General features: G+C 37.6%; 4 protein-coding genes and 1 long non-coding RNA gene across 6 annotated transcripts in view; 4 read left to right on the top strand and 1 right to left on the bottom strand.

Moving 5' to 3' along the window:
* Positions 1-6,410, top strand: part of WDR5A (Transducin/WD40 repeat-like superfamily protein) — an 11,489-nt gene extending 5,079 nt beyond the window's left edge. Inside the window, exon 2 of the mRNA XM_077377392.1 lies at positions 5,939-6,410. Within this exon, the coding sequence (XP_077233507.1) occupies positions 5,939-6,232 (294 nt within the window). The 3' untranslated portion in view covers positions 6,233-6,410. The remainder of the gene's footprint in view (positions 1-5,938) is intronic.
* A 16,128-nt stretch (positions 6,411-22,538) lies between these two features.
* Positions 22,539-26,155, top strand: LOC143876191 (transcription factor bHLH25-like). Its single transcript, XM_077377884.1, has 5 exons — positions 22,539-22,617; positions 23,125-23,200; positions 23,570-24,175; positions 24,600-24,971; positions 25,470-26,155. Exons 2-5 carry the CDS (start codon positions 23,165-23,167, stop codon positions 25,542-25,544), a joined length of 1,089 nt encoding a protein of 362 aa, XP_077233999.1. The 5' UTR covers positions 22,539-22,617; positions 23,125-23,164; the 3' UTR covers positions 25,545-26,155.
* Positions 26,156-30,608: 4,453 nt separating this feature from the next.
* Positions 30,609-39,782, top strand: LOC143876190 (hexokinase-1-like). 2 transcript variants are annotated; one of them, XM_077377883.1, is made up of 10 exons: positions 30,609-30,917; positions 31,572-31,687; positions 34,277-34,427; positions 34,511-34,687; positions 35,311-35,385; positions 35,592-35,747; positions 35,912-36,010; positions 36,089-36,219; positions 38,093-38,174; positions 39,142-39,782. In XM_077377883.1, exons 2-10 carry the CDS (start codon positions 31,596-31,598, stop codon positions 39,460-39,462), a joined length of 1,284 nt encoding a protein of 427 aa, XP_077233998.1. In that variant the 5' UTR covers positions 30,609-30,917; positions 31,572-31,595; the 3' UTR covers positions 39,463-39,782. The 2 variants fall into 2 exon arrangements, with proteins under 2 accessions (XP_077233998.1, XP_077233997.1); XM_077377882.1 differs by lacking the exon at positions 30,609-30,917 and having other exon boundaries at positions 30,986-31,687.
* A 3,393-nt stretch (positions 39,783-43,175) lies between these two features.
* BAM1 (Leucine-rich receptor-like protein kinase family protein) lies at positions 43,176-47,155 on the top strand. The gene is made up of 2 exons (XM_077377881.1): positions 43,176-45,892; positions 46,531-47,155. The coding sequence occupies exons 1-2, from the start codon at positions 43,270-43,272 to the stop codon at positions 46,980-46,982; spliced, it is 3,075 nt and encodes a 1,024-aa protein (XP_077233996.1). The 5' UTR covers positions 43,176-43,269; the 3' UTR covers positions 46,983-47,155.
* Positions 47,156-64,108: 16,953 nt separating this feature from the next.
* Positions 64,109-70,354, bottom strand: LOC143876188 (uncharacterized). The gene is made up of 2 exons (XR_013250323.1): positions 70,029-70,354; positions 64,109-69,508 (listed from the first exon to the last, which is right to left on the bottom strand). It is a non-coding gene; the product is annotated as an uncharacterized LOC143876188 (long non-coding RNA).
* Positions 70,355-72,089: the final 1,735 nt, after the last annotated feature.

The following is a 72,089-nucleotide window of genomic DNA, read 5'->3' as shown; positions in this document are numbered from 1 at the left end:
GGTATGCCTCAAGGGCATCGATCCATCGTAGACATGCATCCTCAGAATAGCTATAAGGGCTTTAGCCCTTAAAATATCGATCGTCTTATTCATTGAAATATGGAACAACTGGTGGAGCCATTGTGGATCTGTGTGAAAAATGAAATCAATTAGATGGTCTGTTTGTCATGTCGAAAGGAACACGATGCATTTCTCTAATCTCAAATCGGACTCCCGGATGGCCTGGATCGAATGTTGGACCCGACAGATCGTGAAGTTTCCCTGAAGTAGCACTTGCGTTTGTTGTTGGCTGTTGAGAATGGGCTAGTTATAATCTCCAAATTGTCCCAAACAAATCTCGTATTGACTTCGCAGTCAAATTATGAGCGGAAATTGCCCGAGTGAAGAGAGATAAAATGAGATGGAGAGAGGAGAGAGAGAAGTGTAGAGAGAGAGAGAAAAAGAAAATTCTCATTTTTTCTCGTTTTTCTTCTCTTTTTTTTTTCTTTTCTTTTCTCTTGTTACTTGTAATTACAGGTTACAAGGAACCTGAGTTTAAGGTAACAAGCGACTTACCTATTACAAAAGTGGTGAAAGCTATGAAGAGGACCACCTTTGACCTTCCTACATGGCTCACTGGGTCACGATCTTTTAAATTAGGTGGTTCACCACCAACCTGTAACAAAAAGGGCAACAAAGAACCTTGTTGCCAAAAATAAACGGACAAATCCTAGGGAAAAAAAGGAGATAAACATGGGACTGCACATGGTCGGCACCGAGGATGGTCGAGCAGGTGGTGGTGCGACCCGATGGAGTGACCGAGTAGCGGTGGCGTGCAGGCAGGTGCTCTTTTCGATGTCCTTGTGCTTATGCCGCTTTCTGACGATGCACTGTCTAAAGACGATCTCGGAATGAATGGATAATTGGGCATGGGATGGAGGCAGTAAGGTAAGGCAGTAGTGAGGTAAGCTTTCTAGGTGTGGGAAAGGGAGGTAAGGTGAGTTTCTGGTCGTGTATAGAAGGAAGCAGCGAGGTGGGTTCCTGGGTGAAATTTTGGGCGTGGGAATGGAGGCAGCAAGTGGTGTTTGGTTGGACGGGTTTGTTTGGGTAGGGAGAAGGAGGAGGGACGACAAGGTGCGTGTGGGATGGGTTTTTGTGTGTTGGATGAGGAAGGGGGCGGTGAGATATTGGAGGCTTTTTTTAGGGTATCTGATATTTGGGTTCTGAGGACTGGTCGTGGGTGGAAGAAACTACAAGATTCTGGGTTTGAAACTTTGGTCGGTTTGGGAGGTTACAAGAGGTAGGGTTTGTGAATCAAGAAGGAATGATTTGTGGAATGATCGGGTGGCTGTTGGAAGCAAGGAAGATGGCTGAGATTATGTGCGGTTGGATGGTCTTTGATGGGGCTGAAAATAAGGAAAAGGTGGAAGGATGGGGGTTGCAGGCTGGTTTGGGTCTGCGAGTTGAGAAATGCTGGTTTTTGGGTGTAAAATGGGGGTGGATGGTTGCAGGTTTGCTGGGACCTAGGCGAGGGTGCAGTGGCTAAAGTTCGGGGTGGTGATCTTCAGAACAAGGAGGGGAAAAGGAAGATTTCAGGTAGGATTTCTGCAGCAGATAAAAGGTTGCAAGTGCGTGGGTGGTCTACTATGGCTCAGTGCGTCAAGCAACCTTGTGAGATACGATCTGGTTCGCCGGACATGGGAGTGGCTGATGCGTGTCGCTCTAATCAATATTTGTCTGGTAAGGATGCAACGAGAGTGAGAGATTTGGACCTTCGCGGGAAACTTTGCAGGCCGTGTTACCGACCGTGCCTCGGATGTGAGCAACAAATGAATAACGTAACTTAGATCTTTGCTGTGATACCAAACTGATGCAGGCCAAGGAAGTGAAATAGAAGAATAAGAGAAGAAGAAGAGGGGAAGAAGAAGGAGGAGGGAAGGAGGAAGAAGAAGAAGAATAGAGAGAGAGAAATTTAGGGGAGAAATTTGTATTGAATCTGATTTCATCAAAAATTAGTTAAAGTTCAATACAGCATGCCTATATATAAGCAATAAAATATCGTGGAAAATAAAAGCCCTAAAAACTAAAAACATGGAAATAAAAATCCTAGAAACTAAATAACATGGAAATAAAAGTCCTAATGGGCAAATATGCCACTTATTGGGCCTACAATCCGCATCAAATGGTTTCCGAACACGGCCTACCTCTCATTTCTTGGAGTTTTGACCTAATTTTTATAAATCCTTCCTTATTTCATCAAGAATCACATTATAGAAGAATTCTTGAAGAAATGGATCAAATTAACGGTGAAAGTCACGTTACAAAAAGCACCGGTCCCTAAACAGGACAGAATGCAAATCTGCAGAGATTCATGTTTTGCACGGCAATTGGATCATAGATCTTTGTTTTTCAGGAGTTTCTTTTCTGGAGATTTTGATTTCGGAGTGTTCCTCACCTTCCCCTCAAGGCCCTAGATAGATCTCCATGAAATTTCACCTTTACACGGAGGATCTTGTGATTTCTTTCAGCCGAACACACTACTAGTACCTTGCTTCCATGATCCGGAATAGTGTTCACAGTTTGGGCAATATCTCCCAATCTACTTAGAATTTTCACGTGATTCCACTTCCAATTATTCACTAAAATCTTGTACGTTAAGATCAAGGTTGCCAGAGAGGGAATCGAAAGCGGGAATCAAAACAGGAATCGAAGGCTCCCAGGGAAGAATCCTACTAAAGGTTGCCAGAGCGGGAATCGAAAGCAGGAATCGAAACGGGAATCGGAGCGGGAATCGAAGGCTCCCAGGGAAGAATCCCGCTTCCTTGGTTAAGATCCTAAAAGAGATTCAGCCTCTTTTGCTTTAGAATAGAGCAGATCTGGACGATATTCACATCTAAATTTCTGCTATAGTTCTGAACACTATCGTAGCAGTTAACACACGATCAACACTTTGTGATCAGATCTGAAACTATTCTCTAGATATTTATGAGATCTTAGAGTGTGAGTATTTTTTTCAATATCTAAAATAGAGAGCTACTCAAGATCGCATCGAGATTCAAGCCAGAAGTGCCAAAAATAACATCTTTCAAGCATGTTCACTGCCTATTTTAGCTCACGGCTGGTGATAATTCTCCACTTGAATTACGTAGTTTCTGTTTGAAACTTCACGTGGTGTATTCTAAAACCATGAGAAGAGTATTCATGGTGAGCTCCATCAGATTTCCTAGTGTTTGGCATGGAATTCAACTTAACCAAAAACTTGAAAGTGCATGAAAACCAGTCCATTGTGCAAATGTTATTCACATTGTTCGTTTCAAGGCTTGTATTTGGGAGAGGTCTTTTGATAAATTTCCCTCCGCCTGATTTCAATTACATCAAATGGTATCCACCCTTAATTTTCTCACTTGCTTTTTTCTGCAAGCAAGAAGGCATATAAACTCGCCAAAAATGGACTGGAAAAACCAGATGTGGAGGTGATTCTGTCTAAGCCTTGATTAGTGGTTGGTGGCTGTTTCAGCGGGGTAGCATTTCTGTTTTTCTTTCTTTTTTGCAGGTAGATCAGTGATGGTTATCGTGTCTGGCAACATCTTGTTCCGTGTATCGAATTTTAATCTGCTATAATAACATTTGGGAATCAATAAAATTACTGTTCTAAAAAAAATCCTGTGGAGTTGACGGATAATTGATGGAAACAAAGGAGCTAAGCTGAACAGTGAGGAAATGAGCCATAATTAATTGACCAAATAAATCTATTAGGACTGTGATGCTTGTCTGATATCTATAAGATGTTGAAAATATATGATGCCTAAGCCTTTATTGCCTTGGATGTAGTATAAATCGTCTATGAACTAGGATCTTCTATTGTTTAACTAGCCCAAACAGTCTACCCTGTCATTTTTCATAGCTCAGTTGAGATAGAGATGCACATATATGATGCCGATGAGAATCAATTTAGCTCAATTAGATACAGCATTTTTCTAATGTTATTCATCAGAAAAGAAAGAATGAAGAGTAAGAAGAAACTCTCCCTCCTTAAAAAAAAAAAGAGAAACTCTCTCTCCCTCTCTCTCTCTCTATCTTAAACTTTGGGTCGTGGTTTGCTGATTCATTTTAGTGTGTCTTTTGATTATTACTAGAAGTGAGTGAGATTAATAGAATCTGTGTCGGAATAATGGCACCTTGCATGATGTTTTTATTATACCAGAGACAATGTTGTTGCCTGCTTCATCTTTTATGAACCATATTTTGTGTTTCTTTGTTTCCTGTACTATTCCGGTTCTTTTCCTTTTTTTAATCTTCTCATTATCTTGCTTTAGTTCTCGGGAAAATTCCAATTTTGAGAAAACTGAAATTATTTGGCTAATGGATATGTGAAATTCTGAAAAGTTGCTAATAAACTCAATAAATAAATAAAATTCAGTTTTTGGATGTTAACAATCTGTAGATTTAGCATATGTTGCACCCATTAAGGGTTGTTCATTCTCTTCCATGGAACTTGTTTATTTTGTGTCACCTTCCATTTTCTTTGGGACATCATCCCATTCAAACCCCTGTTCATTGAAGATCTGTGATGACCAGAAAAATGTTTTCAAAGCCATTCCCCTAGGTGTAACAGTCTCTGTGTAGCAAGCTTCCTACTTTTCTGGGCAGCTGCCTTGGACTAGGACCTGGTAAGTGCCACTAAGCTGTAGGAAAAATTCATTCTCCGTCCCCTTTATGAATCAAATATAAACCTATATATGAGATACAAAAAGTTCTACATCAATAGTTTAAGATACAAATATATTGCTATGGCCTATGGGATTTGCTAGCGTCCATAGCAGAAGGCATTTCGTATATGGCCTGTTACATGTGAGAGCAGCCGCACAGGCTCACTTTTCAGCAGATTTTGTCTTCATTCATGAGGTGGCTGCTCTCACATGCAACAGCCCATCCGCGAAATGCCTTCTGCGATGGACAGTAGCAAATCCCTATTACTACATACAATTGTGCTAGTTAAACTAAAAGGGGCGGCCTGGTGCACGAGGCTCCCTCCATTACGGGGTCTGGGGAGGGCTAGATGTACACTGCCTTACCCCTGCTTTGCAGAGAGGCTGTTTCCGTGACTTGAACCCATGACCATCAGGTCACAATGGAGCAACCTTACCGTTGTGCTATCTAAACTACTAAAGATAAAATTAATAGTATTACTTATGCAGATTAAATCACACTTTCTAATTTCTTTTCTTCCACTTTTGGAAGACCTTGTATTGTATTACCCGATCTCGTTTTTTTTTTTCATATATAAGTGTAACTAATGTGTGATGTATCCCCTTTGTAAAGGATTTCTCCATGATGGCCATGAATGGTTGCTTTTGGGGATGATTTGTCACTAATGTATCCCCTTTATAAAAGATTTCTCTATGATGGCCATGAATGGTTGCTTTTGGGGATGATCAATTCCTATCCTTTCGTTTTTCTATTGATTCTTTTCCGGTCGAGATGGATGGATCCATGGATCTATGCCTATATAGATTTTGTTCATGAACTAATGAAAATGTGGAAAAGCTCTATTTTTAGTTACTGGCCTTTGCACCACCATGAAAATTAGCTTGTTGAAATGCATTTGTTGCACCCCTATTTCTTTAGCTGCTATTGATGCTAATATTTTGTTTGACAAGTGGTGTGCTTGTCTGCAACCTTATGGCATGACTTGGCAATTTTCTAAACATAGTAGTTTATTACTTCCATACCTGCCAGAGAATATGAATCTTCGTTTATATTAAAATTGCAAAAGTTACTGATTTCTAGTATATATTCGGGCCTATGTTAATGACTGGTTTATTTTTTCTGTAGTGGAAGTGAATTTGTATTCTATTCCTGGCATCAAGTTCTATAAAATTTTGTTTAGTTTGCCCGATAGTTCTATACATTGTTATTAAGCATGTCAAGAATCTCAGTTTGATGTTAATATCTGCAGAGACTATGGAACTTCTCAACTGGTAAATTTTTGAAGACGTATACTGGCCATGTTAATTCAAGGTACTGCATTTCTTCTACATTTTCCGTAACAAACGGGAAATACATTGTGAGTGGTTCGGAGGATAACTGTGTTTACTTGTGGGACCTCCAGACCAGAAAAATAGTTCAGAAATTGGAAGGACACACTGATGTTGTTATCTCTGTTTCTTGCCATCCTACCGAGAACAAAATCGCATCGGGTGCACTTGGTAATGATAAGACGGTGAAGATCTGGGTTCAGGAGAGTGACTAGTTTAGTTGGCTGGAAATCCTTTGTACTTTTCCAATCTTTTCACTTCTAGGTAAAATTTTCTTCCCTCTTTCAGCTTTATGTAGCCTACATTTCCTTGCTTCGAAGCGCTTGTTGTGGAACCAAATTTTGTGAACTTCTGAAACAGAAAACTGATGATTATACCCCTGTTCAAATTTTATTTGTGGGTGTGCTGTTGTGTGAGAAGTAGCTTATATGACCACCACTATATTTAAAAATATTGACGCCATCCCGTGACTGGTACCTTATGATATCAAAATATGATACCCGATGCAAACAGTTTGAACTCTGTCCCACACCTTGGAAAAGTCTAAACAAACCCCGTCTGTGATGTACTGGATTTCCATAGGTAGGGGTGATTTTGAATTCTATCCAAAGTAGCTTTCATATTGTTGGACATAATGAGAAATTTGGACAGGAGAGAAACAGTAAGTCTGTTTTATATTGGTATTTTAGTTTTTTACCCATGACCTAAATTTCAAATTACTAAGTTACGTACTGTTATCCTTAGTAAATTAAAAATAAAAGCATTGTAAATTAAAAAACTTTTCTTCTTTCTTCTTTCGTCTTTAGAGAAAGTGTTGGTTTTACCCATTCTTCGTAGATTCGAAGATCTACTTGATCGGAGATTGACGGTTATGACCATCGACTCGTTCTTCGTTCTTCCGGCTACATCACAAACCCTCTGAAATGTAATGGATTTCCATAGGCAGGGATAATTCGGAATTCTATCCAAAGTAGCTTGCATATTGTTCGACATATGAAAATTTTGGAAGTGAGAAGCTGTAGGTCTGTTATCCTTAGTAAATTAAGAATAAAAGCATTGTAATAATACATATTATACGTCTAATACTTCCCCTCAAACTGGTTTAAATGATCCGTGCTCGTAAGTTTTTGATACTGTGTGCCTCTTCATCTTGACAGGCAGTTGTTGGAAATGTGATCAACCTATTCATTACACAGAACATAGAGACATTATATGATCTTTGCCTTTTCTCAGACAAACTGGTACACTATCTAAAATGTGTTTTGATCTTCTGTTGCATGTGATAATGAAGCTGAAGTCCATTATACTTGGTTTTTTGGCACATATGATTACTGAAGCTGATGTTAGCCGAATATATCTTTTGGTCTTTACTATGAAATCAAACCATGATTCTTCTACTTGCTTCTAAGCTCAACCTTGAACTATCTAATACTGGAGTTCTTGACAAACGTGCCATGAAGCAACTTATGACCTCTATGGATACATCTATAAATTATTTGCACATAATCTTTATATGCATATGGTTTTGGGTAGGTTAGATGATGGATGCACAAAACCAAGGAGAAATATGAATGGGTAGAAACACAGATGGGGCCTACTTCTATGATCAAAATCATTTGTCTGTTAGAACTGAAGTCACAAATACCACTGTTTTTTTTTTCAAAATATTGCCATTTTATCGTGACATTTTGATAAAACGAAAAAATACCAAATTAATCCTGATATTTAAAAAAAAATTAATCCAACAAGTTTTGGCACAGGCAATCACTGGATACCAAAATAATCCAGTGATAACTATCCCTGGATTATCGAAAAACACTGTATTTGATGGACCCCATTCGTATAGAATCCAATCTGTTTGGTACCTAATTGGATTGGATTCTAATTGGAAAATTCCTCGGATCCTTCCTTTGGTAGTCATATGTGGAAAGAAAATTGTGGCGAATTACTATAACTTTAGGTACCAGTGGGAATTACTATCCACAATTTTTTCCACTACAGCCTCATTTGGATTGCAAGAATTTTGTTGGAAAAGTTTGGTATACAAAATGTTTCCAAAATTTATAATGATATCCTTCCAAAAGAAAATGATAAATGTGCCCCTTCATTGCTTGGGACACCCAGCTGCAGTGTACGATGTCAATCAGGTCCTTTAAATCCATCGCATGTGATGTACGCCAGCCTTTTACAGTCATAGATAAAGTGCAGCCGGGTGTCCCAAGTAATGAAAAGGGGCGCATTTATCATTTTCCCCTTCCAAGTAAGGCATCACTATGTCATTTCTCTCTAAACTGTGGATATGAAATTTTTTTCCTTGAACAAAAATTTTCCACGAGAAATCTTTTTCCTGCAATCTAAACTCTAAATAAGGTCTAAACTGCAACCATCTAAAGTGAAGCATAAGTTATTTATTAGGGTATTCTCTCTTTATTTCTACTTCATCAGGATTTCTAGGCTCTGGCACCAGTTGTGATAGAAATGAGAAAATGTCTCTGCTAGAAACTCTGTGTTGTTTAAATTGAATTTACTGAAACCATTCAAAGTGTACATTCGGGCAGATCGATTTATAAACCTCTACATATCTAAGGGCTAAGATAATATAATGAAGATGATCTCTGGGGCATGGCCTATTTAATTCGGGCCCTGTTAATGAATGGTTTGGATCATCCAATACTGTGAACCCCATTGTATTATTTTTAAGTGTACTGTATGTATGTGCCAATAAATTGGTATAGGAACCTTTATAGATCAAAGGGTTAGGATCATCTGATGGAGATAATTTTTTGAGCGTGGCCTATATATGTCAGGGCTCAAGAAATGAAAGTAAATGATAAATGCGCCCCTTTTCATCACTTGGGACACCCAGCTGCATTGTACGTGGCAATCAGGTCACTTCATTCCTTAAATGTGAAGTACATCAGCCCCTTTGTAGTCATAGGTACACTGTATCTGGGTGTCCCAAGTGATGAAAAAGGGGTGCATTTATCATTTTCCTAGATGAATTGTTTTGATCATCTGTGTCATTTTTTAGCATAATGTATGCACACACAGACAAATCAATATAGAAACCTCTACAGATCGGAGGGCTCGGACCATCCTATGGAGATGGGTTTTGAAGCAAGGCCTAATGAGGTCCCAACCCAACAAATGAATGGTTTGGATCACCCAATAATGTGAGCCAGTCTCATAAAAAACACACACAAAAAAATAATCATCAGTGGGATTATATTAGCATAGAAAATTGGTGAAGCCCTATAATCAGAGTACATTCATTTATTTTTCTCTGTACTTTCAAGATTCTAATGGTCTTTAATTTGAGGGTTGTACCAGAAACCTAATTGTATTTCAATAGGAAAAAGGGCAAACAGACAAGAGGGAATTTTAGTGGTTGCAGTGAATGTCTAAACACCTTTGTCTCTTGGTTGGAGGTCTGCAATCCTCTCTGAACAAGCAATCATGGTTGGTAATCTTCCTCTTTTGTCCATTTCCAAAAATATCTTCCTCTTTTGTCTTTTATCTTTTATCTCAGGAGAGGGATGAAGACCTTTTGCTACTCTTAACAAAATGCCTTTAAGAGGAAAACCATTGCATGTTCATGGTGAAGGAAATATCTTTGTTACTGTCTCCATCATTCTTGCTAGTGTCACACTCCTCCATACACATTTGCCCAATCATAATTGAGAAAAATTAAGAAAAAAATGGTAATATAGGAAATAGGAAAATAAGAAGAGCATGATAGGTCCTTTGCTGGACTTTCCAATTGGCGTGCCCGAATTCTTGAGGATTTTTTTTTTAACTCCACAATTTATAGGAAAATGAAAAGTTTTAAGGATGTCATTAAAAATTAAACATCCCCGTAAATAAAACTTGAAATGCGGTGGTTCAATTTACTTTTTTTTCATGTATAATCAAGCAACGGAAAAGAATGAACTTTGGAAAAGTTTTTTTTTTTTTTTTTTCCAAACTTCTCCAAAATATTCATGCAATCCAAACAGGGCCTGAAGTTCAGATTTGGTGAATTTCAAATTTAGGTGGTCCCATGGTTAATGGCTAAAAATGTGTGCTACACATAGGAAACCTTGGGTGGTCCTTGAGGTTACTTAAAACCTTATAAATTTAGGGCAGAGATAAATCGACCCCCATATATCTTAAATCGACCCCCTATGCCTCTTTCTCTCTCCTCTAACCTAGAGGAGAGAGAAAGAGGCATAGGGGTCGATTTAAGATATATGGGGGTCGATTTATCACTCCCCTAAATTTAATGTTTCCTTTAATTATTAAATACTTTATAAAATGCAAATTTGAATATAGTTAGAAAACTTGGGTAGTCCTTGAGGTTATTTAAAAGCTTATAAATTTAAAATTTCCTCTAATTATTTAATACTTTATAAAATGCAAATTTTAATATAGTTGGAAAACTTGGGTGGTCCTTGAGGTTATTAAAACCTTATAAATTTAAAGTTCCCTTTAATCAAAAGCACATAGAGAGATTGTTACACTAACTTGGTTGATCAACAATAGATTGATAATGATATTTAAAATTGACATCAATGCTTTAATTAATCACATAGAGAAAAAAAAAAAAAATGAGGCGAGCGATTCTCCACATACATTTGATCCCATTTCATGAAAAAAAACTACTAAAGCCCTGTTCGTTTAAGATTATGACAACCGATTGTGAGTGCTAAACCAATTATTAGAGTCAAATTTAAACATAATTTTGAGCCCAATAGAATTTTGAATTTTGAGTCCAAACTGATTATTGGAGTCCACAAAGCGTAATCATTTACCTTCACTCAATTCATTAGAAGAAAACTGAAGCTCACTCATTGCTAAGAGCACACGTCTTTTATGAACATTTTTAATGATATTCTTCTCGAGCATGTTCTTTAGGCTAACAAAGAGAATATACGATATACAATAGAGATTTACATGTTAACAAGACAAGGAGAAAAACTGCGCCTACGTGATCTTTCACAATGAGAAAAACAATACAAGGATTATAACGGGATTAACACAAAACCCTTTTCCTTCACTTTCTTAACCTAAGATTGTACACTTTTTTCATTAGAAGAAAACTCACTCCCACTCTTCATATCTCATGGCTAAGGGAACACACCTTTTACGAAATCCTTAATAATATTATTCTTCTCGTGCGTATTCTTTAGGTTTTTAAAAACCTTAATATTTATTGGTTTTCTCTCTTAACTTGCAACTCACAATACTTCTCCTGCTTAACTTGTCTCCTACTGAAGTCTTTTTGGAACAACACCTTGATGATATGTTACTTTGAGGAGGCCCTGTTATCTATCTCCGAGTACTTTGTTTGAGGAGAAATTATATAGTGGCCGTCTGTGCAGAAACAAGGGCGGAGAGAGAACACCTGCCACCCTTGAATTTTTATCCAACAAAAAGTCAAAAAAGAGGGCTTTTGTTGGATAAGAAATCAAGGGAAGGGGGGTTTTTCTCTCTCGGACCTTTACATGTAAAGGTCGGCCACCATATAAAATCTCTTGTTTGAGAATTCTATGTGATATTTAACTCCTCGGGGTATGCGGGATATGCACTGTTGAACGAGGGATATTGTAGTGCTGAACAAGGGATTAGACCCCATCTTCCTTTTAATGATCTCCAACAGATCGATCAAATCCTTCTTCTAAACTTGTTTATTAAGTATCATTTAATATGCCCTAGATTCTCTCTAGGTATCATTTAATATGCCCTAGACTCTCTCTCTCTCTCTCTCTCTCTCTCTCTCCATTGGAGACTGCCAACACTCAGGTATCTATTCATACATTTGATTTTTCAAGACAGGCAAAAAATACAAGTGTTTCCTAAAACCCCAGGTTTAGGCACCATATATGAAGAAATAATGCATAAGAATATTTCTTTATTTGAAGTTGCAAGTTGGTAGTGGGCGCGCCCTTTTTTATTGAGATGGTTGTGGGGGTTTAAATAGCAATATAAGCTTCCCAATTACTTGGTATGTATACAAGAATATAAGACAAGATCTAATAATATATGTTTAGAGCATTTCCACCTCTCTTGTTGTAAGATCAGGTCAAATTAAGGTAGAGCTTTTCTTGTCTTTTGTGGTGAACCTTCATCACATGAAAGGCATCGAGACACAGAAGGAAAAACACTTATCTTAATCAATATCTTATTACATTTCTCACATCCTGACACTGCGTAATTAAGGCATGTGTAATCGCCACTCGAAATGCAGTATTATGATTAAATTTAGATAATTAGACGACCGTGGGCTTTCACACCGGAGCCAATCCGGTGCATTATAGACCATCTAGAACAATGTGAGGAATGACCCAAATATAATGTAGTTTGTTTGGTACTAATTAAATGTTGTTCATATTTTACCATCATATATGTGGGTATAACCTAAGTATCTGACTTGCTAGGTAGTCCCCGCCAGCCCTACCTACTAGATGGTTGCCTCAACCGCCGTACGATTGCTGTTGATCATGACTTGATGGTTGTTTATTGTAGATGCCAAAAGATTTCACCAAGGATGGGGAAGATTTTCTAGATTTTCAGTCTTAATCTTAGGTTAGTCTAATTTTTGTTAGTACTTAAGTACTTACATAGATGATAGATGCAATTGTCCCCTACTTGTATGTTTCTTCTTAATACTATATGTAATATTGACCATGAAGATCATGCAATTTGTACTGCCCAATATCTTCTAATCATTGTAACAAATTTCTCCAAATAATTTAATATTTCTTGAAAAACTCTTTGAGTTTTTGTGCCCATCTCAAATTTTAAAAAAAATCCCAAATAATTAAAAGATTCTCCATTTCTCAAATAAACAGCAAAATTTCTGAATTAAATCCTAGTTTTCCCAATTAAGCATGAATTTCACGAATAATTTGTCAATTTCTCTTCTTTTTTTTTTGTAAATTTTGTGAAAATTAAACTTACTGAGAAAACATAGCAGTGAAAACTAAACTTACATCCTAAACAAGCAAACAAATGCACTAAACCATCCTTTCATGCAAATTCTGGGAAAGGGGTGGAAATATCATTTTCCAAAGTATATAGATCCTAGATATGCATGGGGCGCTGCTTTTCAGAATTATCTTACTGGGAGAACAGCTCCAGCGGGGATACAAATCCATGGATAAGTTGTTCCTGGGATTGACTATCCTGCTTGGACAAGTTTGCCATACAAACATCTTGTCCGCTGTTCACCAAATTGTTTTGATAATATTTTATTCAAGGATAAACATTAACATGAATAGAGTGTAGAAAATCTGTCCAAGGTTAAAATAAACAGTGGAGTTTCCTAATGATGAATAGCCCCATTAGGAATCTAATAAAACTTAAAGATAATTTTCCCCTGGGAGAGAGCTGGAAAGGAATCTGTATGCCTGTCTCACACAATGCCTAGACCTTAGACTGGTCCATGCACATTGACTTCATAGGTTAATGTAGATCAATCCAATCAAATTTGATAGCGAGTATAACTGATCGACTAGTAAGACAATATGAACGACAATAGCCGTGACTAAGTGTACACATGGTCATGATGAAGGTGTCTCACATCTGGAGGGAAGCAAATCGACCTGCTGATTTTCCTTCAAAAGTTGATTGCCCTTTAAAAGATTCTTGTATTTAAGGGGTGTCCCTCCCTCATCCTCTTTATGACTATGTCAAAGAGGATGATGAAGGAACCCTCTACTATAGATTGTAATATTTCTTTTCTTTTCTTTTCTCTGTTCTCTGGTCTTGGGTCTGCCTAACCCCGATTACTAATCAAGAAAAAAAAAGTGTACACATGGTATATGTGCTTGGTGATTGAGATTATTCATATGACATGACACCACTGGGGCAACCCGTTATGTCCATGTCCCATGCCCAACGAAAATCTCATTCCCAAGATTGATTCATGCAAAAGAGTAATCGCTAAAAGACATTTTAATAGTAGTTTTTTTGTCATCATGTTTTGATCAAACATCTAGAATCATCTGAAGTTAAAGAATTTTTTTTCCAATTTCAAATGATTTAATCATGCACATCAACTGTACAAGGAGAACCAGTAAAAGTGAAAAAAAAACTAAAATTATTAAGAAAAACCTTTCCATGAAAACCTTTCTGATGGAAAAGTTTTTCCTGAATTATTTTTTCCCTTCCATGAATTAGAGGGAAATTATTTTACTATGGTTAATTTGGAGGGATATTATCCTAAATTGAAGTCAAAATTGAATAGGGCTGGTTCAAGTTATCTCTTTTCATGTGTTAAAGCAGGAAATTTTAAAATTTTGGAATAGGGAATAGGATAAGGGTAAAATAGGGAATGTTGGAAAGAAAAAAATATTTCAGGAAATTTTAGAAAATGGTTCAGAAAATGTTGGAATAGGGAATGGGATGAGAAAAACCTTCTAAAAAGTAAGAAGTTTTAGAAATATTGGAAAAATTGCCAATGGGGGACACCAAAATTCAAGAATTGTGAACGAGGGACACACTTTTGTAAAATTGTTAGAGAGTGACGAAATGGGGTTATCAACCCTCTAAAAGGGGGTTATCAACCCTCTAAATGGGGTTACCAAACTCTCAAAAGGGGGTTATCAACCCTCTTTAACAATGTTTCAAAATTGTGTCCCCCATTCACAATTCTTGTATTTTGGTGTTTCCCCGCAATTTTGCTCAACATGCAGACCACTTCGCAATAGACTGCATTTTAAATCATCATTCCTCACAGATTAATACATTATCCTTGATGGGTTTCTAGAAAACTATATGCAAGAGGCGTATAAAGGATCCCTGAGAAGAGGGAAGATCTACTGGTTGTTTGGTGGCATCAAATTAATAGATGGAGAGGAATCTTCAGGGGTCGTCTTTTCTTATGGAATTTTCATATCAGTCAAGTGGGTCGCTTAGGTTGGTTAGGAAAGGTGTTGTTCAACATATGTACAGAATCTAGAAATCTGATCCTCATTTCAACAAGCCTGCTTGGTTAAATCTAACATGTTACATGTGAGTAGGTTTCCCTTTCAGTCTTGTCCTTTCAAGACAGAGACCTTTAACTTGAGAGAGAGAGTGAGAGAAAGAGAGAGGGAGAGATTACTAATTACATTTCATGATGGGATGCTAATTACATTTATGAAGGATGTGTGTCTAGAGAGAGAGAGAGAGAGATTTTGTTGATTACATTTCATGATATGTGGCTAATGACACTTGGTGAAGGATGTAATTTGCTTATTACATCTTATGAAGGAGATTAAGCCAAGAGAGCCTTTTTAGTGGAACCCACTTTGCTAATAAACAAGATCAATTAGGCCATAGTTTTCTAGAACTACGTGCCATCGATATTATAAAAATTGGGTAATGTATTATTAATAATGACAGCCCGATTGGTAGAGTTTCTTCCAGGCTAAAGCAATGTTGCTTGTCCTTATATGTAAGGAACTACATATAATAATCTATACGCATAATCTAATGAAAGCACCATCTCTCCATATTTTGTACAGAATTAAAAGAATAATCTCCCTCCTTTAAAGTCCTACGAAATCAACATGTGTATGGCTGAGATGATACCATCGGATTATTTTAATACGAAGATATTATATGGATTTAACAAATAAATTAATTAGAATTTTATGATAAGCACCCCATGTTTAAATGAACCACCACAACTACTGTAATTAGTTCAGAATAAGGCTTATTTTTTCTTGATTATAAACCAACATTGTAACGTACTGAAATGGAGAAAGAGATTTGAGTAGATACCCTTGTCTTTGAGTAAATGAAAAAATAAACCATTTTTTCTTCTTAACGAACTACTCTCTTTTTATAGAGAAATAAAAAGCAAAAACCAAGAACAAAGATGCAAGGTTTTGGTTGATTTTTTGGGTACCCTAATATTAATTTTTTTTCAAAGAGCTGAATGGATTGACTGAAACGTGTGAATTGGAATGCTACGAGAAGTAGCCCAAATTACTAATCTACTTATTCTTAGTTGATTTTTTATTATGAGTTTTCATGGTCACGATTCACGAGCTTCATGACATATTACAGATAGCCGCTTTCGCTCTCCCCACCTCACCATGACATGATAGAAATACCCTTTCTCGAATATGTGTGTGTGTGTGTGTGAGAGAGAGAGAGAGAGAGAGAGAGAGAGATGATAGGGTTGTCACTGGGGCCGGTTGGGTTGGGCCGGACCTAGCCGGATGTAGTCACTATATACGTGGTAAGTTAAAGTTTTTCAAAATAAAACATGATTTTGAAATAAAAGTTATTTATTTTGGAAAATGGGGGCTTTTTTAAAGAAGTAAAATGTGCTTGTGATTTGTGAGAAGACTAAAAGTTTAGTACTATATTGGAAAGTGAAAAAAGTGAAGAGAGGTTAATAAGTATCTATCCATGTTTCCCTCTTGTTTTGAAATTCAAAAGTTTTGTAAATGACACACACGCTAAGTGAGCTGTAGGGCACTTTTCCTCATGAGGAGCGGTTGGAGCTGTCTTTTGGGGGATGGAAGGGGTTTTACTAAAGCCAACAATCACTCTAAAATCAATCTGAACCGTAGAATTGCAATTTCTAAGCCCATGATGATCAAGTGCCTTAAAAAGGTATTTTCCAACCAGAAAAGACACCAAATGGTCTATACATTGACCACACCATTTCAAAGAGAATCCAAAAATACTAGTGGGGCTTTGAATTTAGAAATTCCAAAGCAATTTTCATTGTCTTGAAGCCTTTCCAAAGTCGTGTTTTGCCTTATTTTTAAGTTTTTTCTCTACTTTACTTTTATCCTGCAAAAACAAACACTACTATATGAAATACTTGACAAATCCAATGGTGATTCGGGTTTGTTGCCCTTAGTGCAAAACGCCAACAAACAAAGGGTGAATTTCACCGGGCTTCATCGTATCTTGGGGGTGAGTTTGTGGCTCCCCTATGCACTCAATTGGTGGGAGGCTAATATTGTCTTAAGGGAAGCGGCGTATGTATCGAGCATTGAAGCATCTCATCTCATTTCTCACCATCTCCACCGTTAAGATTTTTCCAAAGGGTCCACCTTATCAACCTAAAACATCAACAGTGTGGGTCCTACTCCTACACTTTGGCTATATATCGATAGCTTAATTAAAAGCAAAACAATCATATGCATGCGGAAGGATAGAAGGACACAATAACTTTGTAGGGTGATTAGGTCTATGAATATTGTTAGTCATCACAAGTGAGGATCAAAGGACACAATACCTATGTACTGTGATTAGGTCTATGAATATTGTTAGTCATCACAAGTTATGCCTATTCCTCTTGCTCTACCCTCATCGGATGATTATAGGCCTTTGATCCAGTATGATAAAAAATATTCTGTAATATATTTTTAATTCGTTAATTTAATTTTGCATGTCTCAATCTTGCTATTGATACTTGTTCGGTGATGGACCTGGAGCCACTGGGCCGGCATTGGTTTGTCGGCCCACTCGATCACCGAGCATGTATGCCGTGTGTGCACTGAGTTACGGATGGTTCAGATTAACAAGATCCATCCGATGATTCTTCATTAATACATTTGCATATAAATAATCTAGTGGTTGGGTTATGTTTAGAATAAATTAAGTAAATACTTAAAATATCGTTACAAATTCTTAGAAACTAATTGATGGGCATTGTGCACAATCAAATACACGTGAACACATGGATTAAATGGAACAAATATGTCTCAATTATTTCAACCTAAAGCCCATGAATACTTAATATTTATAGTAACACTACCTTTTATTAACAAGCTTTTTTTAACTTTTTTTCGTGGAATAGGGTTCATTTTTATTCATAAATCAATTTAAATGCATTTTCGAGAAAAAATTCATGGAGAGAGAAGAAATATGAGGACCAAACTTCCTTCTAGAAGCAATATCTTTGCTTCTATAATAATATATAGATGTCTAATTTACAATATGAAAAGGCCTAGATTGCGCCCTTGATTGCAATTTGGGTGCACCATTGGAACTGTTAACTGCATTTTAAAAGCTAATTAGAAGAGTAAAGAGGAGTGACAGTGATATCAATTCCGAAATATAGATCTGATAATAAGCCACTTACCCACAATGCATTAGTAATCAAATTTTTAATGACCTATTAATCTGAGAAAATGATAAATACAGATTGCAATGAATATTAAGATTAGTGTTGCATATAACTGATTGATTCACGATAGGATATCTACACGAAGGGGCCCATCGGATGAAGGGTCGTGATCATGCTAATGTCATTTAGGTGTGGGCCCTGATGAAAGTTCTAATGAAGAACACTTCTCACAATATCATTTCCAGTCTATTTGATTACTATGAGCATTTTAAAAATTGATGGTATAATTAGGCTAATGTCTAAAATTTAATGACTGGCTAGTAATTTGGTGGCAAATAGTAGAAGTAATTAAAGAAGGGTATGGTAGAGTTATTTTCAAAATAACTTTGTAACTAAGTATTTTTCTTACAATATGAAACAAAAAATTGTAATATAATTTTAACTTATTAATGGATCTTGTCAGAGGTCTGCCCAACCCTCTTTGCCTACTACCTAAAAGATAAGGAAAAAAAAAATACTTAATTAGAAATTTTTATTCTAACAGGTAAGGGTGGTTTGGAAATAAAAGCTATGAATATAATTCTCTTTATAATTTTAAAGATATATAATGCTTTCTTTTTTCTTTTTCTTCTTTTTGGTAAGGGCAAAATTATTAGAAAATTATGCTAATTTAATAAATTAGACTCATACTTTATTACTGTTAATTTGGAAAGAAGGTGGTTACACTACTTGGGATCTTGCAAATTGTGGTCTGCCTGCTCTCATTGGTGAAGCAATGAGCCTACCAGTACAGTGATGTGGGCCCCTCCTCTTTTCTTATTTCTTTAATTTAAATTATCTTACCTCCCTTTAAGTTTTAAAATTTCTTGGCTTGTACCTTTACCTAATCTTTTTTATTTCCAAATATATAATATACCTATTAGCCTTTTTCTCACCCTTCATATCAGTCACCTTTCTAATTATTAGCTTTTTAAAATATTTAGAAATAAATTATAGTTACAGTAAGCTCTTAAATGGTATCCAAAGAAGATTATTAGACTAATCCGCTTCTTTCTCACCAAGTTCTTTTAGACAATGAAGTTACATTAAGCAGAAGGGTATCCAAAGAAGGTTATTAGACTAGTCTATGAAGGTGTCCTATTGATTTTCTCTAATTACTGTTGGTGGGTAAGCTGGACCAAACTACTAAACAACCAAGTACTCTTCCTACTTGTAAAGATTTATATAAAAAAATGATATATAATTATGTACCCTGCCTACTTGCATTTAATTTGATATTGAAAAATACAAAATTAAAAGAGTGGTAAATACGGTTAGGAGACGTAGATCCAATGGGACGCCCTTGCGGCTGTTTTTTTTTTTTTTTTTTCGGGTACCCTTCAGTTTAGCATTCCCCCCTCTATGTATATGTAGAGAGAGAAAGAGAGGGGTGCTACGGAGACCAGCTGTCTAACCTAGAGTGGAACCGAACATGTCCGAACAAATCCATACATCATCTCACAGGGAGGCCGGGATAGTTTTGCCGATTTGAGGAAAAAAAACAGGAGGAATTCGTTGTAAAGTGTGAAGAGGCTATTTGTTCGGTTCCACTCTCGGTTCCCAACTCGGCTACCATATCACTATTCATTCATTCATATATGTGTGTGTTATGGGTGGGGGAAGCAATTTATGATAATAGTCTGATAATTCGATGACAGACACCCATCTATAGTTTTTTTTTTATTTAGTTTAAAATAATTCCCTGACATAAATGAGCAATATATTTTCAAACTTATAAATTAGATTTATACACTTCAACTAACGTAGTGGTCCATGCACTGCTTAATGTTGCCAACTTCACATTAATTAGTATCAAAATGCTCTGAGCCACTGCGATAATTAATATGTCAAGCTCAAGATCACTAAAATCAATCTAGTTAAAAGTATACGTACAGTTAGGGCACAACCTCATTGCAATACAATGAGCTAGGTGCGTCTAATATGGTACAGTGGGTCTCACCTTTGACTGATTTGAACCGCCCATCATATAGGCCTTGCTTTGAATCCTCTATGGTCCAAAAATCACACCAATCTTGTAATATCCTAAGGTGAAATGTAGTTTTAACCTTTGGTTAAGATAGTATTCGATCCTTCATAATGAAAAACAAAATATGCAATATTGGTTGTTAGAATTAAATGATTATATGGTTGCACTTGGGAGTCATACATATTCATACACAAGATATGGTGTATATTAAGCTAGGGAGTTATTGATTCAAACGGGCTCAACTGTACGTGCTTTTGTGTATGTCGATTTAGATTAAATTTAGAATGTTTTCTCTAACCATTCTCCCAAAGCGCTTACTTTTTCCTTTGCGGAGGATAAAAAAACAAAACAAAAATGCTGTTGAGACAATCTTGAACAGATGATTCTAGGCATTTGATCCATCAAGCCTCTTTTAGGGTCTTGAGTTTTTGGTTCTCTACTTTATACATAGGATGTACATGTGGAGCTCTGGTAATTAATGTTTATTAATTTATAATCTCTTATATCCTATGCTCGGATCGGAAACGACATTGTTCCTACGTTGGTCATTTGTAATCGCTTATTTCTAATAATTAATAGACAAATCTAATGATATAAACATATAAGAGAGTACCTTCTTAAAAAATGTAGTCCAAAGTACGTATACTTTACAATACTAGTTGTTGGTTCATGATAGGAGAAGGTGATATATCGACCTTATGCCTGGGGTTTGAACTCTTGGAAATAGTTTCAGCTATTATCATCATTATCGTATATTCAAGCGTGGTTGAGTACTCATAATCTCCTTTCTGAGTAGAGCCTTCGCCATTGTCACAGGCATCAGCATTGAGACCAATTTAACCATAACTTTCTGTTTTTTTTTTTTTTTGTAGAGAATTTTTTATTTTTTATATTTGTAGAGTATGATGGAAAATTAGATATCTATTATACTCAAGAAAACTCTGGTTCAATCCATCTATCTCTTGGCCCAGATTACTCGAAACACAGATAAAATGCTTTGTTAGAAACAATTAAATAAAAATCTGTATATACGTAATCAAAAGGGTAATTAAGTATTTTCCATACAAAAAAAGGGGCGGGGGTGATAGACTTATTTTCTAGAGAAATTATATGATGCCCGACCGTCAAAATAAAGGGCGCAGAGAGACAAAACCCTCCCCCTTGATTTTTAATCCAAGGGAAAGCACGTTTTTTACTTTTCTTTGGTTAAAAAACCAAGGTAGCAGGTTTTGTCTCCCTCCGCCCTTTACACTTTGACGGTCGGGCATCATATAATTTCTCTATTTTCTAATACTTAATATTCTCTACTATTTTGCATAAAAAGATGCCATCGTATAAGTGCACCAATTGTATGTTCTGGATGGGACAAAGACCATGTGGGTCACCTCATTATGTTCTATAAAATCAATGATTTGTGAGTCCCAAAAATTACATTTTGCCATTGATTGTAAAAGTGACTTTCTGCGCAGTAGCTTTTGTAGTTATTTAGTTGAGATAAACCTGAAACAAGTAGTTATTCCAAAAAAGTGAACGATAAGCCCAAGACCCTCTGCTGATAACCTCTTAGTTGGTATTAGGGGTGCAACTCGGGTCAGATTGGGTCAGGTTGAGGCACCCAACCCTAGATAGCATTCTCTCAACCTAACCCAACCCAACCTAAGCCTTGGGTTGAGGATGGTCAACCCTAACCCAACCCGCCTCCGAATCAGGTCGGATTGGGTTCTGGTTCATCTCGGGCCAAATAGAAAATTACAAGGAAAAAAAAGCATAATCCTAGAAAAAACATGAGAAATTTAGAGTACAGAGGTCAGGGTCGGATTGGGTTGCCAAGGCCTCAACCCTAACCCAACTGGAAATTAAATCGGGTTGGCTTTTCCCAACCCAACCTGAGAAAATGCCAACCCAACCAGAGCCCAAATCGGGTCGAACCTGTTGGGGTTGAGCCCGACCCAAGTTGCTCCCCTAGGTGGTATGCCTCTCTTAGCTCACTCTACACACAGATGATATGGTTTATATGCTCTAGAGTAGGGCCATGCTGTTTGAAGCTAAGAAATTGCTTATTAGTTGCCCATCTGTCATCTAGTGAAGATTAAAGCTCCATTCTAGGGGTGTGACTAAATTTAATCTCATCTTAGCGTTGACGGATTACTAGCCGAAATATCTTTTCATGTTTTTCGTTTTGAAGAGAAAATTCCCCCAGTTGAGAATCTTCATAGTTGGTAAAGAGTTACATTCATGGCGTCTGACACTAGCAACACGTGTAAGAGAAAGGACTGGAAGCAACAGAGGGGTTGTGTTTTTTTCAAAGAAATTATATCCCTAGAGAAAGAGAGAGGGAGAGAGGAAATTCCACGCCTACATTTGAACAGTGAAAGGGAAGCGACTGTTCACACGATTGTAAAGTTCACACGTGGGAGACAGTGCCCATGTCGTTGATTATAAAAAGGGAGATCGAGCTCAGCTGTTTGTGACTTTGTGTGCTTCAGGAAAAAGGAACTTAAAGAGTTCCCATTGAGGTGAGAGCTTAGCTTTTTGCTCTTATTCTTCTTCTTGCTTCTGTAAGATCTTGGGTACCTTAGGGGCTTGAAACTATTATGTGGTCAGAGATTTGAAATGGGTTTTTGTTTTTGAGTGTCTTCTCTTTTTCTTTTTTTTTCTTTTTTTGAGTTTTGGATATGGGAATTTGGTACTTCTGTAACATGTAATGTTAGTTTTCTTTTTTTCTCTTGATCAAGAAAAGCTTTGGGTTTTTATGATTACATCCCTTTGTTATTCAGACTGATGGGTCTTTAAATTTCTACAATAAATCTTTAAGTTTCTTTGCAAATTCCATTTGATTATGGCCTGAACTTTCCTTTTCTCCCTTTTTCTAGATCTAGTCATTAGTCCATGATTTCTTAAATTCCTCTTGTGTAGGCCCAAAAACCTTCAAACCTGCACTCATTTCATTATGTTACTTCATCATAAATCTACCCAAGAAATTTTTTTCACTGACTTGAGGTCTTTTTAAATTCTTGTACCAGTTTTGAAGGATCTGAACGAGGCAAGGAAATACTTTCATTAATGGAGCTCTCATCAGTGAGATGGCTGTCCGAACTGGTACAATTGCACCCATTTATTAACTTCTTTATTTTTTTTTTATAGAGATCTTTTGGTGTTTGAGAGAGAGAGAGAGAGAGAGAGAGAGAGATAGAGATAGAAAGATCTGAGACTCATATGCACATCAATGTAAGAGACCGTTTTGCTGTGGACTTGCAACAATACCACCGATTTTCAAGGACAGAAAGCATGTGTTTTTCTCTATTCCCATGAAGGGAAATGATATTTCCTCCCTTTTGTTTGTCTTTTCTTGAAATGATCAATATCAGTTTCCTTCCATTGAAGAAATTTTGATATATCTTTTTATCCCTATGCATGTGTTTATGATCTCTCAAGCAAAACTCAATTGGGTTATGGTGCAATCAACAGGGAATGGAAGATCCTACATTCATCCATCAATGTGAGATGAATTCTCTTGATCAATTCACGTCACAACAAATAGCATCAGCACTTGGGGAAGAATTCCAGCACTCTTTCTCCTCCGAAAGCTACTCTTCTTACCCACCTTTCACCCAAAGAAACAATAATACCTTCAGTTGTTCATCCATTGAAGCTTCTCAAACAGGCATAGAAAGACCCACAAAGCAGTTGAGAAACAACAGCTGGAATTCGCGTACTACTGATCATGTCTCAACCCCTGATGCTTCTCCCCCCAATCTTCTTTCCTTCTGCAATCAAAATTCTCCCACCAATCAGCAAAATTTCTATGGAAATCTCGCCGGTGGAGCAGTGAAGCCCAAGGACGAAACAGTGTCCCCACGAACCTCGGCTGTTTCAGAGATTTTGATTGGTCAAGGCTCCTTCTTGAACCAAAGCTATGTGTCGAAAGGTGGACCGGGCTCGAAAAGGGTTAGTATGGTTACTTCTAAGCCACCTTCTCATACTCAAGATCACATAATTGCGGAGAGGAAGCGGCGAGAGAAGCTCAGCCAGCGATTCATCGCTCTATCTGCAATCGTCCCCGGCCTAAAGAAGGTATCTTTCTAGTCTATATTGCCTTGTCACATGGATTTATCTTCTGGGTGTGGCTTAAATTCATGAATTAATTACATCCCTAATGTTTTTCGATATGAAAATGCCAACCAAAATACAGAAAAAATAAGTTCAATTGGCAAAAATATGTTCGAAAAATAAAGTTCAATTGTGGACCTCTTTGGATTCTGCCAAAAATAGTTCCTCTTCCAAATAAGATTGTTTTAATTTAAGCTTATTTGCAAATGGAACATTAAGGCCTCCACAGAAGCCAAAAACCATTTGCATAGCTAGAAGATTATATGCAAATAATTTTAGAAGTATCCAAAACGGTCATAATTAAGATTATATATTTTTCAAGTCTTGGTTGAATACAACATTTCACACACAATAATTTTGCCTGGATTTTTGTTTATACTTGTGGCAGATGGACAAGGCTTCAGTACTTGGAGATGCTATCAAGTATGTGAAACAACTGCAAGAGAGAATGAAAACATTGGAGGATCAGACTGTAAAGAAAACAGTGGAATCTGTGGTCTTTATAAAGAAATCTCAGCTCTCTGCAGACGATGACACCTCTTCCTCCGACGAGAACTTTGATGGCTACTCCGATGAGCCGCTCCCCGAAATTGAAGCTAGAGTTTCTGAGAAGAACATTCTCATAAGAATTCACTGCGAGAAACGCAAAGGAACTCTGGTGAAAGCTCTTGAAGAAATAGAGAAGCTGCATCTCTCCGTTGTCAATACTAGTGTCATGCCTTTCACGAATTCCGCTCTCGATATAACCGTGATTGCTCAGGTAATTAATTTTAATTTTAAGTTTTTAAGGTAAAATGATCAATATATTTCTAAGTTTGGAAATTAAAGAATGAGTGTAACACTTAGCTTCTCAGATGAAGATTAATTTTAACATTTTTAATCCTTTAAATGAAAAGTGGATTGCGAATAAAAGTGAAACCTTGTTAATCTTTTGAACAATGATTTTAAAAAAATTGTACACCCACCTATTGTCTTTCACTTAAAATTTTCACACATGTTTATTGTTATATTTGTAGTAAAGTGGGTTTTAGTCTTAAATTACTATGACCACCTTCATTCTTCTCTAGAAGGAAATTGCAGCATATATGGAGACTATGGTTCATCTCTCCGCACCCTCAACTAGTGATTAAGGAATTTAATTAAGCCCATCTTTGATTCTCATTCTAATCCTTTCTCAAATCAAATTATCAATAATAATAATACATATAACTGTTTAATATACAGCTAACAAAAACCTTTTTTTCCCTTTCTTCATCAGATGGAGGAAGAGTACTCCTTGACTGTGAAGGATCTTGTGAGGAATCTTCGATCGGCTTTCAGCAAGTTCATGTGAGAATCAAAATACCCAAGTCTTGTATAGAAGAAAAGGTGGTGGAGAATGCCTCTTCATTAGCTTTTCTTTTATGGCTTCTTAGGAAGTTTCCAAAGACTAGAATAATGGTGGGTTCTGTCTGTTTCAGTTCTATATTATCTTCTTCTTTTTTCTTTCTGATGAAACAAGGCCTGAATAATCTCTATCCTTTGAGACCGCCATTATAGCTCCTGCCAGATTTGTTTTGTTCAGGGTTTTTTTTTTCTTCTCTTTCTTTTTTGCATGGTTGACTGACTGATCATGTTTTCTTTTAATCTCCCTGAAAAAAAAAACTGGTGGCTCTTTACGGCTTTTTTTAGGGTGTTGACTTTGGGAAACCCCTTTCATTCTCTCTTCCTTGCTGGAAAGTGCTTGATGGAGTTAACAAAAGGGTCTTTTCTTCCTTCATTTTGAGATAAAACAGGCCTTGTTTCAGAAGTTTGTTGTAATCGTTTTAAGGCCTTTTGATTCATTTCTGAGGCCTTTTTTTTCTGTCTTCTTTTTTGTGGGTCTTTTAAATTAAACTCTACTGAGATGTAATGGTAGTAGCTATGTTGTTGCTTAATTAAATAAAAATAAAATATTGTGGTAAATGAGATGATGTCAGTTTTATGTGGCGTAGCAATAGGAATAGATGAATGTTTTATGTTTGGATGGGTTGAAGATATGACATGTGAAATGGTCATGGGATACGCCTTGATTTTGGACAGGGAATGACTGTTTCCTTTGGAAAGCTTATCAAGATGCCATTATTTGATTAGTTTATGGAGACTATTATGGAGAAATCTGCCATTGGGTCCCTACAAGATATTGGGAGGAGGTCTCTCTCTCTCTCTCAGTTGGCAAATGCCAACGCAAACTAACAGTTAAATGGCATTTGTAATTTACTTTCTAAGGTAAATCTGGGTGTCATAAATCTGGGCTTGATTTTTTGTTTTATTGGCTGTATTTTCTTGATCATCTCGATTGACCAGGCACCCCCGGATTCTTTATAAATCCAATTCTTTACCATGAAAAAAAAAAAAAGATCACCGCTTTGACCTTGTATCAGTAAAATAAGGTGCACTGTAGGCCTGTAGGGAATGTTGCCCCAATTAGATAGATCGATTATGGAATTTTGCGATCATAAGAGCAAGGTAACGAAGCTAGGCCAAAGGTCCCGTAGAGCTGCACTAAAATACAAATATAACATCAAAATAAAAGACTTTTATATATCTCAAAATAGCTTACAAGAAATCTCTAAACTTCTTCTCCCTTGAATCTTTACCAATGAAGCTTACCCTTGAATCTTTAAGCTTACAATCTCTACACAAATCTGTTCATACTTATAGAGCCAAGACACTCCTAAAATAGCTAAATGCATTAAACACTTTGTTGTGGTCCCTATGAGTCCTTTAGGCATCCTAAGCAACATCATAGGAAATCCCATTCTCTTTGATAATCTAGCTTTTGGGGGTTCCATGTGAAAGCAGAGATCCCACATCAGAGAGGTGAATGGATGTGGATGTGCTTATAAGGATTTAGGCACCCTTCGCTTAACGGCTAGCTTTTAAGGGTGAGTTCTACCCGGGTAACGACAAGTGGTATCAGAGCAAGGGTTGGTCCCACATTAGATAGATGAATGGATGTGGATGTGCTTATAAGGATTTGGGCACCCTCCCCTTAACAGCTAGCTTTTAAGGGTGTGTTACAAACCCGAATCGGTTCGTAACGTGATTGATCTTCTCAGAGGGAAGATCAGCTTTTGATCCGCTTCGAGGGAAAGATCAATCCTCCTTTGTGCACAAAACACAAATTCTAGAATAAATTTCTGCGTGGAATTATTAATATTTCCTTCTCTCTTTTATACATTAAGAGCCACACTTGTATCTCACGCACACTTGTATAAAAGTAGGAAGAAAGAATAGAAAAATCCTAACTTAATAGACTCATAGCTGATTGCTCTTGATAACTCCTAGCTTAATGGACTCTAAATAATTACTATTGATTCACACAGCTAATATCCTAACTAATAGAAAAATCAGAAAAATCTGCACGTAACAGGGTGAGTTCTACTCGGGTCCCAACACTAGCCAAGACATGGAACAAATAAGCCTCCGACAAGTAGAAACTCTGTTGAGTTGAGTCATTCGGGAGGAGAAAATATAACTTGAACCAATCTTATTCAATTTTTATTTGCGAAGACATTCAATTTATGATAACATCCCTCCAAATTAATCATAATCATAAATTTCTTCTAAATCGCAGAAAGAAAAATTTTGCAGTCAGAATGTTTTTCTTGCAATCCATTCTCTTCAACCATGAATTTTTTTGTAAATCTTTATTGTTTTCTCTGTCTCGTTGCTCATCTTCCTTTGTAACTTGACCATCTCGGTCATTTTTTTTTTAGCAATACAATTGGCGTTCATTTTAAAAAAATGTTTTTCTTGCAATCCAAATAGGACCTTAGACCCACAAAAATCTCCCTTTACCTTTTCTTGAAGTTCAAATCAGTGGCAACATACAACCATTAAAAGCACTAGAACATTAAAGGATGTGTAACAGTTATCCTAAACATGTTGAAATGGGTGTCAAGTTGAAAGGTTTTGGAGCGTATCTGACCATATAAGATTTGCCATGTGGGTATCTGACCATATAAGATTTGACATGTGGGGTTTTTCTTTCTAGAAAGGATCTTGTGATGAAAGTCCCAAGTGAAGTCTATACGTGTTGTAACTGCAGAGGTGTCCACTGTCCAAGCTCCAACTTCACCATTTTCTTGGACTCGGCAAGACTAAATGGCCTTCTATGTGGTCGGTGATCTGCTTTATGAGGATATTTAATACAATGAAATTTCAATGCATGAAACTTCTTCTTTTATTTAAAAAAGGCATGGTTCCAAGATAGGCTGGAATTGTCATGTTGCCAGCATTAGACTATAGACCTTTGAAAATTATGCCTAAATCATGCGTGTCTGCAAATTCATAAGAAGAAAAATAGTTCTCTCATCCACCCTTTCCAAGAGGATGGGTCTGAATAATGAAGAAAGGGACTTTGTTGAATTTTTTGATATAAAATCCACAAGGGAATGGTACTATCAGAACCATTGGGCAAGAACTTGGATTAAGATTCTTATGATTGTTTATCGAGATGTCAACATGATTCAGACCGTTCATCGAGTTAGGTCCCCACGTGGTGCCATCGGGCTAGGCGGAAAAGTTGACTTCATCGGAGAATCCTAACCATTTGATCAGTGGGTTTTGACTAGATGGGTTAGACAAAGTAGAACAATGATCCGAATTTGGGGAGCAATTGTCTTTTAATTGGACTAACAACAGGCACATGATTATGAGAGAGAGAGAGAGAGAGAGAGAGATGTTTGAATTTTAAGTTATCCTTTGGAAGTTCAGATGGTGAAGTTAGAATTATAATCAAGCCTTGGAATTCCAAGTGGTTATGTTGGACTTGAAGAAAGCATTGAAGATTCAAAGCAAGGGCTAGAAAATTAAGTATCGTTTGGTGACTTTTGTTATTGTTCTATGCATGTAAAAGTCTTTTAGTTTTTCTATGCTCTACATTTTATAGTAGAGTATATGTTGTTTCTAGATAATATGTGTAATTAAATGTCCCAATCTCTAATTTATGGTGTAGTCTATAAGTACGGCCGTGCATCTTATTCAACAACAAGTAATTTTAGTGAAATTTGAAATTATTTAACTGGTGTAAAAAAGTTGTGTTCAATTTTATTTTTTTTCTGCATTTTACACGGAGAGGTCAAACTTCATCTCTTGAATCTCATTTCTCACGTACACTTGTATCACTACAAGAAATGCTCTTTTATTGGCGGACATTTACCCGCAGTCATTAAAAACCGCCGCTATAACTCTTTTACCAGAGGATTTTTTGTGACCGATGTTAAAACATCTCTTTGGATATGCGGATTTTAGAAACCAGGTTTTAGTTTGAAAACAATGTAAAAGATGGTTTATGATCAAGCTGATGTTTGCTGTTCTGACAATATTTCTTGAATTTTGAGTAAGAAATCTAGGTTTTAGAAATCTCTCCCACATCCTGAGATTTCTAAAACCTGGAAACATGGGACGATCTGTTGCTCTCTTGTTGTCGGAAAGAAGGGCAAAAAATCAGAAAACGACGGCTGGTCTCTTTCTTCTCTCCTCTCCCATCTACAATTTTGAAGAAATCAAGGATTCTAAAATCTGCGTATCCAAACGGCCCCCTCAAGTAATCCATGTACCCAAAGCCCAAAAGACACTTTTTATCGACAGTCATAATTAACTAGCAGAAAAATGTTGGGTGAATAATAATATTCATCAAATTATATACAGTACATACTATATGTATGTACACATTGTACTCCCAATGGAAGCCGTGGCAGATGAAGGCAGGGCAATAACACTAGACTCCCGTCCATTAGTGGCAGTAGAAGGTCATCAATTTTTTTCTTTTTAAACATGACAACTATAAAATATGATGAACCAAAAACTTAAGTAGGACAAAGACAAAGAATCGGACAACGGAAGTATCTAGGCCAAAGTTTTAAATTATGATTTTAGTTTCAGTTTCTGTCATCAGTGAAACCGAAGCATTTTGATATCGGTATGCTACTCCGACCAAAATCATGTAAAATCTGAAAGGAATCTTGTTGTTCTTCTCTTTTCCCCAAGTCGATACGAAATCATGTAAATTAGGGCCTAAGTTCTTTCGACTGAAATTTATAATTATGGTAAAGGCTATAGACATAAAAAAAGAGGTGATGCATGATGATAAGACTGTTAGAGGAATTAGTGGAATTAGGTCAAGCAAGAAGTTACTTGAAGCATTACACCTAAGGTATCTTGTTTGGAATACTAAGTTTCTTGCCTCAAGCCCCTATATATGAAGATACACTATGGTTAATGACCGGTTAATGAACTCTAGCCCATGTAGGCCCACTACACCGGTCCATTATCTTATTGGGCTTATATTAGAACATACATGAGTTATATTATATACCCAACAAAGACTAGGTGAGAGCCTTATCTGGTTGTAGTACAAAGTAAGGCGTTCCTTGGGGGCCTTGGTGCATATTGGTTAGTACCAAACATTTTGGTATCACCTAACATCAACCGTACCTCAGGCCTCCTTATCCTGGCCTACCACATCTGCCGCATTTCCTTTGCACCCCACTCCTCTCCTCCTCCATTCTGGGCCCCAACCCCACCCTCGAAACCCAACAAAGCTATTCACCAACCTCTGAGCACAGGCGTCCGTTAACGGATCGAATTCTAACCTGCGCGCGTGGTGGAGGTTAGCACTGTAGAGGGATGGATAGAGTCGCCAAGAATGTGCTCAAGGGGAATGTGAACATTTTTCAAGGTGATTACCATACAACCCCCTCCTAGTTTTTTCACCTTGTGAGTTTCATTCTTTCTTTTCTTTTTTTTCCTATTTTCAAACAAATTTGTAAAGATGGTAAGTGGGTTTTGTTGGTTGTCAATGGAATTGGTGATTTTCAATGAGTGTATGTAGTACAACAGCTCCATTTCTTGTGTTTATGCAATGTTGCAATATACCCATAAGATTATTTATTGGAATTTTGTTGGTATTCTGAAATCTCGATATTTATGGTTCTTGAATGGCGAGGCTGTTAAACTTTTGTCCTTTTTTTGTGGGTGCTTCTTTTTGTGGTGGCTTAAGTGTTTGTATGGGTAGGAAAGGAATTTTCTACATAATATAAGACGGGTTCAACTGCTGAGAGAGAGAGAGAGAGAGAGAGGCGGTTAGAAATGCCTCAGAAAAATTTGGGGGTTGTTTTTCATCAGCCCTCTCATATGAAGGGGAAATTTAGGAGAAAAAAACAATCAGAGAGAAAGAGAGAAGATGAAAAAGAAAGTTGTGGTTGTGACTACAGTAGCAGTATGTGCCCTAGTGGGTCTTCTGATGCGCGAACAATTGAAGAATTTGCGGCAGCGAAAGCGTGCAAAACGCATTCTTAGGAAGTTTTCTAAGCAATGTGGTACCCCTGTGCAGAAACTATGGCAAGTGGCAGATGCCATGGTTCTTGAGATGGATGCTGGCCTGGCTTCAGAGGAAGGGAACACGCTCAAGATGATCATCTCGTCCTCTGTCACATCACTTCCTACTGGGTAATTTTCATTAAATTTGGATATCATTAGACACCTCAAAATTAGTTTGATATATTCTTATATGCAAATGGTTATGAAGTTAAATAATTTTATTTTGCAAGAATGGTTATAATAGTTTTAGAAGTGATATGGTTATGGCTTCCAAAGTGGCCTTGACATTGCCATTTGCAAATATCGACTTAAAATAAGCCCTTTTGCAAAGGAGGACCAATTTTCGTGGTATCTAAAAGAGCCCTCGATCTTTATTTTTCTCCCTCTCTAGTAAATTTTAGTGTTGCCAAGGTCATGTTAAGAGATGAAAGTCTCATGTATAATTTTCATGTAATGCATAATCAATTTTCCTGTGTTGGTGAACCCACGGATTTGAAGACCTAATGATATTGCATTGACCCATTGTCTTAAGGATTTGGTATGGAGAAGAGATGAAAAAAAAGCATGTGCAATTAGCCAATAACCCATGAAGGGATGCCCGTTATTTGTATATAAACCCTTGCGAGGGTTTCAGGTAGGTTCTGTAGTTCTTCCGCTTCTAGGATAAATTCTTCTCTGGGTGCCTCATAAAAAGAACTAGAAGGTTGGTAGATCATAACTCTGATGATATAACATAATGAATAGTTCCTCTATCTTGAATGATCGGCTGAGGGAAAGGGATTAAGAATAACAAGAAAAAAAGATAGAATTAGAATAACAAGAGGAAAAGATACTGGTTTATAATATTAGCCATTTCGTTTTTGTCCTCATTTCTTTTACTTTGATGAGATTGATAGAGGAAAGAAATCTGTTGGTTGAGTTGAGAATTATTTATCTATGAGCTCATTTCGGGTCTTGGCAATGAACCAAGATGGGTTCATTGTACATCTGTCTCATGCACAAGAGTGCATCAGATGGATGATCCAAATTATTTGGGCGTGCATCCAGGGATACAAGGGTTCCTAAATGTGCCATAAATGGCATCTTCTTAGCTATTATTTCCTTGTGGCTGTTATAAATCAAACTGTAGTCAAACTTATGGATTTTGATTTCTAGAAGTGCAATTCATGACCCATTTGTTTGAATCCAATCTAAGGTGGCCAATTTGAGAGCACTCCCAAACTAAATAAGAAATTCACAACGAAATGCTTTATGTGGTTTAACCAATCCCTTATTGTAATTTTCTTCTTGGGACAAGAAACTCAAGAGACCACTCCCAAACTAAATAAGAAATTCACAACGAAATGCTTTGTGCTGTAACTTTTAACCAATCCCTTATTGTAATTTTCTTCTTGGGACAAGAAAATCTGCATCAGAGTTACTAATCTGTGAAATGTTACTGGAAGTGGAAGAGAGAGTGGTGCTTCTTCCGCTTTTACTGATGCATTCTAAACCTTAATAAAAACTGGTAATAGTTAAAAATTTGTTGGCAGTCACTGGAATGGTCATAATTTGTTTAGAAGCAACTTTATTGGTTGCAACAGATGGAACTTTGGCTCCTTTGGTTTGTCAGGTTGACTATTTCATTGTACAGATAGGGGATCCTATATATGGTTACATATATGAAAAGTGTTCTTTTTAGAAATATGTAGCTGAATATAGAGCATGATGCAGGGTCTAGTAGGGGATCCTATATATGGTTACATATATGAACAGTATTCTTTTAGAAATATTTAGCTGACTGGCTCTCTTTTTTTTCGGGTTAATAAATTTTATGATATCTTTCAAAGAAAATCTGGTTATTTAATTATTTTGGCTTCGGATTAGTTTTAGCATCGTGAACCTTACTTGATTGAATTGAACATGCCAGTTGTGTTAGTTATCCATCCATGGTGTTGTTCATGCAGATAATGGTAAATTATGGTGGTCTTTCTTACTCATTATCCAGCGAAAATAAAGATAATATTCATCTCAGAAGAAAATTTTGTCATGACCCTGAAAGGCCCGGTTTTACCTTGCACCTTCAACGCTTTGGCGTGTAAAATCAGGATGGCATAGGCTTATGATGCTCCTCTAGCATATTTACTCTCATATTATTCGAGCATGATTTTACCTTGTGTTCTTTTGAAAGATAAATGATTTAAAAGAACAGGGTGCTGGAGACTACGATCATCCCCTATTGGAAATATGCAGCACAATATGGCCAGTTCAATGCGCTAGCAGCATCTTCTATAACGCTGGCCATTCCATGAGTCTTATCAATATTGCCCTTGTCCATAGAAAAAATTGTATCATTGGATTGGAACACAAAATATCGTCACTAGTTGTAAAGATTTTTGAAGTTTGTTGTGTAGATACATACGGTGGCTGAAAACCACCATGTTGCACACTGACCAATTATGCGATGTTTTTCCCTTTACTATTTGTTGTTTTTTACTGACAAGGTTTAATACTCAAAGTCCTCCTCCCATTTGTTCTCTGATCTTTACTTACATCTTGAGTGTTTCCACAGGAATCTCTTGTTGAGATGCTGCTTCTAGTTTCATACTTAAATTTAGAGCAGCTTGTTGGTTGAACCTTTTTTTTTTGTTTTGTGGGGGGGGGGGAGGAATTAGCTTGTTGGTTGAACTGCTTACAGAATATTTTTTATATCCTCATCTGTTATTTCTCTAATCTCAGCAACGAGGAAGGATTATTCTATGGGGTGAATTTAAGCGGAACGAATCTCCATATCGTGCGTGTACAACTAGGAGGAAATGATGCTCGTGTCATTAAGCAAGAACTCACAGAGGTGCCTATTCCAGCCACTTTGATGGTTGGCTCTTCAGAGGTGATCTCATAGTGATTATTAATGTCACTAAGTCCAAGCATTTTTTTTAATGCCATGACACCTGAAATGTGTCATTATTTCAGGAATTATTCAACTATATTGCTGCAGAACTGGCAAAATATGCATCAATTGAGAATGAAAGTTTTCATGTTCTGGCTGGAAGACCAAAGGAGCTTGGTTTTACCTTTTCATGTCCTGTGGAGGAAAACGTGTCTCGCACGGTCATTAAGTGGACCATGGGTTTCTCAATCAAGGACACAGTTGAGTGTCTCAGTTCCTTGTATAATCTATTCTTGAGCTAAAATACCCATCCTTTAGTTTTATACAATTTAGGAAAAAAGTTATAAATGATAGTAGTTAATGCATTATGTAGCAAATTTATGCAGAAACTGTATCACTGTTAGACACTGAACCGAAATCTTCCTCATTAGTTGTGCATGCGTGTGTGTTGGGGGGAGGGGGGCATGGATTTCTTTTAGATAACCTACAAAATCTTTCTTTTAGAAACCTACAAAATCAAAATCAAGAAGGCATGTTTTTCCGTGTAATCTTTTGGGCATTTTGTATACTAATTCTTGTGAAATTGTCCTGTCTGATACTCATTTTTTTAACCAACAGTGACACGTTTATCAAACTCCTAAGTTACATGTGTCCTACATTGAGATCAGCAATGGAAATGCCTTCTCACTCAGATGTGCATGATGTAATCAGTTGGAGTATTTAGTTTCTTGTTTGGTTTTGAAGGAGTAGTTTCCTGTTTAGTATATGTATATTTTGTGGTAGGAATCTTTGTGTATGGAACAATATCAAATCCTGCCATTTATCATTATCCTTTGATTCAATGAATCGCTTCAAATGTTGATTATGACATTTTAGACAACAGGTGGGAAAAGATTTGGTGACAGAAATCAATGAAGCCATGGAGAAAAATGGTGCGGATATGCATGTTTCTTCACTGGTAACGACTTGTAATTTTTAAAGCACAAATTTGGTGTTTGCCTTGTGTAGTAAGTTGCATGTATAATTCCCATTCTTTTTAATTTAACTCTTAGCTTAAATACTACAGAATAAGAACATGTATATGCTCATAATTCAGTTTTAGTTTTTATAGAATTTAATACTTATAAAGTTTTTCAAGACCATTCAGCTGCCACCTTAAAGCAGGTCAATGATACTGTCGGCACTTTGGCTGGAGCTAGATACTTCAATAGCGATGTTGTGGCTGCTGTTATTCTGGGGATGGGGACAAATGCTGCCTACATAGAGCATACAAATGCTATTCACAAACTTCATGGACCTCTATCTGAGACTGGCGAGATGGTTAGTGGATCATCCAATATGCAATAAAATTTTGTGCCTTCGTGACCATGATTTGTATATATTCAGTTACAAGAGAGAATTCCATTTGAAATGCCACTTTGGATTAATGAACAAAATTAGTGTATATGTGCATATATTCAGTTAATAGAAAGAATTTCTATCAGGTTATCAACATGGAATGGGGAGGCTTTCATTCTTCTTATCTTCCAATCACAGAATTTGATGTTTGTTTAGATGTTGAAAGTTCAAATCCTGGAGAAAAGGTATGCTAAGTCTATATTCTAGTGTTTTGCAACAAAACGGTTCTGTCTATTTCTCTTCTGAACTTATCTTTATCTCAGATCTTTGAAAAGCTCATCTCAGGAATGTATTTGGGGGAGATTGTGAGAAGAGTTCTGTTACGAATAGCTGAGGAAACTGCTATATTTGGAGAAAGTATTCCATCTAAGCTTAGGATTCCATTCGTGTTAAGGTACTCATCCATACCTTTTTCGTTTTATCTGTATATGTATTTGCTATTATTAATAAACCCTTGTGTACTGTAGGATCCATGTACCTCTCTAATGTTTACTGATATATAATGACCTCATCTGAAATATAGTTACATTTTAGTAATTCGAGACATTTATTCTAAGAAGATCCATCTGTTACTAATTGCTCAGTCTCTAATTGTGCAGTCTCTGACTGAGTTATTCTACCAGTTTTATACTTCAAAATAGTATGTCTAATTAGAAATTTTAAGCATATGATATTGTGCTCCTTGTTTGTTCCAAGAAGACCTCCATTTTGTTTTCTTATGACTAACAAATCGCTGTTTTTGCTTGCACAAGATTTTAAATGGGGAGAAAGATTGAGAAGCATAAGGAGGGCAGAGGAAGAAACAGAAGAAAGAGAGAAAAGAAAGAACACTGACTTCCAAATCCCAATCGTAATAGGCGTCAGTGACAGAAAATCCCCCATAGCATCCAACATCCAACTGGCATCCAACATCCAACTGACTTGGTGATCGTCAGGGAGTCTCTATCTGAAGGATGGCCAAACCCTTCCATTTCAGCAACAAAAACTTCCATTCGGAGATGGATAACTCACAAAGGGGTATGACGCATGTAAATCAATTAGGAGTCCACCAGAAGTAGAAAACTTGCAAGGCAATGAACAATCACACAAAAAATCCAATAGATATTCACAGACAATATTCGAAAGATACAAAACTACAATCGACTTAATCAGAACATTATCAAGGAAGGTAACATCCAAAACCCTATAGGGAAAACTTGTACTATTCATTTAGCTCCTGAAAAGTGCATCAAAACTTCGTATCTATAGGCCTGAAACACCTTTAACTCGTGGTTTAATCCTAACCTCTGATATAGGATCGATTTTATCATTTACGTTGACCTAAATAAAGCCTAACTTCTATTTTAGAGCGGGCTAAAAGAAAAGTAGAAAGTGTGTTACATGTTTATCTCCCAAAAGCACTTTCATTATACACAAGGCCCACAATAAATGTATCAGTTGTTTGAAAGGCACTTTTCTTTTCTTTTCTTTTTTCTTCATATAAGTTGAGCTTTCTCTACCTGTGCTGAAGACCATCAAGTTAGTTGATCCTGTTCAATAGAGGATGACACTGAGTCTAACTTGGAGAAGGCCAGCATCCAACTGATTTAAGGTGTTAAACAGTTCTTTGCTTCGTAAGATGTAGAAGAGAGACATTTTCGAAGAAAAAACATGTTTAAAGATATAAAACTTTCCAGCCTTGGAGCAAATACATGGCGAGTGCTCTAGGTTAGGACATGTAGGGTTGCAGATTGATTCATTATTGTCGTAGATTCAGACATTATACTCTGATGCCATGAAAATGACCAGTGAACTCTATGAAATTTGAAAAATCCCCTTATTTACAGTCAAGAAATTAAGAAAATGTTACATATTGTCTGTAACGTACTCAGAGGAGTTGAGACATTGAGGAACCAAATTACCTGTGGGTTGTGGCAAGTTTTCTCCTATTGCTCCGGAACTTTTTGTTTTTTGCTGCACTAAAATTGGAATGTGGTCAAAGGAGAAATTCTTTCTTCCAGCCTCTCAATAGTTTGTCGTTTGACCTGCATATCATAGCAAACACTTAAGACATGCTACTTGCTGTTTCTGCTTATTTTCTCTAATTTTTGTAGCATGTAATACTCTATACATCTTTGTTTTTTTCTGCTTATATTCTGCCAAAGTTTGATGATTGATTCTATCACTAACTTCAAGCATCTTCTCCAGATTTTTTAGGAATGCTATTTCAGATTGAGGCATGTGGTTCTCCATGTGGAATGAACATTCTAAAATTTTCGACTGTGCAGGACTCCTGATCTGGCTGCCATGCATCAAGATACAACAGAGGATCTTGAGGTGGTTGGAGAAAAAATGAAGGACACTTTAGGGGTATCAGTTAAAGTGCATTTGGATGAAATTTCACTGTTCAATTATCAGAAGTAACCACATGGATTTAAGCATTATAAACATTTGGATTGGATTTTGAGATGACCAAAATCCCTGCCTCTTTGTTCATGACAAGGCAGCTAAGGTGGAAAAGAAATTTATGTTGCAAAAGAATAAGACATTTCAACCCAGAGATCCATTTCCAAGAATATATACGCATGATATGTGGACTGAATACAAACATCTTTACAAAATTCTATCAAAAGCACTATAAGAGTAAACCTTTGCTCTTTTCAAAATCACAATACTACTGGCCATCATTCATAATCAGCCAATACATTTTAACCCTTCTTAAAATGATCAAAGTGGGAAAAATTATTGCCTCCGCTTTTCAAAACGAAGCAGAGAATCATCTTTTGCCTCCATTTTTCAAAACGAAGCAAAGAAACATCGTTCACTCCAGTAATGAGTCACTTGAAACAATATTATCATTTATACTGCTTTCTTTAACCCGGAATTTATTTAGGAACCCGGGGCAGCACCTGAAATTTTATTGATAGAAATAAAAGAATTACAGGAGGAGGACATGCCACCCTGAAACCCAAACAAAATATTAAAGAAACCACCCCACGATATAAAATACTGATCTAACTCGAACATTAGGAATACCGAGCTGATCACATGTAACAGCCCCTCTCGTGTCTCTTGGGAGATCCAACCCGTTCCAAAAAGTTTCATTAAGTCTGGTATAACAAGCATGATTAGCCAACAAATCTGCCGCACTATTTCCTTCTCTATATTTGTGAGATATGAAGCAGTTCATACTGGAAATGAGGGAAAATATATCTTTGAGAATTCTTATTGTTGTCTTTAATGAGATTAACCAGGACTTGGTTATTGTAGATGCTTATACTGCGTTGTTAATTTAGAATGATCTTGCCCAGATTCTCATTGTTTGTTTCGATCTCAGATTCTTGAATCTACTGTATGCATGAGAAAAATTGTAGTGGAGGTCTGCAATGTTGTTGCAGAGCGTGGTGCTCGTTTAGCTGGAGCTGGTATAGTGGCTATTTTGAAGAAACTCGGAAGGGCTGGGACTAGGCAGAGGAGTGTAGTGGCAGTGGACGGTGGGCTTTACGAGCACTATCGACTCTTCAGAAATTATCTGCATATGAGTGTGAATGAGATGCTTGGGGGTGAGTTTCCAGACAATGTAGTCATTGAGCATTCAAATGAAGGGTCTGGAATTGGGGCTGCACTGCTCGCTGCTTCACGCTCAAAGTACGTATGAACTTCTGATTCCTGATACTTACATTAGTTTTAAACTGAATTACTCCAAAATTCATTATTAATCAGTTGTAAATGATTAATTTACAGCTGGGTTTTTGTTCTTTCTTTTTTTTTTTTTTTCCCCTGATTTTCACTTGGGGATTGTTCTTATTTACTTCTGATTCAGCATGGATTCCAGTTTCTGCTTACAGCATTCTATTTATAAGACTGTAGCTTGTCTTTGAACTGTGAAGAGACTGGAAATCTAATGTCAGCACAAGAAAACTGCCTTCTAAATAAACCGAATCTTATCAACTTAGATATGGATTTGTCATTTGAATGTGACCTTAGCTTATTGAGACCCACCAATACAGATATTTATCTTGCATAAGCCCACTAATTAACCACATAATTAGCCTATCTATCAGAAAAATGATCTGTACCCTCTGTTTTGATAATGGCACTCTATTTTAATAGTTCTCTGATCTGAAAGCGAAGCGACCTACCCATCTTTTCTCTGTCTCTGAATACTGGCAATCAGGAATACAAACAGATATACAGACATAGAATGTGAACAAAACCTTGAATGAGATACATGGATATCCATTGCTTTCTGATAACAGTTCGAGGTCTACCTGTCGATGAAAATGATGCAATGGGGGGTACCACCATTCCTATCGATGGACCACTTCCGTCGTGAACCCACGTCTGTACACGCATTTGGATACCATAGGACTACTTACACATGCATATTCTCACCCTCCCGCCTTTATTTACAAAATTCTCTGAATAATATCGAAAAAAAATTCTTGAAAAATAAATCAAAGTTTTGATGCCCCTTAAACTCTAAGACCATGTTTGGCAAACCTTGAAGGAATATTCCATGAAATATTTGTGGGGGTAGTTGTGAAAGATAAGTGGGAGAGAGACAAATTTGAGAGGGTGGAAGTGATGGGGGCATGAAAAGCTTTTAAAAATCAGGAACACTAAATACCAATTTTAAGTAGGTCTTTTTTTATTTTATTTTCACTATTTTTTAGCTATTGCTGATGCTCTCTCCACTCCCATCAAGTCAAGTACCTCCCTCCCACTCTCATCATAGTAATACAATGAGGCCAGCATAGATTGGCATATGTGTTATACCACCTCTGATTCATCTCAACCATCTAACTGATAAGCTTTGTTTTGGGTATCTTATGGCTAAACAATACATCATTCAGGCAATGCTAGCATCTAATTATTTGTATTTTTTCCCCTTGAACATGGACATTTAGACTCTGTTTCTTTCTATGTAAAACGGGCGTAAAACAAATTTTATGACCATTTTAAAGTGAAAATGTTAGCATAAAATTTGTTTTACACCCATTTTACACCCTTAGCAACATATGTAGGCAATTATTTACTTTTAGGGCATGTTTTGCAACCATGAAAAATAATTACATGAAATTTTTGTTTTCCCTAGTGTGAGAAAAGGGCATAAAGGAGAGCATAAGAGAGCAAAAGAAAGGCCTGGAAATAGGGGACAAATTAGCAACAGGCTTCAACCCAATGCGTACTTGTGCTTGTGTTGATTAATTAACAGATTTGCTTTTATCAATTAATTAAGAGTGTGATTAAAGAATATTTAGGGTCAGTGTCATGGAGAGTTCTAGAAGATAGGGCAAATGATAGAAACTAATGAGAGGGTGGAGGTATCCAAAAGCCAGGGGACAAAATAGACACCTTTCGAGACAATAAGATATGGGAACTATGGCCAAAAACAAAAACAAAGTAGAGAGAAGATAGAGAAAGAGAATCTCTCCACATATTCAAAATAACAAACTCCCAAAACTACCCTCATTCCCACAAATTTTACTATTCTAATCCAAAGGAGTGGAAAAGAAAATTCCCAATACGTCCCTCTTTTGGACTATTGCCCAACATCGGCAGTAAAATCGAGAGTGGTATAACTGATTTTACCAAAACACCCCTGGTATTTTTTGAACTTATCTTCCCACTCGAGGGGCTATTTAGTAATTTCACACTGTAGACAGGGGACCTCGTTATTTGCGTGTTTCGGGTTAGGTCGAGGGGGTGGGTGGTTGTTTGTTCAATTTCAGAAGGAAGGGTGCTTTCAGCCCTTTGATTTGTGGGGGACCAGTGATTGAAGTTTTGAAAGAGGGGTGTTATTAGTAAAATCGAGGGGGGCGGGGCGTGTGATAATTGGGTTTGTAGCGATGCGAGAGACAAAGGGAGAGGATCCATGAAAGCACACTTCTCGTGTCTCTCCTTGTCAGTAAGACCTCATTTTGACCACCTTTGAACAAATCATATCTTCAGGAACCAACATCATTTTAATATAGTAAGGGGGACTGATTCGGCACTACAATATTTTGATAGCAGCACAAACTTTATTTTACTTTTCACATGATGTGTGGTTATATCCAAGGTTTAAAATTTCGGTTTCGCTACTGGTTTCGGGACCGTGAAATTTCAAAATTTCGGTCGAAATCTGGTACTTGACCCGAAACTAATATTTTATTCAATATTAAATTTCTGCCAAAATTACGAAATTTCGGTAATAAATGACCGTTTCGGTTTTGATGCATTTCGGTGTCAGTCTCCACCGAAATCCGAAATTGGTCGAATTTAAAACCATGGTTGTATCATGCTCTTCATAGTCATACCATTCTATAAGATGATCGAACCGTCCCCCTAACCCTCAATGGATGGATCCTAACCCTCAATAGATCGGAGGTCTAGAGCTAGGATCATCCTATGGAATAGTTTTTGGGGCACAACCTATTTACGTTGTGGCCCAACAAAAGGACAGTTTGGATGAGCACATGGAATGGGCCGTACAGCCCTTTTTGAAAAATAATGCAGCCACACACACACCCAATGTATCAACCGTGAGATGTGGCTAAAGGCTAGAGCAATGTGAGTAGTGCTATAATTAAAGTATGGCAGTGGCCATATCAGTCTCCTAAGTAAATAATTACTCAGATAAGATGAAGAGTGGCGTTATCAAATTATGTGAGTGTGGCTATTTCTATTTTTAGCAATTTTGTTTTTTTTTTTAATTTTAAAATAAATTTAATATTGACACCCAAACCAAAGTTTGGTTGGAGTGATTTGGACCGAATCAAGGCGTTTTAGGACATCAATTTTATAAGTAGGAAACTTAAAATACTTTTTCCATTATTCCTCATAACAAAACCATATCCGTTTCCTACTTTTAAAAAAACAAAAAAAAAGGAAATGATATCAGCACAACCATGTTTTAATAATTGCACTAACTCAGCTTGTCTTTTCTTTTTGAACTAGCTAAGTTCTTACACTTAAAAAAAAAACCGAGTTTGTGCAATTATTAAAACATGGCTGTGCTTATATCACTCCCTGGAAAAGGGTGATAATCGCACCCTGTGTTTTAGTTCAAGACACCCCTCCTTGGAAACTTATAAAACACCCAAAAAAGGATAGAGGTCCATCCAAGGGAGGCCCCTCGATTGGATAAAAAAAGCGGCAAAAAACATCATGAAAAGCAGGGGAGCAGCTAATTCCCATTACTAAACAACAATACAATAGCCGAGTAATATGTTCAGCCCCATTTTTCCCTAGTCCAGCCCCCTGGCTCTAATGTATTTCGACTTCTCTTTTACTGTTTTACACTAGTGAAGCTGTCTCAAGGTAAAAAAACAGTAGAAAGATATAATTTCCCGTATAAACCCAGGTAAAATTCAAAAACCAAAAAAAAAAAAACTAGAATAGAGAGAATATAAACCACACCCTCTTCCTACTCTCTTCTCACTCTTACTCTACTCCATTTTTCTCCTCTCTTCTCTGTAAAATGGAGGGATACAAGAAATTACAAAAAAATTCCTCCACTTTTCTCCTACTTTTTCTATTTCTCTTCTTTTCAAACCATCCAGTTACCGGAAAACCAGCACGGGTGCCGGAATACCGCGCTCTTCTCTCTCTAAAAACCGCTATTTCGGACGATACAGGAGCTTCTCTCATGACCTGGAACGCCTCCACAAATCACTGCACATGGAACGGAGTATCCTGTGATTCCTCTGGTCGCTTCGTCGTCTCTCTAGATCTCTCCGATATGAATCTCAACGGAGTTTTATCGCCGGACGTTGGCCATCTCCGAGGCCTTATTAATCTCTCGCTAACTGTTAACAATTTCTCCGGCCAGATCCCACCAGAACTTTCTCGACTCTCGAATCTCCGGTTTTTGAATCTTTCTAATAATGCTTTTAACGGTACTTTCCCGTCTCAGCTATCGAGATTAAAGAATCTGGAGGTTTTAGATCTCTATAACAACAATCTTTCCGGACTTTTACCGGTAGAGGTAACGGAAATGACGAATCTCCGTCATTTACACCTCGGAGGGAACTTTTTTGAAGGAAGTATCCCGCCGGAGTACGGCCGGTGGGAGTTTCTAGAGTATCTAGCGGTTTCCGGCAACGAACTGACCGGAACTATACCGGCGGAGATCGGAAACCTAACAAAACTCCGTGAGCTTTATCTCGGATACTATAATGTCTACCAAGGAGGTATTCCGGTGGAGTTTGGGAACCTAACTGAGCTAGTTCGTGTCGATATGGCAAACTGTGGACTCTCCGGCGAGATTCCGGCCGAGCTCGGAAAGCTTCAGAACTTAGATACACTGTTTCTTCAAGTGAATGGACTTTCCGGTAAGATTACGCCGGAGATAGGGCTTCTTCAGAGCTTGAAATCAATGGATCTGTCGAACAACATGCTATCCGGTGAGATCCCGTCGGAGCTCAAGGATTTGAAGAATCTGACTCTGTTAAATCTGTTTAGAAACAAGCTACATGGATCTATCCCTGATTTTATTGGAGATCTTCCTCAGCTGGAGGTTTTACAACTGTGGGAAAATAATTTTACTGGTAGCATTCCGATTCAGCTTGGAAAGAACGGGAAGCTTCAGTTATTGGATCTTTCTTCAAATAAGCTGACTGGAAATCTACCGCCGAATCTCTGTTTTGGTAATCAGCTTGAGACGATTATTGCGTTGGGGAATGCTTTGCTTGGTCCGATTCCTGACTCGCTCGGGAGTTGTGAGTCACTGAGTCGGATTCGGATGGGTGAAAATTATCTTAATGGTTCGATCCCCAAAGGGCTTTTGAGTTTGCCAAAGCTCGTGCAGGTAGAGCTTCAAGATAATTATCTTACTGGAGAATTTCCGGCTACGGATTTAATCTCGATGAATCTCGGACAGATTACTCTGTCAAATAATCGCCTCGCCGGACCTCTCCCGGCGTCGATTGGAAACTTTTCTGGATTGCAGAAGTTGCTTCTGGATGGGAATTTTTTCTCCGGAAGTATTCCGGTCGAGATCGGGAATCTCCGGCAGCTTTCGAAGATTGATTTCAGTAGCAACAAGTTTTCCGGCTCGATTACGCCGGAGATTAGCAAATGTAAGCTTCTTACATTCGTTGATCTCAGCCAGAATGAGCTTTCTGGGAATATTCCAGACGAGATTACGACAATGAGGATCTTGAATTATCTTAATCTGTCCAGGAATCATCTTATCGGGAGCATTCCGTCGTCTATTTCTACTATGCAGAGCTTGACCTCTGTTGATTTCTCCTATAACAATCTCTCTGGTCTAGTTCCAGGCACAGGACAGTTTAGTTACTTCAATTCTACTTCTTTTGTTGGAAACCCAGAACTCTGTGGGCCTTATTTGAACCCTTGCAAGTTCGGGGTCTCAAATAGCACCCACCAAGCTCATGTCAAAGGTCCTCTTTCATCTTCTTTAAAGCTCATCCTCGTCATTGGCCTTCTTGTTTGTTCAATAGCTTTTGCCATTGCCGCCATTATCAAAGCTCGGTCGCTGAAAAAGGCGAACGAATCCCGCGCTTGGAAATTGACTGCATTCCAAAGGCTGGATTTTACCTGTGATGATGTGTTAGATTCCTTGAAAGAGGATAATATTATTGGGAAAGGAGGGGCAGGGATAGTGTATAAGGGTGCCATGCCTAATGGTGATTTGGTCGCCGTGAAAAGGCTTCCGGCGATGAGCCGTGGATCTTCGCATGACCATGGATTCTCTGCGGAGATTCAGACTCTGGGGAGGATTCGTCATCGCCACATTGTGAGATTGTTGGGGTTCTGTTCGAACCATGAAACTAATCTTTTGGTTTATGAGTATATGCCGAATGGGAGCTTGGGGGAAGTTCTTCATGGAAAGAAAGGGGGTCATTTGCATTGGGACACACGATATAAGATTGCTGTTGAGGCAGCTAAGGGCCTCTGTTATCTCCACCATGATTGTTCTCCATTGATTCTCCACCGTGATGTGAAATCAAACAATATCCTTCTTGATTCTAACTTTGAAGCTCATGTAGCTGATTTTGGGCTAGCCAAGTTTCTGCAAGATTCTGGGACTTCTGAGTGCATGTCCGCCATTGCTGGTTCTTATGGATACATCGCACCAGGTACGATTAATATTATAAAATTAACAAAAATGATTTATTATAGTTAATAGATGTTGGTCTTCCTAGTCTAAGTACTACCTGATGATGGAGTTTCTTCTCTCCTAACAGAAGTCCCTGAAAAGACCCTTTCAGGATTTTCATTCAATTCATCATTTCTTCTCTGTATTTGTTCGTGAATGTTCTTTTGACTTCGCTCAACTTTATCTGCACAGTAGCTTCTTTACATCGTGAATTTCGTTCTACTTAATACTTATGTGAATTTCGTTCTACAGAGCATTCCCTGTAGCTTCTTTACGTGGAGGTTCACATTGTTTTACTCTATGTTTCTTTTCACTGTAGTTGAGATTTTTTAAGCACTACGTAGCTATACAAGTCTACCATTCAAAAAAAAGCTATAGATGTCTCAATTATTTAGATTGTTATCTTGACTGAAACGGGGTCTTATATTTTTACATTAAATTGGATATCATAAAAGCATACTTCATTACTACGAATTGTGTCCTGTAATGGGTCTAGACTATTTTAATTTGAATTTGAAATTTAAGTCTTTTTGTGTGTCATGATATCTTGCTCTGTATTACACTATCACTATCTCTCTAGCTCCCTAATCTTAAATCTCAAATCTACACCATTTGCAGAGTATGCATACACCCTGAAGGTGGACGAGAAGAGCGATGTCTACAGTTTTGGTGTAGTTCTCTTAGAATTGGTGAGTGGCAGAAAACCAGTGGGTGAATTCGGTGATGGTGTGGACATTGTTCAATGGGTACGAAAAATGACTGATTCAAACAAGGAAGGAGTGCTCAAAATCCTCGACCCAAGACTACCCACAGTCCCTCTCCACGAAGTAATGCATGTTTTCTATGTAGCAATGCTCTGCGTAGAAGAACAGGCAGTTGAACGTCCCACAATGCGAGAAGTAGTTCAAATCTTAACAGAGCTGCCTAAACTCCCTCCCAAACAAGGAGATTCAGTAAATGATGATTCTACACCAGCTATCTCTGCTGTTGAAACCCCAATTAAAGAATCAAAAGATCAGCTACAAACCCCATCTCCTCAATCCCCACCACCTGATCTTCTTAGCATTTGAAACTTGGGGTTTTTTTGTTTTTTTTGTTTCCTTCTCTTTTGTTTTGAATTGGGGTGTTTTTCTTCTATGTTCTGCGTTTTTCTTCTTTCTTCTTCTAACCTAAGGTAAGGGTAATGTGATCTCTGTTTTAAATCTCTTTCTTTGTACAGATGATTTTGTGGGTTTTTTGTCTTTGTTTTTTTCTTATCTTTTTTAAATTTAGTGCTTTTCCTTCATCTCTGCAATCTGGGACTTTCAGTGTAAAAATCAAGGCGAGTCAGATCTCTCTGCAAGTGGTTTAAATGAAGAGATCAGAGATGAGTTGGGAATGGAAATCGATGGTGGGTCTTTTTATTAATGAAGAGAACAATAACTTTCAATTGCCGAGAGACTGAGCTTTAAAGGAGAGTGAGTTTCTCTTTCCGTCCAAAGTATCTTCAATTGCTGATAAGTCAATGGGAGAAGAACAACTGCTTTAAAAGCAACCCCCACCTCATTTAAACAATTAAACCCCATGATGTTTTTTCTCATCTCGTTTTGGTAATTCCACTCCTTGCCTTTGCACACACTCTCTCTCATGAAAGAGATGCTACGATGATGATGTTGGACTTGATTTTGACAAGCCACGAGAAGGCCTTGGAAGTGATGCTGACTTGGCAATGTGTGATTCGCGTAGTCTTATCTTTGTACACTGTATCTCTGAAATGAATATGTGAGAGAGAGAGAGAGAGAGAGAGAGGGGCAGAGGGCTTATTGGGAAAGCCATTGGATTTTGGATGGTTTTGTTTCTTTACTTGGGTGTGTAGTTTTCATGGCTGCTCTGAGACGGGTCATTTCACTGCAGATTTATTTACTGTTTCAGCAGTTCTCTCAAAACTATTCTTTACATTTGGAGTGACATTATCAAAAGGGTGGGTATCATTTACTAGTGTGGCTTTCCCCTCCTGTAAAATAACAAAAAGTCTCTAGGGTTTTGGGCATGGACAGCTGTTGAGGTGAACTCAAGACTAGAGAGTTATCTGAATCGACAGACAAGTACATCAGAATTAATTTTAGGCTATTGATTTGGGCCTTTGGGGTACCTGTTGGTCGATCAAAGGGATGATCATAACCATTGGATTGTGGACAAAACAATGGCATAAATCAAAATGTGTGGTAAAGACATTTACAGGAAAAAGACAAACAAAAGGTGGTGGAATTGCTTAGGAAAGGTTTTGAAAATATTGCTTCCGTTAGGCCTTATCTATCACTTATCATGATGGTTCAAAGTATTTCTTTATGATATTTTTTGCTACTTCAAGATCTTTGTCCCTCTACAAGAGAGAGAAGTTGCATCTTTTCTAAACCACCCAAAAGACCCAACATTTTAATATTAGCACTACCCTTTATTTTACAATTACACTCTTCTCATTGGATTGTGCAATTCCTAATAAGTTATCAAAAGGGTTCAAATATCAATATCCAGATATATGTTGCTGTACATTGGTCAAAGACATTAACTCTCATAACTCTTAACATAGAACCCTTATAAATGTCTATGTGTATTGCTCAACCAGCAAGGTGCCATGGTCTCTCTACCATCTTCTCCTTAGAAAACTACTTCTAACCCTGCAATAAAGACAGCCATGTGGAGGTTAGTCTCTCTCTGGTGCATAATCCTTTCTGAGTCAAAGCTAGGTCATCCATGTAGTAGTTGCAGTAAAGGACATACCATAACTAACACATGGGTTACTTTGATCATATGTGTACTGTGCAGTTACTCTGATCATATGTGTACCGTGTAGCAACACTGCTAGGGCTTTTGATGACTTGTTACCTTTCTTCGAAGAAAAAAAGGGCATCCAAAAACTATATGTTATACACTACAAGTCCGTGTAATAATCCTATGTTATAGTGGTTTGTAGCTTTCATAGTTCTATGGGATTTGTTAGGCAATTTCGCAGAAAGCCTTTTGCAGGAGAGGACAGCCTCCCCTTATGAATTAAATGAGTAAGACAAACTCCACTAAAAAGTGAGCCTATGTGGCTGTTCTCTCTAGCAAAAGTGATATGCGAAATGGCTTTCCAGGAAATTGCTTAGCAAATCCTAATTTTATTTAATGGACTTTTCTAGAAATTTTTATGAGCAATGGTAAAATGCAATTTTAGAGGAGCATGCATGGGAAATAAAGGCTGTTGATCTTGTAGAGCAATATGAGGCAGCCCACATGGTCGTGTTCCGTTCCTAAGAGAATCATGAGGCAACCCACATGGTCTTGGTCCCATTCCAAATGGACATCTCATGCGGGGACATACATAACCAATATAATCAACAAATATTATATGAGATTTAGGGGTAAAACCTATTTACGTTGTGGCCCGACAAATTAATGGTTTGGATCATCCAATGACTTGGGGGTCCACATCATAGGATGATCCGAACCCTCTAATCTACAGAAGTTTCAAAAATGTGCAGTCCCTCTTAGGGTTAGGATCATCCTATGGAGATGATTTATATTGCGGCCCGACAGATGAATGGTTTGGATCATCCTATGAAGTGAGCCCCACTGTACTTTTTGAAATGGCATATAAAATCATATATAGCTACATCATATAGTTACAACATAGCTCAGTAATTAGAAAAAACTTGATAACTTAAAGCAATTAATTAGTTTTATTTCGTATGAATTTACTTTCCCTAAATTTCAAGAATAATACCTAATTTCCCACGAAAATTACCACGCCAAATTTTTCTCAGATGCAAATTTTAGAACTATGATAGCCCAATTTTGTTGGGACTTTGTAACTATGGTTATTTGCACCAATGTGGCAGTAAAGATTATATACCAAGCTTTGATGTATATCTCAGAAATGATCACTCTCTTTTGGGTGTTCATGTATGATGAATGTGCAGAAATGATCCTGACCTTTTATCTGTTAAGTCTTGCTTATGGATGGACAATGCATCAAAATCCACTCCTCATAGGATGATCTCAACCCTCCAATTTATGGCTATCAAATGAATGGTTAGAAAACAAAGAAGTAATGGTATGTGTTAGGCCCAAAATTGGTAACAAATGAGGCAGTGACAAAGGAGCTGATCTTGTGGGTCCTGAATTGATTGAGAATTATGTCTTGCACAGAAGTACACGAAGTCATAAGACCAACCCGGAGTCGTAGCTCTGAACGGGCCTTTCGACACTCAAGTCAGTAATGGGCACAAAATTGGGAAAACCAAAGTTAAAGATGGTTTTTTTCCTTAGGAATCCCCCCCGCGGCATTTGTGAAGGCTATAAAGAGCCCTGGGGTAGTTGAATTACCTACCCCAGGACAGGTGTCAGCCCATGTGTGGGCTTAATTTTACCTGGCTACTCCTTGGGCTGGTGCTAACTTCTCAGTGGGCCCTCCGAGGGCCACGTGTCGACAGCTAATTGGAGATGACTTTTCATACCCCATCAGTATGTATTCACAATAAAACAAAATATCGGACCTCTAAAATCATACGGTGAGAGTCGATTTTGATGCACTGCCCAGCCATAGGAAGGCCTAATAGATAAATGGTTTGGATCATTGAACAAGTGGGTCCCACTTGTACTTCTACACATTGTCCTTTTCAAAAAAATATGCACATCCATCTTATAAGAAACCCTGTTTATGAAATGTTCATTCTCTTTTGCCTCAAACAAAACATCACCATAAAATAATAACTTTCCACATTTAAAGTGCTTTGTTTTAAATGAACTTATTGAAAGTGTGAGCATTAAAAATAGAGGAAAACAAAAGACTTGACACAAAGATGACAAAAGACTTTATAAAGTTCTGATAAATATTCTAAAATTTAAAGTTGCTGGCAATATGGATTGGATTTGTCGGGGGCCATTTTCGTAGTATAAAAGAAAAGTTAAATGATATCTCCACTCCCTCTTCTAATAATGCTCATTTCATACTGTTTTTAAGCTTTAATTAGCTGTTAAAGGCTGTTTTTTTTTGGTAAAAATCCGTCTACAGATAGTGATTGGAGTGTCATTATCAAAACAAGAGGCGAATATTATTTTTTCCTCAGAATAAACAAGGTTGGCAATGTTGTCGCGTCTTTGGTGTGATCTTTTACTCCTTTTTCCCTCCGACACCATTCTACGTATCTTTTAACTTTTTTTGGCCTTTTGGCACGTTATGAAACAGCCAATAATATCCTTCTCACATGTTAAAGTACATAGTCTAATAGGGTGGACATGGTTCGGTTCGGTTCGGTTCTGGGCTAAGCCCAGAACCGAACCATGTATAATCGGTTCTCTGAAATTGAAACCAGAACCGAACCATATATGTGGAACGGAACCGAACCAGAACCATATATAATCGGTTCGGTTCGGTTCGGTTCTGGGTTTACCCAACCTTCACCAATGGCCCTGTTTATATATGAATTACAAGCACTAACAGTAACAGTAACAGGCACAAATTTGGGCAATGCAAAACTTATATGAAGTATGAAGAAGTACAAACAGGTGGGATAATCATGCACAAATTTTGGCAATGCATGAAGCCATGAACTACAAATTTGGGAAATAATCAGGCCCTAATATCCAAAGCAAACAGGCCCTCATTAAACCAATTCGGTTCACGGTTCGGTCCTCGGTTCCGGGATCCCAAACCCAGAACCGAACTGAACCGAACCGAATTTTCACCGGTTCCCGGATTTTTGAACCGGAACCGAACCGAACCAAATGTGCCGGTTCGATTCGGTTCCTCAGTTCGAACCGGAACCAGGTCCACCCCTAGTACATACACAGAAACCCGGTGTATTAATTGTGCCTAGGGTTTAATCCTTACAAATATTGATTGATCTGGACCGTCCAATGAATCAAGGGGCGAATATCTGAGGTTTTTTAAGGAAAATGACCAAAAGACTTGTAGATTGAGCTCTATCTTGTTAGAGTTGAGTTCTACATTTATCCCCTATCACATGTTTTTAATAGAATACTGAACATCAAGCACTCCTTTTAATTTACCCTATACATTAAATAATTCAAATCGATTGATGGGTAAGCCAATACAGGGTGAACAATTCTACATTTATTAGATATTGATGTTTTTAGGATCTTCCCCTAGATTAGAAGCTCTCTTGATATTATGCCCCTTTAGTTCTTTTTCTGCTTCAATGTAATTTCAAGGGAGTGTGTTCCCTTCATTCTGGCTGTTTTGTAGCCCTCTCATTGTAATCCGTTTGTGTTTTATATGATATCTGGTTGGTGTCTTGCCTAACCCCATTTACCTACCCAAAAAAAAAAATACAGGGTGAACAGATTACTCCAAATTGGTTTACCCGTACGTATTAAATACCGTCCTTTTTTCTGAAAAAGAAAAGAAAAACAAACGTGGTGAAAAGAAAACTTTTTAAGAAAAAACGGCTAATAAGAAGGGATTGAAATAGGGAAATGATTTATGCGCTCAAGTGTTTTGATAAACACGCGCTCCGCTTGTTTGTCGTGTAGTATTTAAAAGGATGTCAGAGGATATTACGGTTCTCAAAAAGCTCTTAAAACCCTTTAAACACTTGGGCGCAGAAATAATTTCCCTTGAAATATCATTTATGCTCTTACAACTCAAGTAAGCCTTTGTCCCAAACTAGTTGGAGTCGGCTAATGAATCTTTTAGAAAATTTTCATTAAGAAGGTGAAATTTTATGTTCTTAAAGACCTTCAAATCATGCCTTTTATCAAGAGGGTGAGGAGACCTCAGAAGTATTGTACAATTTAATTCAGTGTATTAAGTTTTAGACTTTGAAATGTGTACTTTTCTAAAGTCCAACTGCTACTTCTACTATGCAAACTCCTCTTAAATGAGATTAGCTTAGGTATGTCCACGTGTACAATACTGGTGATGTGGCACCCACATCGCATGTCAAAGCTCATGGCATTGGGCCACGTCTCAGCCCGTTTAAAACCCTAAAGTCACGTAAGGTGGCTTTATTCATTCAAAACTTACTGAAGAGTTTTTACTTGTAAATCCAGAATCTATACTCAAGAAAGGCTAAAGCATTGATTTTTATACTCAAATATCTTATTACAGGTGAAAGTAACTTTCTGTGTAGTCATTCTCATCTATAACATATAAATCTCTAATTTGTAAAAGATATAAGGGCCTGTTTGGATGCCGAGAAGAATTTGATTTGGATTTCTCACATTTGCAGCCCTTTTTGCATTGTAATTTGGATTGGATCAAATTCTTGGATTTCCAATTCAGCAGCTGACAGTGAAAAAAATCAGATTTCTAAATTTGCTGTGGAAATAAGAAATTGGAAATTCACGATAGTTTCCTTCACCCTCTTTGCTCCTCAACCTCTCCCCTCCGCTAGGAAGTACCCCCTTCCCTCTCTGTCTCCCTCTACATGAGCTGCCGGATCTATTCAATTTGTATTCAAAACTCAATTCCAAATCCAAATACAAAATGGGAGGTATCCAAACAGGCCCTAACGGCAAGTCATAAAAATTGTGAATTAGCCAAAAGGTTTGATATTCTAAAAGAATATTTCCGCTAAATTTCTAAATGCTACTCGTGTCAATATTCATTTGATAAACTTTTTTTAAAAGACTTCGAGTAACCATAAGAGCATTACTGTTTTGCCCCAAAATTTATGCTTTTTTTGTAAAAAATACAAGAATTTAGACATGACTAAGGGACAATTTCATCCGACAAAATTTAGTGCAGTACTTAAGGACTTTCGGGAAATATTTTACCAAAAACTTTACCTTTTGGTCATTTCATGATTTCAATGACCAATTGGGAACTATTTTCAGATTAAGAACTTATAATATAAATTAGAAGCTTTTTTTGTTAGAGAGTGAGATCATACCGTTGGATTATCTAGGATTAGATGAGATTTAGTTTGGATAGATTAGGTGATGTGGATTATCTCTCTTAATCTTATCTTCATCTTCTATTATGTTTATCTGTAAGTGCCTATATAAGGATTCATTCTTGCTAATAAAGATCATCTGAGATTAGTAGTAATCTGAAATTTATCAGATTACTTATCATGGTATCAGAGCAAATGCCTGGGTTAAAACCTCGTTGATAGAAAAATCCACATGCAATGGCCAAACCCAAAAGTTGGGCCACATGTGCCACGTGTAGACCAACCCAAAGGAAGAGGGGCCACACGTGAGGGGGAGTGTTAGAGTATGAAAGATTAAATATTGCCCTCTCCAAAAGCTTAATATGAAAAAAATACCCTTTTGGAGTAAACTGGTAGTTTCACATTTTTTTTATTATTAAAAAAATACCCTTCCAACAAATTTTAAAAGCACAATATTTAAAGCCCAATATTTAATTTTTTATTCATTTGAAAACATTATTCATTTTTAATATGAAAAACAATCAGACTAAAATTAGTCCTAGGCAAAAAACATTTATTTTACAATTTTTTGAAGGGTGTTTTCGATAACTAAATTTTGATTTAGCTGATATTTTTTTCTTTTGGCTATTTATTTACAATGACTAATAGAAAAATACTTTGCAAATTAAAGATTTTTAAACAAAACCCTTTTATTTATAATGAGAGTTTCTATACGTTATATGTGCGTTGATGCACGTAATTAGGGCGCCACCTTTCATATTGGGCGATGATATTTCACCCCCTCCCCCCGGGGGGCATTATGCATGCGCCCCCTTATAACGTGATTTGACGTCAAAAAGCATTAAAGTTGCCCGGGGGTGCATGCTACTGCAGGGGGGTGAAAATATCATCGCCCTTGATCTTTGATCCCATAACATTACTTTTTCGGAGGCTATCGTTAGATCAAATATCAAGGGCGCCACCTCGGCCGTACCCCATTATGTGTAGCAATGCGGGAACACCATATAGTTTAGCTTAAAATGAAATCTTACCATATAGTTTAGCTCAAAATGAAATCTCTCTCTCTCTCTCTCTCTCTCTCTCTCTCTCTCTCTCTCTCTCATGTTTTGTTGAGTCTATTATTTAATATCAAGTCACGTTCAGGCCTCTTGAAATACAAAGCTGCATTAAAATAGAAGAATAGCATAACGTGAAGAATCTTAGAAGATGGAAACTTTGAGAAGTAGGTTTGCAAAGGAGGGGTTAGAAAATGTATTTTCTATTCTGAATTATGCGTTTATGTACATTGGAGATGAAATGGATTATCAAAATATATGCTAATACACCATTCGTCGGTGTATACATTGTTAGCCACCCCTCATCCGCTTCGAGATCTGTGAAAGTATTTTTCTATCTCAATCTTGAGGCAAATTGAAAACAGTTGTTATATTGCACTGAAATTGTTGAGAGTATAGACTCTATACACCTAGAGATTCCACCTACAGTCCGTGTTGTAGTGTTGAAAAAATGACAAAAAAAAGTAGGTTGTTTCATAAACCCTTATAAATGTTATTTTTAAAGAAATGAGGAACTCAATGACGAAAATGCCCCTTTTAGTACCTTCAAGCTTTAACCTTTCAATTTTACGTTTTACGTTTACCTTTTACTATAGCAAATGAGAAAAAGGGTTTTCCAACGTTTTCTTCTCTTCTCCGGCGAGTTCTTCTCCGATACAAGCTCTCTCTCTCTCTTTCCTCTCTCTCTCTCTTTCCCTCATTGTTACTTTTTTAAAGGAAGTGGTGTAAATTTATTTTATGAACACTAGGGTTGCTTTCTATGCCTCTTCCTCCTCCAATCTTCCATTAAAGTTAGGGTTTCCTTCTTGCCGTTGAAAAACGGTTTGGACCTCTCTCTCCTCATCCTCCAAACCAAAATAGTTAATCAAAGCCAAAAGAGTATAATCGAAGAGAAAAAAATAATGGTCGAAGCCAAAAAATAGTTACTCAAAGTCAAAAACAGGATAATCGAAGCGAAAAAGGACTACTCGAAGTAAAAAATAAGTTACTTGAAGCCAAAAATTAGCTTCGGACTACTTTTTATTTTCGCTTCATCTCCATAGGATGATCCTAACCCTCCAATCTGAACTGATCTGAATATAAAGTGCCCCAAAAATCATTTATGAAATCTTCTACATATCGGAGGGTTAGGGTCATCCTATGGAAATGATTTTTGAGGCACAACCTATTTACATTGTGCCCAAACAGATGAACTGTTTGGATCATCATATGGAGTGTGCCGTACCTACTTTTTTAGACTTTACGTGTTTTCACGGCCACCCATCATATAAGTTCTCTAGTTTATACACAGTACCATTCCTCAAATTTAATAACTAAAACCTTATATATGTTGCTCTTGATTGAAAAGATAACCTTCCAAGAATTAGCTCTCTCGTTGTTATCTATTGTGGTATCTTTAAGGCTACTGATACTGGCACTGCCATATTTTAATAATTGCACAAACTCAGTTTGTCTTTTCCTCTTTAATTGGCTATGGGAGCTTTTTGGGAGCTGTAATGACCTTGACAGTGGTTTGAATAGTAAAAGAGAAAAAAATATATATATGCACCCATCTTTAAGTCTTTCTTGATGGGCATGTGCACCAAGTTTAAAGATGGTGCACACAATAACTTTTCATGTAAATTAAGTTTACAAGCAGACGATCGTTCTATCCATCCTTTTTGTTTTCTATTGTAATGCTAGAGCTGACATGAAAAAAGCTAAAAGAAGTGACCTTTCTTTTCATGTCCAAAGTTAGAATAAAAGTGAGAAAAAGTGGAGAGGTGGGTGGGAGGATAGAACTGAGAAATGAGTGGCATGATTCCAATATATATTGAGGCATTATATTGAAAGGCATGGTTTTAAAATTGATATGTAGGCCGATAAATTGATATATGAGCGAGTCGGATATGGCTTATGTATAGGGACCTTCAAACCTTTTTGAGGGGCTACCTTGCATGGGCCTTACTCAGTGAAAAAATACCTACCGAATGATTCTAAGCATCCAAATCAACGTATTTTTTCGAAGAAGTCCATTCCTCGGATGATTAGGATGAATCAATCATGGATTTCATGGGCTAAGGTCGATTGATTGGACCAAAGAGATGATCTATACACAGACTTTATATAGTTTATAGATAATACTATTCCTCAAATTTAATGGCTAAAACCTTATTTGTATGCGGCCCTTGATTGAAGAGATAACCTTCCAAGAATTAGTTCTCTCATTCTTATCTATTGTGATATCTTAAAGGCTCTGATATTGGCACTACTTCCACAAACTCAGCCTATCTTTTCTTCTCTAATTGGCTCTTAGAGCTTTTTGTGAACTGTAATGACCATTGACAGCTGTTTAAACAATAAAAGACCTTGGTGCAATTATCAAAATATCGTCGTGCCAACCAAAATCAGTAGCCTATCTTAAAATATTAAAAACTAAAGTCTCAAACTTAAAGCAAAGCTATCAACTCCAAAAGAACTAGGAGTGCAACTTGGGTCGGGTTGAGGCCAACCCGACCCAACCCAAGGAACCCATTTTTCCAACCCAACCCGACCCAACTCGATTTCCAACCCGCCCGGGTTCAACCTGACCCAACCCGATTTACAATTTCCTCAACCCGACCCAACCTGATTTCCAATTTAGGTTGGGTTGGGTCGGGTTGACCCGATTTGATATGGTACTAACAATTGACCACCTCAACTCAAGCCGAGTTGTTTTGGATTTTTGAGAACCAATAGTGAGGCACCAATAATTAGTTTTTGACTCACAATTGGTTCTCAAAATCCAAAACAAACATAGACTAACAATTAACAGAGGGAAATGTTATCCGCACTACTATATTTTGATGATCACACTCCTCACTTTATTAAAGTAAGGTATGGCCCGCACCATAGGATTATCCAAACTGTCTATTGTGGACTGTGGAGACTATTTCAATGTTGAAAAAGAAAAACACATAATTATATGTATAAACTAGGATCATATGTATATGTTGAAATTAACTTCACTACTAAGTGGGAATTTGAAATTTCCTATTCGGGTTGGGTCAGGTCGGGTTGCCTAACACCCCAACCCGATTTTCAATTCGGGTTGATTTTTCCCAACCCTGGCACAATCCGATTTCAGAAAAGCTTAACCCGACCCAACCCAACCCAAATTCAGGTTGAACCCGACCCGAGTTGCACCCCTAAATAGAACCATTAATTCCAATTCAAAACTTCATGTAGAAAAATCAAAAATAAAAAATTGACAAGAACTAAAGTTGTTACAGGGGAGACCCAATAAAGAAATAAAAAAAGATAGAGAGAGATGTTGAATTGCATGACAGCTTGTGAAACTCATGTGACACATCACAGCTTTAGGGTCTGATGAGGCCCTGCCAAAGCAAGTACCCTTTAATCATTCAATCTGCCGGGCCCACATTATATTTTACCATCACTGTTTACTTACATTGGGGAAACCATCAACTTTATGACTGAATGGACACATTCATTTTTAGATTTGTCTATTAACACTTCAACCACACCACAAGCCACTTCTTTTGAGTTTTGACCGTTTGGGTATCCAAAACCCACCACTTCCATAAAAGCCAAGCCAAGGGCCCATTTGTTTTGCATTTTACACCCCTAACCTTGATTTTTTTTAGAAATACTAGGTGGTTTAGTACTGTTTTTCCTTTTTGGGTCTAGAAAGAAACATGGGTTTCTCTCATTTCTTTCCTTTTCTTTTATTAGCTCCTATTCCTAGTGTTTTTTGAGGTTTTATACCCCATCGATTAGCTGGTTCAAAAGATAATATCTTTTGAATTCTTATATTTATTTATGTTATCTTGTTCATTAACCTGTCTTTGGATTCTTGTATGTAGAGTTGTAGCAATCATTGATATGTTATCACGTGAGCCCTGCATCATAAGGACTTTGATGGATGATGTGGGGGTGTCTAGACATGGAATACTCATCTTACATCACTTTCTTCATGATGATTTCATGCTTCCATGACATGATGAAACCCAATCACCTTGTGGAAGTTCTCCAGTGTAGGGATGCCATCAGGATTATATCCAAGTACTTATGTTTATGAGACCCCAAGCAAAGAGAATACAAGGAAGAAAAGATAGAGAAATGGGTGAATTGTTGTAAGAGAAACAGTGAAGTAGGGTACAATTCTTCCTTCTTGGGGAACCAATTGCTCCCTTTTCACATCTTTCTTCATCATAAAGTCTCCAATCTTTAAAAAAGGAAAGGGAAAAGAAGACATTGACTTCTTGTCAATTTTCATGAACACAAAAGCCAACACAGTAATAACAGAATTAAAAAGGATGTATATATTAAAAAGGATGAGTAGGAATACAGTATAATTTAAAGAATACTAAGGCCATGTCTGGCTACCATGATTTTTTTTCCATGGAATATTAGTTTAACAAGGGGTGAGAGATGGATGTGGGAGAATAGGAGAGGGAAAGAATTGAGAAGGCAGAAGGAGATGATTCGAAACGGCTGAAAAATAGGAAATAAAAATTTTTACTACTGAACTTTTTCATCTGTGCAATACAAGCAAGACCTTTCTTTTCCTTATTTAACAGCCTTTTCTCACCCACTCTTCACTCGTGCCCTCCACTCTCTCCTCCTCTTCTGCTCCTGTCCTCTCACTTGATAAACTAGAATTCCATGGAATAAATTTTCATGGCTCTCGTCCAATCAAAAGGGCCCACGAGATGAATCTCCAGATCACGTTATTCTCTGCAGCATGTCCACCCACATCATTCCCTATAGACATAACATGAACTATTTGCAAATGTTTTGACAGGGGGGGGGGGGGGGGGGGGTGAACAACGCCACGTACGTAGTACACTACGTCCTTCAGGACAAAGTACACATAAAGGGTCCCGCATTGGATAGTGGAACAAAGTATTATTATCAAAATATGATAGTATTTTCTTCCCTGGACAACCCCCTTATAGTGTAAAAAGAGTAGTCATTAAGTCACAACTATGGTTTTAAATTTCAGTTTTGGTACCGGTTTTGGACCCCACCGAAATCGCTATTTCAAAATTTCGGCCAAAATCCGGTGAAACAATAAAAACACTATTTTATTTGATACCAAATTTCGGTTGAAATTTCTGTAAAATATTAGATTAAGTAAAAAAACAGTTTTTTGGGTGACATTTCAGACGAAATAAAATACCATTTCGGGTATTAGTGATTTCGGTGTCGGTCTCTACCGAAATTTCGGATTGCAGTCGAAATTTAAAACCATGGTCATAACTCATAAATACACTAAAGGAGGGTGTCCCAGGGAAGAAAAGGGGGAGAATATACCACTTCCCTTAAAATATATGAGATTTTGTGACGTGTACTCGTGAAGTCCAGTATTATTTTAGAAAGTACAGTGGCGAACACTTCTTAGGATGATCGGTCATTTGTATGCCATATATCAACTCCATAGGATGATTCTAACCCTCAGATTATGTGCAGCCGCTCTACAGATCGGAGGGCTAGGATAGGATTTACGGAGAACCCAAACAGCATCACCAGCCACTCGCTCATTGAATCCATCGTTTGGGCTCATAACAAATAAAAAGTTGCTCCTGCTACTCAGCCTAGAGCCTTGAGCATTGTACAAGGACGCGCTGTAGGAGTTACCCATTACCTTCTGGGTGGAATTGCCACAACATGGGCATTCTTCTTAGCAAGAATTATTGTTGTAGGATTAATAGCTAGGAGGATTTGAAAGGCACTATTGCATTAATCTTTCCAAGGTTTAGCCAAGGCTTAGCTCAGGACCCCACTACTCGTCGTATTTGGTTTGGTATTGCTACCGCACAATGGAGCAATAACAGAAGAAAGAATCCTACTTTTCATTGAACATGATTTAGTCAAAAAGGTCTAATGTTGAATATATTATGAACTCATCACGAGACTACGATTGCATAGTTGTTTGGCAGCCAAAAAGGAAGGATATTTTGATCTACTAAGTTCTGGCAAACGTGGCAAAGAGGATCGAGAAACTTCAAATAAACTTCCTCTGGGAGGGAGGGCAAAACAACAGAAGCCAAAACACTTCACGAGATTAGAAAAAGTTTGCAGATTGAAGTCACATGGCAGCTTAGGGATTGGCATAATAAGGTCGAGGAACAAGGCCTTGATGAGGAAGTGGCTTTGGCGGTATGGAGAGGAGGCGGCCCTTTGCCACAAAATTAATGGGGACAAGTACAGGCGGGGATGGGAAGGTTGAGAGAGTAGGAACCCGATCATAGGTAAAGGTTCGGGGTGCATGGAAGTCTATCTGTGTGTCCAGACCCATGTATTAACCTTTGGTTAGGTTTAGGGTGGGTAGGGGAGAGGAAACTCGATTTTGGCTTGACCTTTGGGTAGGAGAGTTGTGTATATGCCATGCATTCCCGAACCTATTCAACCTAGCTACCAATAGAGGGGTTAGAGTCTGTGACTACAAGGAGAGAGGGGGGATGTGAGAGTGGTCTGGTGCATAAAACATGGAAGAAACCTTAAGGACAACGAGAAAGTCAACCTATCACACCTCCCGAGTCCCTCATAATACAAATATTGTTCCCTTTCATCCAAGGACCATAGAGTTTGGACCCATAACATCATTGGATGAATTTTTGTTCGCCCTTTTTTCTACAGGTTGGTCAGAGAGGAAGGATCAAGAAAAAACTTCACTAAAATATGACGAACACCAGCACCTCCAAGGGTCACGGCACTTGCATGGACGGTAGCTTGTAAAAGAGTCAACATGTATGAATGCCTCAAAAGAAGGAAGATAGCTCTAGCCAACTAGTGCCTCTTCTGCAAAGAGGAAGAAGAATCACTAGATCGTGTATTACTTCACTGCCCCTTCTCTTTCAACCTATGAAGGGCTTTCACCAAAAGCTTTAGCATGGACTGGGTCTTCAACATATCAATAAAAAGACGATATTACACTGGAACAACTGGCCATTCAGAAAGCTGGGGAGAATACTTTGGGTCCTTGTACCTTTCGTGCTAATTTGGCATATATGGAGAGAGAAATATGCGCATATTTGAAAAAAAAACAAGAAGAAAAGCAACCTGGCAGGATAATATTGGAGAACAAAATTGATTTTTATTTTTTTTAAGTTGGCATATTTTCATTGATACAAAGGTTACATTGGGGACTAGGAGTCCCATCCTATATTACAAAGTATCAGAGAAGCTAGTCAAGGCATACCTTGGACCAGGAAACTTTAAAACAAAAACAAAATAAACTAACTAACTGGGACATGTCTTCTTTCATCATGCCAGTAGTGAGAAATATGCCTGAACCGACCCAAGAGAGCTTCATAGTACCATGCTCTTCCACCAATCCTTCTTTTGCAAACTAATCCCCCAAACTTGTCCTATTAACACCGTCACTAAAAAAAACCAAGATTTCAACACTACGATTATAACCACTCCTCCCAACAATTTAAATAGCAGAGTAGAAGGATCCAGACGAAGGAGCTAATCTAAGCGAGAGACCATGGTATCTCAAGCCATAATTGGTCGAAACATAGCCCATCTGGATGCAGACAATTTATGAGACAACTACTACTACTATTACTACAGTGTTCATACTAAAATTTCTTCACTAAACCAGGATACAATTTTTTTTAAAAACCCACGAACGATAATTCCCACAAAAAACCTCTTCTCCTACCAATCCCACCTATGTGTCTAAAATATCCTATCTCAATAACAGCTCCTTTCAATATCCAACAATAGCCTACGTCCCTTGCAATTCCCACAGCCAAGCAATAAATCTCAAGTCACAACCAGACCCAAGGGATTGCTATCTACCTGTGCTTCAGCACCCAAGGTAGTCTCCCCGACACCAGTTTCTCCTATTACCCCAGAACCTTCGAACCCCCAAAACTTAGTAAAGATTACTAACCCACAGAACCAGCTAAAGAGGGACACAAAAACTGAAACCTAAACTAAGGAACCTAAGTACACCTAGACAGATCCATGTAGAGAGCCCATTACTTACCTGGGTCTCCCTCCCGATCTTCTTTGAAACCTAAACTAAAGAACCAGCTAAAGAGAACAAAATTGATCTTATAACTTAAGGGAAGGACAACTCCACGTTATCAGCATACACCATGGGGGCTATCATGAGATGTGGGAAAGCAATCATTTGGGAAAAGGAAACGAAATGAAAGATATCTCCAAAATGAGGGTGGCTAAAGTTGAACTTTGATGAGAGCACCAAGGGGATCCGGGGCCGGCCTGGAATAGGAGGTATTCTTCATGACTCGAGTGATAGAGTTTTGATGTCTTTTCAGGATTAGTTGGTTTTTGTGACGCTGACGAGGCAGAAACAAAAGCAAAAGCCTAGCTTTGGGGTTTGTGATGGTGTGTGAATGAGAATCTTGGATCGCTAATAGTAGAAGGTGACTCCTCTAATGTGTCAGCTTGGGCAGGAAATGAAGCAATAGGACCTTGACGATTGCCAATATGGTTACTGAAATTCGGTATCTGAATTGTAAAAACAGCCCCCTACTCCAACATATGAGGTAATAGGCAAATGAACAAGCTGATAGATTGGCCAGAGAACGGATGGAAAAGGAGGGGTAGAAATCATCACCTCTCTCCCAAATGAAGTTAATAGACGGAGAATCAGGTGGACAGAAGCTGGAAAAAGGTTAATGTCTCACATCTGCAGGCTATTATATAAGATTTTAGTAATTTAAGATAGCAGTAGGCTTGCTTACTGAGGGGTGAGTTCTTTTGTTGGGGAGGCGTCATCTACAACTACATGCAAGGAACCAATGTACGATTTTGATCTTTTGTTTGGGGACATCTTTCCACAAATGAACCCAAACGGGGCCTGATTGTTTGCCTGGTTGATGTATCTGGATTCCGGGCTAGTTTCTCTGTGGTATAAATAAAGGGTTTTAATCTTGTTGCACCAAAAACAGAAAAATGTATGCTTTTCAAGTTTTTTGCAGGCGGTACTTGTTTTTTTTTTTATGGTGGATTATCTAGTATTAGATGCTTCTTCTTTTTTTGGTGTCCGAGTCTCTAATTGGTCATTGTAGTCATCAAAAGTCCTCTAATTTCATTTCATCGGTAAGTTTTTTTGGGCTATGGACAATCCAGATCATGTGCTTAGAGATGTTTAAATGAGATTAAAAGATGATATGGACCACTGTTCCCATCCCCCGCACATGGGAAATTGGCAAGGCCTATAATTTCGAATGTGATCAACAAACAATTAGTCTTTTAAAATCTTACCATGGCTTCACCGGTGGAGGGGTTCAATAGTTTTTCTTCCATTGTTCTGCCACTTGGCCAGGAATTTCGACTCCTAGAAACAAAAATGGGCAGATTCGTCCCTTCTCAATGCTTACTGCTAACTCTTTCTTCGCCTTCTCCAAACCTGATCTGTCCAAACTCAAAGTATTACAGAAGCTTATTTTTCATACAAATTTTTTTTAAAAAAAGCCTATATTCCATGCAAAATTGAGTTTTACAACCTCCATTGCCATCACCATCTATATATGCTGCCTAGACACACTATTTTAGACAAAAGTACAGATGTTCAACATATATTCAGTATCAGTATTTTTAGAACACCGCGTCCACATCATAGTAATCAATCCTAAATTGTTTTTCGGAAAGTTTTGCGCCGAAGGCTTTTCAGAGATATCAAAAGTTACGATCTAGAAGGATTCAAGAGGTGAAAGCCAAGAAAGGCAAGGCTTGTGCAATGAAGCTATCCACTTATCTTAGGATCCAGAAAACTTGGTGAATGTATCAAAGCATGCATAAAAGAGATAAGTGAATTCAGGCATCTAGATACTTGTGCGCAAGAATTGATAGCGTGCAAAGTGCTCGACTTCAAGTGACAGATGAGATCTGCACTCGTCATCCAGAGTCAATTCTGTTAGTACGTGGAACGCTCACATTACTTACATATTAAGAAAGTAGCCATCATACTTCAGAGTCGGTCTCACCAAAAGTTAGTACTTTTTTGAAATGGACCAAAAGTTAGTACTTTAACAATATCTGATGATCAAAAGAGCAACAAGTGTTATCCAACATGCCTGAAAGAGGAGAATCATTTGACATACTTGGAATCTTTTCAAGAGGGGAGAATGACGGACAGGGGCGGAGCCAGGAATTTACACTCTCCTTTTTTTTTTGGAGTGGGGGGACTAATTTTCAATAAAAAATTTCCATATAAATTTTCCAAGGTAACTAATTGCCCAAGGGATTTTGCAAGTCATTGGGGCCTGTGGCCACCCCCATGCTATATGTCCCTCCATCCTGATGACAGAGACCACGCTAGGCCCCACACTTTAATTTTAAGGGTCTTTTTTTTTTCTGAATGGTTTTAATTTTAAGTGTCTTAAGTTACAGAAGGGAGCCAATATCAATAGGGGGTACCCGAAAATGGCATGAGTGAGCAGAGGTACCCCTGAAAAAGGCATTTCATGGCTGGCGGTTGCATGTGAGAGCAGACACACAGGCTCACTTTTCAGCAGATTTTGTCTTATTCATTTAATTCATCTGAGGTGGCTGCTCTCACACACAACAGCCAGCCGCGAAATGCCTTTCTGCAATGGTCCATAGAAATTTCTATGAGATGATCTAACCCTCTGATCTGTCATTTATTTTAAAATTCTATTGTTCGGGTGGTTCAGATCATCCCTTTTTTAACTAAATATTCCCAATGCTAATCTAAGGAAGCATCCTACTAAACTCAATCTTCTCCATGGATCGATTAAAACAACTTCTCAAACAAAAATATCAACAACTAAAAATTCTCTATACATGAGATTAATTCAAACGGAAATCCACAATAAGAAGGAAACTTACTAACTATAACTAATATTAAGGAATGCCTGATTTAACTTATCAAAACCCAATCTAAATGAATTAAGGAAAAAATATATAATGAGGCCAAGAGTTACACCTACATCTTCCAATCAATAATGCCCACCATTTAAAGGATAAAAACAGTACAATCAAAGAAGAAAAACAAGAAGCAAACAGAAAGAAATGGGTAAAATGTTCCATGCTTCATCACATAACCAGCATAATTATCAATAGCAGGAAAACCCATCAGAAAACTCCAAACAGAAGAAACTTTGCCCTCCTACCCATCAATATCTCGAACACTAGTAAAGGATCACATAGAAAAGATCGGAACCTTAGGAAGAGAAGAATACAACTTTCACAACATAATTACCATAAGTATCGTGTTGCAACCCTGTCACTTTCCTTTCAAAAATAATTACCATCAGTATCACGACCAGGAAAATGCCAATACAATCATGCAAAAATGGTATGAAAGATTCATCTATCAAACCTTCTTTATAATTTGAATGTTAGTAAAATGATGTTCCTATGGTTTTGCAATCAATTATTTTGTAAACATGTCACTATTATTCCTTAATCATGGTGAAATTTTCTTTATTCAACTTAATCACTGATATGTTAAACTTTGGTAAAATTAAGATTTTGTAGTTTCTCTATCAAAAAGTGGTTGATTATGGTTGGTGACTTAATTCACATACCTTGGTATTTTTGGATTGTACTTTTCTTTTCAGGCTGTACTTCTTCTGTAAACAGAAACATGTCTCCGAATGGAATTTCTGCCATGATGTAATCCCCTTTCTATTGTTTTCGTTTCCTTTTTTTCCGGACAGGTGATATGATCCGGTTTTCATTTCAGTAGCAAAAGAAAATAGAAACCCCTTTTCTCCTTCCCACTCTCAACCAGTTAATTGATTGCCATCAAGGGTAATCAAATGGCACAAGAATTAGAGCTCCTCAATGCAAACCCATCTGACACGCAGTAAAGTTAATTTTCCCCACAAATTTTAATCACTTTGCATACCAGTTTCAGTAGTAGTGAATTTACTGAGTAGGATAGTTTCAGTTAGCTCACATATTTACTGTTTAAAGTCTTTACACGGCCATTTTCAGTACTTAAAAAGACGTGTAGGATTTTGATAAAAGAGACAGATGCAAATGAGGCGGAAGTCCGTGCTATTTTCCAAGGAATTAACTTACTCCAAAACATGGATTTGAACAGGGTAGTGATTGAAGGAGATTCACTCAACGTCATCAGGTAGCTAAGAGTCTCACGGGTGGCTCCTTGGAGATTTGCTCCTATATTTGATGAGATTAGAGATAGATTGGGGTCGGCCTCAATCTCCTTCCTCCACGTTAGGCGGATGGCCAATGAGGAGGCAGACAATTTGCAAGGGAAGGAGTTTCAAGAGAGAGTTTAGAGTTGTTTGATTTTCTTCCTCCCTAGATCCTTTTATTTTCATTTGTACTTCCATTTCTCTCTTTCCTTCTCTCCTCTGTTTGTATCTTTGGGACCTCCTAAGTCTCGTTGGCGGTAATGAAATCTTTTCACCATTTCAAAAAATAAAAAAGGATTTTGATAAAAGAGAACCAATCACTTTGAATACTAGCTTCAGTATTTTTTAATTTCCTGTGTATTTTATCCTGCCTCTGACAATTTCTGGTCTGGTTTGGCTGTCAAAGCTAGTGTTTCAAAACGCAGATGTTGGCCAAAACGCGACTAAAGCAAAACCTAGTAGATTTGATGTGTCGCGACCGAGCACTCGGTTGATGCGGCAGAGTATTTGGTTGACGCGGCTGAGTACTCGGTTGACGTAGTCATAACTGGAGAATCAAGGGAGTTTTGATTGACTTTGTAGGGTAAAATGCGGACTCAAAAAAGAACACGGCCGAGGTAAAAGGGATTCGACTTGGACGAGTTGACGAGGACACGGGGGAGTTCTGAAACTATGGTTAAAGCCATCAGAAGATATGATCAAACACCATTACCAGTAGTAGATAAAAAAGGAGAAAAACCACAAGCACAATCAATTCTATATCAATTCGGTATGACATATCATCAAATCTATTATTTCTTTTGTGATGATCATTTCAGTTTTCAATGAAAAACATTAAACAGATCATCATTTGTGCACCTCCTGACTCGATTCACTATAACTTCAAATATCATTCTAAACTTGAACTTTTAGTCAATCAAAGCTTTTATACTACACGATTGAAACTTTTATTTAAACAGGCTTTATACTACATGGTAGTGCAAAGCATAGTTATGACCAATTGATGTTGAATCCCCAAATTTTAGGGATGTCAATAACCAACGCTTACGTTAGCTTGTTAGTTTTAGCTATCTTTTATATTTATCTTTTAGTTTTTTTTATTTACCCTTTATTCTGATTGGTTGTAGAGTCCCGATTGTGTTGAAACTTGAGAATATTGTAGATCTTTATATGCTCTCATCTCTTAATAAAAAAGGCAAAGAAGATTTTAACCTAATTTCGTGCTCTTGTGCGAGGGACTGGTTCCCAAACGAACCATTATTTCATCTTCTTCCTGTCTATTTCTGGGTAGCTATCATTTTGGTATCAGAGCTAGTTGGTCTTGGCATGACAAAAAGGAGTCAACTCAAGAACAATTCAGCCATGGAAGAGAGAGTGGAGAAGTTGGAAGAGACCATTAACAATCTGGCAGAGATGTTTTCCAAGTTTATGGAAAGTCAAAACCAAAAATCCGTTGAGGATGAGGTTTCCCGTGGCAAGGCTACCTTTTCCAACATGGAATTAGGAGGAAATGACGCATCAAGGTCTGGAGCAACGGGTGGATCTGTTCAAACAAGGTTCACGAGACTCGAGTTTCCTCGCTTTGATGGTCTAAAAGATCCTACGGGATGGGTATATCGCGCAGAACAATTTTTTTGCTTCCATCAAACTACAGAAGACATGAAGGAACCTCTTTCATCATTCCATCTGGAGAGTGAAGCTCTACAATGGTTCCAATGGTACGAGAAGGTTCACAAAAATATGGAGTGGACGGACTTGAAGATAGCCTTATGTGTTCGATTTGGGCCTACTGAGTTTGAAGATTTCGACTCAACCCTTAATAAGCTGCGACAGACAAGTACGGTAAGAGAATATCATAAGGAGTTCGAAGAATTGTCAAATATGGTGGAAGGATGGACTGAGAAGGCTCTAATTGGGACTTTTGTGGGAGGTCTCAAGGATGAGTTGGCAGGAGAGTTCAAGTCTTCTGTCCGAAGACATTAAATGATGCTATTGGGTTGGCGTGGATGATGGAAGAGAAAATTCAACATTGCCATATATTTCAAAAGGGTACAATGATTGAGCATGAGTACCCAACATCCGATTTGAAGGGTCCTCGAACGCTTACAATGGGCGAGATTAAGGAGAGACGTTCTAAAGGGTTGTGCTACAACTGTGAAGACAAATGCAAGTTTCCTCAAATTCAGTTAATTCAAGTTCTTGACAGTGATAAGGAAGAAGAAGACCAAGAAAATCAACAGCCTTGAGGACAAGGCAATTTTCAAGGGGAAGGGAATGTTGAATCCCCAAATTTTAGGGATGTCAATAACTAACGCTCACGTTGGCTTGTTAGTTTTAGCTATCTTTTATATTTATCTTTTAGTTTCTTTTATTTATCCTTTATTCTGATTGCTTGTAGAGTCCTGGTTGTGTTGAAACTTGAGAATATTGTAGATCTTTATATGCTCTCATCTCTTAATAAAAAAAAGGCAGAGAAGGATTTTAACCTAATTTCGTGCTCTTGTAGGAGGGACTGGTTTCCCAAACGAACAATTATTTCATCTTCTTCTTGTCTATTTCTGGGTACCTGTCAATTGACCATCATAAAGAAAGGAAAGACCAAAACACATACACAGATACAATAGCAAAAAGCTAACTTTCAATCAAAGATTGCCAAGCGGCAACAACCTACAAATCCTATGAAAGTAGGTAAGAAAAGAAGCCACAAATACCATAATTTCAACAGAAACAAATGCAAAACAGCATCATCAACATCAGAGAGACAAAACCCATAACTAGAAACAAAAAGCACAAAAACTCACTCCCGTTAAAATTAACCACCATATTGAAAACAAGAGAAGACCCATGATAGAAAGAAATAAAATAAGACACAAACACCACAATTTTACACAGAATACAGCCACTGGCATCAGTAAAAAAAAAAAAAAAACATTACCCAGAACCCAATACAAAATAAAAGACAATAGAAACACCAATTTTGGCTCCAAGAAAAAAAAAACAAATTAAGGAATCGAAAAACCTAAGTTTTCAACTAATTAAAACCAGATGAATAAGGACAACTCAAACAAAAAGATGGTAATCAGAACCTGGAGAGTAGGAGGTTGAATATGAGCCGCGATCATTGCAAACTATGAAACTGAATTTTCAAAGCCTTGTGCTCTAATCTAGTGTTTTGCAAACGAACGAATTTAAGATAGGTAAAAATGCAAAAATGTGATTCTCTCTAGGCAAAAAATGCATGTTTTTATGACAATTTTGATGACATGACAAATCCTATGAAATTTGTGTGGGTAGAATGGGTCCCATACTTTTCTAGCAGTCGTCTATTAAGGCCATTAATTGGACGCTTAAGATAGTCCGATCGCCCACATCTTCTATCCATGGCTCCCAGATCACAGTCCAAAATGCCCTAATTGTGTCGTGCACAATGGAGATGAATAGAATTGCTTACCAAATATTTATTTACTCCCGCAAATTAAGTCTATAACATAGTGAATAGTGATCCGAGCTCACTACTAAACTGATGGGTTTCACTATTGGTGGAACCACGGGACTTCATGGGCCGGCACCATATAATTTCTCGTCTTTTAACATTATGAGGGAGACAGATTTTACACTGGGTAATTTTGGTCACAAATTGATGGCAAGACTGGATTTGCAAAATTCACTCAAATGCGATGACTCCATTTGTAAATTGTCAAACCAGAAGAAACGCATTTGCAAATAAGGCAAAGTATTTGCAAAAGGGAAGTGATACATCCATCCCTTTTTTAATCCAAGACAGCCAGTAGCGGTGGACATGGTTCGGTTCGGTTCAGTTCAGTTTTGGGGCATGCCCATAACCGAACCATATATAATCGGTTCCCTAAAATTGGAACCAGAACCGAACCTTATAAGTTTGGAACCGAACCAGAACCATATATAACCGGTTCAGTTCTGGGTTTACCCAACCTTTACCAAATGTAGATTTTTTGCCTAATCGTGTTTATAATCAATTTGGTTCGGTTCAGTCCTTTTTATATATGAACTACAAACACAAACAAGCACAAATTTGGGATAATCAGGCACACATTTGGACAATGCAAAAATTATATATGAATTACAAACAAGCACAAAATTGGGATAATTAGGCACACATTTGGGCAATGCAAAAATTATATATGAACTACAAAATAGAATAGCTTGGCTTGATTTACCCTGGTCCTATGCCCGAGTTTAGAGACATGATTAGAGCTTCAGAGATGAGGGATACTACGGTGTCTGGTAATTCGGTGAGTTATTCTGATGAATCATCAAAGAGAAAATTTAGGGAATTGGCTAGATTGAAATCCGAGGTGAATTATGGTGGGATTTCAGTTGAGGAAGAGTCAAGCATTTGTCTTTCTAGAAGGAAAAAGAGTGCGAGGAAGGGGAGGAAATCAGTTAAATTAGTTTCCTTATGAAGATACTATCTTGGAATGTTAATGGATTGAGATCTCTGGCAAAGAGGGCTCAAGTTAAAGGGTTAGTTAAAAAGTCAAAACCGGATCTTATCTGTATACAAGAAACCAAATTGGAGGTTATTGATAGGAGTATGGTAAAAAGTCTTGGTGTTGGTTCGCATTGGGGTTTCTCTTTTGTTGAAGCTATTGGTGCTTCGGGGGGCATTTTCATAGCTTGGGACGAATCTAATTGGGTTAGGTCCGAGGAATGGAAGGGTAGTTTTCAATATCTATTGTCCTTCGTAGGGTGGAAGATGCGGCTGTGTGCTTGTTTTCTGGGGTGTATGGTCCTTCTCTTTGGGCGGATAAGAGGTTGTTTTGGGAACAGCTAAACGGAGTTAGGGATAGGTGGTCCTATCCTTGGTGTATAGGGGGTGATTTTAATGAAATTAGGTTTGTTTGTGAAAGGTTAGGATGTCGGAGAGCAAATCAAAACATGGCTGCTTTTGCAACTTTCATTTCAAAGCATAATATTATTGACCTTCCATTATCTGGAGCGAGGTTTACTTGGAGCAGAGGTGAAAGTCTTAGTAGGATTGATCGATTTCTTATTTGTCCTGGTTGGGTGAATTTGGCTCCTGAGGTTCTCCAAAAGACTCGTTCACTCGGTATCTGATCATTGTCCTCTTCTCTTGGATCCTAGAATGGAGTCTTGGGGACCTCCTC

This window comes from Tasmannia lanceolata, unplaced genomic scaffold (assembly GCF_043159265.1).
Source record: "Tasmannia lanceolata isolate RefF3 unplaced genomic scaffold, GAP_Taslan_0.1 ptg000004l, whole genome shotgun sequence".
Classification (NCBI taxonomy): domain Eukaryota; kingdom Viridiplantae; phylum Streptophyta; class Magnoliopsida; order Canellales; family Winteraceae; genus Tasmannia; species Tasmannia lanceolata.
Note: the sequence above shows the minus strand (reverse complement) of the source record. Positions and strands in the feature narration are given on the sequence as shown.

Coding starts and splice junctions, on each gene's coding strand:
- LOC143876191 (XM_077377884.1), top strand. CDS start 23,165: ATGGAGCTCTCATCAGTGAGATGGCTGTCCGAACTG. Junction 23,201..23,569: donor TGAGATGGCTGTCCGAACTG/GTACAATTGCAC, acceptor TGCAATCAACAG/GGAATGGAAGATCCTACATT. Junction 24,972..25,469: donor ATATAACCGTGATTGCTCAG/GTAATTAATTTT, acceptor TTTCTTCATCAG/ATGGAGGAAGAGTACTCCTT.
- LOC143876190 (XM_077377882.1), top strand. CDS start 31,422: ATGAAAAAGAAAGTTGTGGTTGTGACTACAGTAGCAGTATGTGCCCTA. Junction 34,428..34,510: donor TGATGGTTGGCTCTTCAGAG/GTGATCTCATAG, acceptor TCATTATTTCAG/GAATTATTCAACTATATTGC. Junction 35,386..35,591: donor ATATGCATGTTTCTTCACTG/GTAACGACTTGT, acceptor ACCTTAAAGCAG/GTCAATGATACTGTCGGCAC.
- BAM1 (XM_077377881.1), top strand. CDS start 43,270: ATGGAGGGATACAAGAAATTACAAAAAAATTCCTCCACTTTTCTCCTA. Junction 45,893..46,530: donor TTATGGATACATCGCACCAG/GTACGATTAATA, acceptor CACCATTTGCAG/AGTATGCATACACCCTGAAG.